The sequence below is a fragment of the Ornithorhynchus anatinus genome, chromosome 1 (genome assembly GCF_004115215.2).
Source record: "Ornithorhynchus anatinus isolate Pmale09 chromosome 1, mOrnAna1.pri.v4, whole genome shotgun sequence".
Classification (NCBI taxonomy): domain Eukaryota; kingdom Metazoa; phylum Chordata; class Mammalia; order Monotremata; family Ornithorhynchidae; genus Ornithorhynchus; species Ornithorhynchus anatinus.
Genome location: NC_041728.1, coordinates 112,638,616 through 112,710,704, shown reverse-complemented (window position 1 = coordinate 112,710,704; position 72,089 = coordinate 112,638,616). Strand labels below are relative to the sequence as shown.

General features: G+C 43.3%; 1 non-coding gene across 1 annotated transcript; it reads right to left on the bottom strand.

The window, feature by feature from the left end:
• Window positions 1-20,214: 20,214 nt before the first annotated feature.
• LOC114815907 lies at window positions 20,215-20,352 on the bottom strand. Its single transcript, XR_003763704.1, has one exon. It is a non-coding gene; the product is annotated as a small nucleolar RNA SNORA7 (small nucleolar RNA).
• Between the last annotated feature and the right edge of the window lie 51,737 nt (window positions 20,353-72,089).

Below are 72,089 nucleotides of genomic sequence, written 5' to 3'. Positions count from 1 at the left end.
CTATTGGCTTCAAAGCTCTCCATCACCTTGCCACCCCCCCAACCTCTCCTCCCTTCTCTCCTTCTAGAGCCCAGCCCACACACTCCTCTTCTCTGCCGCTAACCTCCTCACTGTGTCTCGTTCTTGCCTGTCCCACAGTTGACCCCTGGCCCACGTCCTACCTCTGGCCTGGAATGCCCTCTCTCCTCATATCCACCAAACTACCACTCTTCCCCACTTCAAAGCCCTACTGAGAGCTCACCTCCTCCAGAAGACCTTCTCAGATTGAGCTCCCCTTTTCCTCTGTTGCTCCTCCCCTCCCCATCTCCCCTACTCCCTCACTCTGCTCTACCCCCTTCCCTGCCCCACTTGTGTATATCTGTACATATTTATTTTATATACTTTATTAATGATATGTATATATCTATAATTCTACTTATCTATTTAGGTGCCACTGATGACGGTCTACTTGTTTTGTTTTGTTATCTGTCTCCCCATTCTAGATTGTGAGCCCCTTATTGGGTAAGGATTGTCTCTATCTGTTGCCAAATTGTACTTTTCAAGCACTTAGAACAGTGTTCTGCACACAGTAAGCACTCAATAAATACGATTGAATGATTCCCCTGTGTCTACCCCAGCGCTTAGAACAGTGCTCTGCACATAGTAAGCGCTTAACAAATACCAACATTATTGTTATAAATGAATGATTCTTTTTTACAACAAATGGAAAGCGAGTGGAAGAGCATCATTTCTTCAGAAATCTCATAATGTTGATTAAAATTTCATGAAATCAACTATGGTGCATCTTTTGCTGGGCTCAAAAGAGAAGCCCTTTTATATGCCCTTGATTTCTTGGTAGTGTCTGCTATAGTTTCTCTAGGGCTCTTGAAAACATGACCTCATCCAAGAACATTCTGGAGTTGCTCTGCCAATGCTACTGCCAAACAGTGCTAAACGAACAATGGCAGGCAAATAAGGGTCAGAGAGACATGGCTCTCTTCCATACAATAAATACTATTGAATGAATGAATACAGGAAATTACTATGAGTCTTCCTCCTATGTATACCATGAAAATGACACACACCTAAGAAACCTAAAGGAGAAAAGTCCTTTGATACCACATTTCATTCTTTAAAGTCAGTTTCCTGAAAAACAATTGAAAAGCCAAAAGTGACTAATGTAGTCATGCTCTTGGATTTTCAGAGGAATCTGGCAGCAGATTGGAGAATAGAAGGACACATATCTGGAAATGTTGAATTGATAATTCAGTGACTTTTGTCTCCCTCCTTTTGGTACAGCAGTTTGGTTGGAGAGTACAGGGCAGATTTTAGCAATGTTGTGAAGGTTTAACTGACAGGATTTGGTGATAGATTGAATATGTGGATTGAACGAGAGAGATGAGCAAAGGATAATGCCAAGGCTTTGGGTTTGTGAGATGGGGTGGCGGGGATGGTGGTGTTGTCTATAGTGATGGGAAAAACAAGGGGAGAACAGGGTCTGGGAAGGGAGATGAAGACTTCTGTTTTTGACATGTAAAATGTGAAGTGTCAGTGAGATATCCAAGTAGAGATTTTCTGTAGGCAAGCAGAAATGTGAGACTGCAGAGAAATGGAGAGAGATCAGGGCCAGAGTTGTAGATTTGGGAATCATCTGCACAGAGATGGTAATTGAAGCCATGGGAGTTACTGAGTAGATGTAGATGGAGAATAGAAGGGAACCCAGAAGTGAGGCTGTAGGGATTACCACAGTTAGGCGGTGGAAGACAGAGGAGGAGCCTGTGAAAGAGACTGAGACTAAATAGCCAGAGATATAAGAGGAGAAACAGGAGAGAACAGTGTCAGTGAAGCCCACGTGGGATAATGTTTCCAGGAGAAGAGGGTGGTCCACAGTGTTAATTCAAGCACTTATCCTGACCCACCTAGACTACTGCATCAGCCTCCTTGCTGACCTCCAGCCTCCTGTCTCTCCTGACTCCAGCCCATATTTCACTCTGCTGCCCATATCATTTTTCTACCATGTCTTTCAGTCCACATCTCAATCAATCAATCAATCAATCGATCCTCATGACCTCCAGTCATTGTCCATCCCCCTCCACATGAAACAGAAACTCCTTATTATCTTTAAAGCACTCAATCACCTTACCCCCACCTATCTTATCTCAATGATTTCCTACTACAACCCAGATCTCACACTTCACTCCTCTAATGTCAACCTACTTATTTTACTTTGATCTCATCAATCTTACTGATGACTCCTTACCTACATCCTCCCTTTGGCCTGAAATTCCTTCCTCCTTCATATCTGGCAGAATAACACTTTCCCAACTACAAAGCCTTATTGAAAACCCATCTCCTCCAAGTAGCCTTCCTCAATTACACACTCATTTCCTCTACTCTTTCTCCTTCTATGTCATCCTTGCACTTGGATGGATTTATTCCCTTAATCAGCCCCACCTCACTTATATACATATCCATAATTTATTTCTTCATGTCCACCAACTCTGTTATATTGAACTCTCCCAAGTGTTTATTACAGAGCTCTGCACACAGTAAGCACTCACTGACTGATACCACTGACTGATTTTCTCTTTAACAGGTATTAACAGTGACATCCAAACTATTGTTGAAGAAAATGTATCAGCTAGGAAGTGTTTTCTGCTATTGTAATGCAGCAATAATAATAATAATAATAATAATGACACTTATTAAGCACTTAGTATGTGCCAACCACCATTCTAAGCGCTGGGGTAGATACAAGTTAATCAGGTTGGACACAGTCCCTATCCCACACTGGGCTCACATTCTTAATCCCGATTCTTTACAGATGAGGTAACTAAAGTTTAGAGAAGTTAAGTGATTTGTCAAGGTCACAGAGAAGACAAGTGGCAGAGCCAAAATTATAATCCAGGTACTTCTGACTCCCAGACCCATACACTAATTGGATATTTGAAACTCCTGGGAATGCTTCAGGAGTCTGTCCAATTAATAATCATCCTGTCACTCTTGACAACTAATGGCAGAATAACCATAATAATAAAAACTATGATATATATTAAGAAATTGCTATATGATAAGCTCTCAGGTAGAAGCAGAATAAGAAATTGAGAAGCAGCATGGCCTGGTGGAGTCAGAGGACCTGAATCCTAGTCCCAGTTCTTCCTCTTGTCTGCTGTGTGACCTTGAGCAGATCAATAAACTTAATTGTGCCTCATTTACCCTAACTGTAAAATGGGGATTAAGACCATAAATCCCATGTTCATTCATTCATTCATTCAATAGTATTTATTGAGCACTTATTATGTGCAGAGCACTGTACTAAGCGCTTGGAATGAACAAGTCGGCAACAGATAGAGACAGTCCCTGCCGTTTGACGGGCTTACAGTCTAATCGGGGGAGACAGGCAGGCAAGAACAATGGCAATAAATAGAGTCAAAGGGAGGAACATCTCATAAAAACAATGGCAACTAAATAGAATCAGGGTGATGTACATCTCATTAAACAAAATAAACAAAATAAATAGGGTGATAAAGATATAAACAGTCGAGGGGAGGAGTACAGTGCTGAGGGGTGGGATGGGAGTGGGAGGAGGAGAGGAAAGGGGGGAGAAGAGGGTTTAGCTGTGGAGAGATGAAGTGGGGGTAGAGGGAGCAGAGGGAAAAAGGGGGGAGCTCAATCTGGGACATGTGGGACAAGGACTGGGTCTAACCTGATTAGCTTGTGTCTATCCCAGTGCTTAATACAGAGCCTGGCATACGGTAAATGCTTAACAAATACCATTAAAAAAAAAATGGATCAGCCCTTTTGCATCATGGGGTCACAGACTAACAAAGAGGGAGATTATCAGGTATTGAATCCCTCTTTTATAGATGAGGAAACTGAGGCCCAAAGAGTGTAAGTGATATGCCCATGGTCACATGGCAGACAAGTGACAGAGCTGGGATTAAAAGCTCTGGAAGAGTCAGCACCAGGAGTTTTGGGAGGAGCAGCACAGGAGCTGGTTGGGGTGAGAATCACTTGGGTAGAACTGGAAAGAGTTAGGTTTTCACTGTGGTATTTGTTAACTGCTTAATATGTGTCAAGCACTGCATTAAGCACTGGGTAGACACAAGATAATCAGGTCCCACATGGGGCTTCCAATGTAGGTAGGATGAGGAATATGTATAGAATCTCTATTTTGCAGATGAGGAAATGGAGCCACAGAGAAGCTAAGTGACTGCACTCAGTAAATTCAGTGAATTGATTGATTCCCAAGGTCACACAGCAGACGAGTGGTGGAGCCGGGATTAGAACCCAGGTCCTCTGGCTCCCAGGCTCATGCACTACCCACTAGGAATGTTTTCCTTCCTACTCTCACTTCCTTCTTCTACACTGATTCTTAGAAGCTTCACCCTCCATCTTTATTGTCCCACCTACCCACCTCCTCACTCCCTTGAGCCCCTTCATAACTCAGGCTTCCATGTCTCCAGGCCTGGATCTCTATCACAGGTCTGCCTGTCTCCTCTCATGCCTGGAGGCTGAATGCAGCTGGAAGAAACCCAAGGCCCTGAGCCAACTTCCACTACTCCACATTCATTAATCTACACTATAATTCAGTCCTGCTTTTTGCTCAATAATTCTATACCTTCCTCGTTATCTCAAACACCCATAATCCCCACCAACATTTCCAAACTTTTAACTCTTTCCTGAAGCTTCCTGTACCCCAACTATCTCCTCTCCGTTTCCTGATGACCTCACCAACTACTTTGTTGGAAAATTTGAAACTATCATTAGAACAGGAATGTGTCTGACCTGTGTCTTGTGAATGTGATTATGTCTTGCATCTCTCAAATGCTAGGAACAGTCCTTGCAAAATAGCAAGCATTTAACAAATGCCACAATTAATATTTTGAACTTTCCAAAGTCTCCCCATCACCCATGGCCCATTGCTGCCTTCTTGTCTTTCTCCTTCTTCCCAGCGGTATCTCAGGAGGGAGATCCCTCTTGATCTCTTAATCCACACCCTCTTGCCTGCATCTCTGACCTTAACCCTTTTTACCTCCTAAAATCACATGCCACAACTCCTTCTCTTCTCCGCTTCCTCATTTCTTGCACTTTCTTCAAATAAGCTCATCTTCTCAAGTTATCCTCCAGCTATCAGTCCAACTCTTTGCTCCCATAACTCCTGAAACAAGTCATTTACACCTGCTGCCTTCATTGCCTTCCTCCAACTCTCTTCTCAACTCCCTACAGACACACATTCAACACCCTTCCCTCCACTAAACTACCTTGCATTCTGTTGAAAGCCATGTGGTGGGTTTTATTCCGTTTCCTACATCTTTGTCTAGTCATGTGTAAGTGGATATTCTACAGCCTAAGAAGCAGCATGTAGTGACTTCATAAAGTTTAATCAATCATTGACATTTATTGACTGCATAATAATAATAATAATGATAATAATAGTATTTAAGTGCTATATGCTAAACTCTGCTCTAAATGCTCAGGTAGATACATGATAATCATGTCAGACTCAGTCCCTGGGACACATGGGGCTCACAGTCTAAGTTGGACAGAGACCAAGAACTAAATCCCCATTTTTAAAATGAGGAACCTGAGGCACATAGAAGTTAAGTGATTTACCCAAGATCACATAGCAGGAAGGTAGTGGAGTCAGAATTAGTACCCAGGTCCTCTGATTCCCAGGCCTGTACTCTTTCCACTAGGTTATGCTACTCCTCTTGTGTTGAGAGAGCACAGTACTAAACACTTGGAAGAGAACAATACAAGAGAATAGGTGGACACAATCCTGCTTGCCGGGAGGCACTTCAAGGCACATAATCCATATTATAGCACCACAGTATTCTGACACAATCCCCAAGTATTAGAATGAGCACCCTCTAAGTAGGACCATATAGTTCCACCAGATGGTGAATTAAATAAAGTTAATTTTTTAATGAATGGAAACATTCTATTACATTGCTCTAGACAGTGTAAGCACTCAATAAATATCATTGATTGATTGACTGTAATAATACCTGAAATAGACTCAGCTATTTTGCATCCCCTACTGGTTATCTAATGAATTCTCCCCCGATAAAAGGGCTTCCTTTTCATTACATGCAAGAGTGCCAATTTTAAGATGGCTGAGGTCAGAATTTCAGGTTAGCAGTGGCTGGAAATAGAATCAGTAACATCCCATCAATGCAGTATGGTCTTGTAGTTATTATCAAAATATAGACCATCAACATTCTGAGTGTCATTTATTGAGATGCAGTGTGGCCTAGTGGAAAGAGCACTGGCCTGGGAGTCAGAGGAGCTAATAATAATGTTGGTATTTGTTAAGCGCTTACTATGTGCCGAGCACTGTTCTAAGCGCTGGGGTAGACATAGGGGAATCAGGTTGTCCCACGTGGGGCTCACCAGTCTTAATCCCCATTTTACAGATGAGGGAAACTGAGGCACAGAGAAGTTAAGTGACTGCCCACAGTCACACAGCTGACAAGTGGCAGAGCTGGGATTCGAACTCATGAACCCTGACTCCAAAGCCCACACTCTTTTCCACTGAGCCACGCTGCTTCGTTCTAATCTCTGTCCTCCATTGGTTTATATGACCTCGGGCAGTAACTTATCTGTGCCTCAGTTGGCTCATCTGTAAAATGTAGACTAAGATGCTGAGCCCTATGTGGGACAGGGACTGTATACAGGTGGCTGAGAGATTAAGGTGAGGTACTCCTCTTGCCTGTAAACTTGTTGTGGCAGGGAATGTGTCTATCAACTCTATTATATTGTACTCTCTCAGTTTACAGTTAGTGCTCTGCACGAAAATAGCCTTCAATGAATATGATTTATTATCTTCTATCTTAGTGCTTAGCATAGTGCCTAGCTCATACATAGTAAGCAATTAACGAATACCATATAAACAAATAAATTAAGCAAAAAAAATTCTTCCAGAAGATTGTTCTCTCTGTATTAGTATAATTCCAAATGCAGGGGGTCCATGGGAATATGTCACTTGTCTGCCACTTTTCTGCTGTGTGACCTTGGGCAAGTCACTTCACTTCTCTGGGCCTCAGGTACCTCATCTGTAAAATGAGGATAGAGACGACGAGCCCCCATGTGGGACAAGGAAACTGTTGTCTTACCTGATTTGCTTTTATCCACCCCAATGCTTAGTACAATGACTGGCACATAGTAAGCACTTAGCAAATACCATATTTATCATTATTTTTATGTCACCCTTCATTTTTGGCATAGTAACCTCAATGGGCCCCCTCCCATTCTGCAATTAGCTCCCCATCCCTACCCCATCCACACCACAAAGAGCAACTGCCTGTCCTAACCAAAATAATGGTTTTTCGTTTATTAATAAATACTACCAATTCTGTTTTATTGTTTTATTGTACTCTCCCAAGCCCTTAGTATAGGGCTCTGCAATCAGTAAGTCAGTCAATCCTATTTATTGAGTGCTTACCATGAGTAGAGCATTGTGCTAAGGACTGGGGAGAGTACAATATAACAATAGGACTGTCAAATTATCTGCCCACAATGAGCTTACAGTTTAGAGTGGGAGACAGAACACAGATATGTTCATAATTACAGTGGGGCTGGGAGGGGGAATGAATAAAGGGAGCCAGTCAAGGTGGCACAGAAGGAAGTGGGAGAAGAGGAAAGTGGGGCTTATCAGGGAAGGCCTCTTGGAAGAGATGTGCCTTCAGAAACGTTTTGAAGGTGGGGAGAGTAATTGTTCTGTCCGATGAGAAGACGGAGGCATTAATAGGCCAGAGACAGGATGTGAGTGAGAGCATTGACAGTGATGTAGATGAGATGGAGGCATTAGAGGGAGGCAAAATATGTGCGGGCGTGGTTTGCAGTGAGGAGAATAATAAGTGAAGTAGGAGTGGGGCAAGGTGATGTGACTGCTTTAAAATCAATGTAAGGATTTTCTTCTTGATGCTGAGGTGGATGGGAACCACTGGAGGTTCTGAGGAGTGGGAAAGTATGATGTGAACATTGTTGAAGAAAAATGATCTGGGGCAGCAGAGTGAAGTATGGTCTGAAGAGGGAGAGACAGGATGTAGGGAAGTCAGCTAGGAGGCTGATACAGTAATCAAGGAGGGATAGGATATGTGATTGGCTTAATGTACTAGCAGTTTAGATGGAGAGGAAAGGGCAGATTTTAGTAATGTCATGAAGGGTGAACCGACAGGATTTTGTGATGGATTAAATATGTGGGTTGAATGAGAGAGAGGAGTCAAGGATAACGCCAATTATGGGCTTATGAGACAGGAAAGATGGTGGTGCCATCTACAATGATGGGAAGGTCAGGAGAAGAACAAGATTTTGCTGGAAAGATAAAAAGTTCTGTTTTAAACATATTAAGTTTGAGGTGATAGTGGGACAACCAAGTAGAGATGCCTTGAAGGCAGGAGAAGATTCAAGACTGGAGACGAAGAGAGAGATCAGGACTGCAGATTTGGCTATCATACACATAGAGGTAGTAGTTGAAGTCATGGGAGTGAATGAGTTCTCCAAGGGAGTGGGTGTAGATGGAGAATAGCAGAGGACCCAGAACTGGGCCTTGAGGGACTCCCACAATAAGGGAGTGGGAGGCAGAGGAGGATCCTATGAAAGAGGCTGAGAATGAGAAGCCAGAGAGATAGGAGGAAAACCAGGTGAAGACAGTGTTAGTGAAGCTAAGATTGGTTAAAGTTTGCAGGAAAAGGGGGTGGTCGACCTTGTCAAAGGCAGATGAGAGGTCACAGAGGAAAAAGTTGGAGGAGGGGCCACTGGATTTGCCAAGAAGGAGATCATTTGCTACCTTTGAGAGAGCGATTTTTGTGGAGTGAAGAGATTGGAATCCAGATTGGAGGGCATCAGGGAGAGAACTGGAGGAGAAGAACTTGATGCAGCAGGTGTAGACAAATCACTAAAGGAGTTGGGAGAGGAATATAATAATAATAATTATTATTATAGTATTTATTAAGTGCTTACTGTGTGCCAAGCACTGTTCTAAATGCTGGGGTAGATACAAGGTAATCAGGATGTCCCACATGGGGCTCACAGTCATAATCCCCATTTTCCAGATGAGGTAACTGAGGCCCAGAGAAGTTAAGTGGCTTGCCCAAGGTCACAGAGCAGAAAACTAACAGGACCAGGGTTACAACCCATGTCCTCTGACTCTTAACCAATGATAGGATGGAGATGGGGTGAAACCTGGAGAGAGTCATGGGGTCACGAGGGGAGTTTTTTAGGTTGGGGGGACATGCGCATGTATAAAAGCAACGGAGAAGAAGCCATTGGAGAGTGGTCAAGTTGAAGATGGTGAGTACAAAAGAAGAAGGGAGCAGGCAAGAGGTTTGATAAGGTGCGAGGAAATGGGGTCAGATGTGCAGGTGGAGGGGGTGGATTTTGAGAGAATGCAGGAGATCTCTTTTGAGATACTGCTGGGAAAGATGAGAGAGTTGAAGAAGGGGCAGGAGCAGGGAGAGGCAGGGGGTATTTTAGGGAGATCATGCCTGATGGTTTCAATTTCCTCAATAAAGTAGATGGCCGGGTCATGAGAGGCAAGGGATGGGAAGGGATGGGGGCACCAGGGGTTTGAGGAGGGAACTGAACATCTGGAACAACTGTCAAGGGCAATAGGCATGGGTGTGAATAAGGATATTATATTGTACTATTCCAAGAACTTAGTAAGGTGCTCTGCACACAGTAAGCGCTCAACAAACGCAATTGATTAATTGATATTTGAGACTGATAAATGAATTTTATTTATTGAGGGCTTACTGTGCACAGACCCCTGAACCTTATAAGCATTTGGGAGAGTACAAATAAAATATATTTGGTAGTCCTGATCTCTGCCCACCAGGAGCTTAAAGTCTAGAGGTGGTGACATACATAAAAATAAATTACACATAGGGCAAGTGGCACAATATAAGAAAATATACATGGAAATGTTATTGTTTTGGGCATGGAATGGGTCTATCAAGTCTGTTATATTGTACGCTCCCAAGTGCTTAGTACAGCGTTCTGCACACAGTAAGTGCTCAATAAATATAAGTGATTGATTGACTGATTAACTGATTCCTCTGGGGCTAAGGGTGGGATGAGAATCCAAGTGTTTGAGGGGTAAAGACCCAGTTCAAAGGCTATGTAGAGGGCAGGGAGAATACGTTGAGGAACAGTGTGGCCTACCTAGTGTATAGAGCATGGCCCTGGGAGTCAGAAGAAAGGTTCTAATCCCAGCTCCTCCAAATGTCTAATGTTACCTTGGACAAGTCTCTTCACTTTTCTGTGCCTTAGTTACATCATTTGAAAATGAGGCCTTATGTGGGACAGGGACTGTTTCCAACCTGATCAGCTTATAAGTGCTAACCAACTTAGTATTCATTCATTCATTCAATAGTATTTATTGAGCGCTTACTATGTGCAGAGAACTGTACTAAGCGCTTGGAATGAATAAGTCGGCAACAGATAGAGACAGTCCCTGCCGTTTGATGGGCTTACAGTCTAATTGGGGGAGACGGACAGACGAGAACAATGGCAATAAATAGAGTCAAGGGGAAGAACATCTCGTAAAAACAATGGCAACTAAATAGAATCAAGGCAATGTACAATTCATTAACAAAATAAATAGGGTAATGGAAATATATACAGTTGAGCGGACGAGTACAGTGCTGTGGGGAGGGGAAGGGAGAGGTGGAGGAGCAGAGGGAAAGGGGGAAAAGAGGGTTTAGCTGCGGAGAGGTAAAGGGGGGTGGCAGAGGGAGTAGAGGGAGAAGAGGAGCTCAGTCTGGAAGGCCTCTTGGAGGAGGTGAGTTTTAAGTAGAGTTTTGAAGAGGGGAAGAGAATCAGTTTGGCGGAGGTGAGGAGGTGAGGGCGTCCAGGACCACGGGAGGACGTGGCCCAGGGTCGACGCGGGATAGCGAGACCGAGGACGGTGAGGAGGTGGGTGCAGAGGAGGCGGAGCGTGCGGGGTGGGTGGTAGAAAGAGAGAAGGGAGGAGAGGTTAGGAAGGGCAAGGTGATGGAGACCTTTGAAGCCCTAGAGTGAGGAGTTTTTGTTTGGAGCGGAGGTTGATAGGCAACCACTGGAGTTGTTTAAGAAGGGGAGTGACATGCCCAGATCGTTTCTGCAGGAAGATGAGCCGGGCAGCGGAGTGAAGAATAGACTGGAGCGGGGCGAGAGAGGAGGAAGGGAGGTCAGAGAGAAGGCTGACACAGTAGTCTAGCTCTAGCCGGGATATAACGAGAGCCCATAGCAGTAAGGTAGCCATTTGGGTGGAGAGGAAAGGGCGGATCTTGGCGATATTGTAGAGGTGAAACCGGCAGGTCTTGGTAACGGATAGGATGTGTGGGGTGAACGAGAGAGACGAGTCAAGGATGACACCGAGATTGCTGGCCTGAGAGACAGGAAGGATGGTCGTGCCATCCACGGTGATAGAGAAGTCTGGGAGAGGACCGGGTTTGGGAGGGAAGATGAGGAGCTCAGTCTTGCTCATGTTGAGTTTTAGGTGGCGGGCCGACATCCAGGTGGAGACGTCCCGGAGGCAGGAGGAGATGCGAGCCTGAAGGGAGGGGGAGAGGACAGGGGCGGAGATGTAGATCTGCGTGTCATCTGCGTAGAGATGGTAGTCAAAGCCGTGAGAGTGAATGAGTTCACCGAGGGAGTGAGTGTAAATGGAGAACAGAAGAGGGCCAAGAACTGACCCTTGAGGAACTCCAACAGTTAAAGGATGGGAGGGGGAGGAGGCGCCAGTGAAGGAGACCTAGAATGACCGGCCAGTACATTGGCTGGAACATAATAAATGCTTAACAAATATCACTGTTATCATTAGATGAGACTGCAGGAGTACCATGTTTAAGTGTGCTTTATTTAAATTGAAATTATAAACCAAAAACAAATTTATGACAATATTTTCGTGTTCATACATCACCAGAAATTTCTGTATATAAGCAACATGCAACATAAAAAGATCAGACAGTGACAAAAAATATACAGAAATGCTGCATCTCCCAAAGAGTGACATATAATTTGTAGTAGAAGTCATCTCTGCAGTGTTGCTCTTTGGTAATGGAATACAAGCCTCTAAGCCTTAGGCCAAACAGCACAAAACCAGGTAGAGAGCCTGGCCTGACAGATTTCATTATGAGAGCCACAACTCCTGTTCTAATGAGTTCCGCTACCTTTTCTAACCAAGTGGAAATAACCTACTATTTGTTCAGACTCGAAGCACATAGGTAGATTAACTCAAACATTGCAATCAGCGAAATATTCTCACCGGAATAGAAGGGTAGAGAAGGAACCCTCTTGAGACCGCCTAGTTCTAGTCTTCTAAAGTATAATCGATTAAAGTGCACACTTATTAAAAACAACAATCTAGCAATTTGAAATGAAAAAGTCTTGGGCACTCTAGGAGCTCTTAGATGACACTTCAGGATTTAGAGCTAATCAGCGTGAGTGAAATGTGTCAGGTTTTTGCCGATTATGGTGGTAATCATGACAGCTTGTCAAGAAAGTTTTCTTTAGGTTGTCCTATTTTATGTTAATATTCTCTTCCATATTCATTCAACATTGTGTGCCACTTGTGGGTGAGAGAGTGGGTATTCGAAGAGTGTCAAGTTTTGCAAAAAATTCAAATTGTTCTGGGAGATTTGAGATTGAGGTGTGGGTTTCCACAGGCTCATGTTAGATGTAAATTCTTTACCTAAGGGAGAAGAAAACTACTGGAGTATGACTTTATCCAACATGTCACTTTTTTCCTAGAAGTCTGGCATCCAACTAAAATGAAAGATGGTTTATTAATCGCCCTTCCCCTTGTCCTTTGGTGAAACAGGAGTTCCATTCTTAAAGATCTCTGCCTTAAGGAAAACTTAAATTGTAGCACTAGGTGCCTTGAAGTAGGAAGCAGCGTGGCCTAGTGGAAAGAACATGTGGCGGAACTCAGAAGATTTGGGTCCTAATCCTGACTCTGATACTAGTTTCCTTTGTGACCTTGGGCAAATCACTTGACTTTCCTGGGCCTCGATTTCCAGATTTGATATCTGTCCCTGCTCCTTCCACAAGAGGCCCATGTGGAATGGAATTTTGTCCAACCTGATTATCTCGTGCTTAGAACAGTGCTTTGAAACATGGTAAGCATCATCATCATTTAATAGGACATCACTGTGGTGAGCGTAAGTGACTCCATTTTATAACACAGAAACCATTGTATGAGCAACCATCATTTGACCACATGAAGAACAACAGAGAAGGAAGAATCTGGGGAGGAACTGATAACACAGCAGGGGAACCTTGATGAGGCTCTTAACCATCTTGCCATCGGACCAAAGGAGGACTGTCGGAGGTACATGAGATAAGCTACCTTGCAAAAATAGCCCACAGGGTGGGCACAGGTGGAGGGGTAGCCAGCCCCCCAACCCCCCGGCTTTGCCAGTAACAGGCCTGAGATAGCAGGTAAGTCAAAGCAGCAAATCTGGACCTACCATGATCCTTCTGAAATAACCAACACGAGTGGATTAGAAAGAGGAGGTGACAGACTGAGAAAAGCAGAGCAAGGAGAGCAAGTACGTGCAAAAAGAAGAGGGCCGAACAACTGAACCAGATGGTCTCCAGGAGCTAAAGAATCCAACCCCAGTGGGCAGCAAAGACCACCTGAGCCGAGTCACCTATGTCATGGTCGCCAAGACCCACCTAAAGACTTGCACAAAGGAGACATGCTGTGAGCAGCCAGACTCCTCAAACTTCTCTGATATGAGACCATCTGCATGAATTTGAGGAAAACAGTTGGACAGGGTAGCTGTGTGTGTATATGTGCATATTCAACACTTAGAACAGTGCTTGGCACATAATAAGTGCTTAACAAATACAATAATTATTATAATTATTGTATACACTTACCCCTTCAATTAGACTGAGAATTGAATAAAGCTTTCTGTTACATATCGTGGTGGTTTGGCTTCACTGTGTTTTGACTTGTCATTGAGTGCCCGATGGGATGAAACAGTACCAGGGACAGATTTATAGAATAAGTGCCTGAGGGGGTGAGACAGTACCAGGGATGGACTAAAAGAGTAAGCCCTGACAGTGTAAGACAGGCTCATGACAATCACTGTGAATTGAGTGCAATATTGTTTTGGCTATTCATTCAATTGTATTACTGAGCGCTTACTGTGTGCAATGTCCTAACCACTTGGAAAAGTACAATAAAACAATAAATGGTGACATTCCCTGCCCACAGAGAGCTTACAGTGTAGAGGGAAATGCATCATATTCTGCACAGGGAGACCTGCATTGTCAGAAAAATATCCCCTAATTTCCCATAGAACTCTAGCCCAGTGCATAATAAAGCATTGTGTTCTGCAAGAGCTGACTGTACTACATTTACAAGTCTAATATCGAATCACTGATAACTTCAATTTCCATAACTTTCAGTTTATATGAATACACTCTTCTCCAAAGAAATCTAAAAACACTATCTATATGGATGAGACCCTGCTTATATATAGAATGTTTGGCTTTGGGAATTTGATCCAGATTGAAATTCCAGCTGTGACCCATCAGGCTTTCCCCTCTAGACTGTAAGCTCCTCTAGCCTGCAAGCTCATTGTGGGCATGGAAATTGCCTGTTATATTTTTATATTATACTTTCCCAAGCATTTAATACAGTGCTCTGAACACAGTAAGCACTCAGTAAATACAATTGACTGACTGCCTGCCTGACTTGGCCAAACGAACTGCATTTTTGTAACCAGCTCCCACTTTGCTTTGAACAAACACACAAATCTCCTGGAATCAACCCAACACCTGTGAGCCCCTGGATTCTGAAAACATGCAAGGTCACTGATGTTGGAGGGCTAGTACTGAACGATAAAGAACTGTGGGCCCCTCGATTCTATAAACCATAAGATCACTGAAGCCAGAAGGACTTAAGAGCAAGTGATAAGGAAAATTCCAGTGATTTGGAATTAGCACGTGATCCTCCTTAAATATGGCCCTGTGACAGACATTGGCTGAGGCCATTGTAGACAAAGAGGATCAAAAAATAGCATGGTAACTCTGGGGAGGGATCTCCGCGAGAGCTTGGAAGTAGGTTGGAACTCTGTCACACCGACGCAGCAAGTTGCCTCTACCCACAGTCGGGGACACCCACCCTGTCGGACCCTGCGTGTTGCTGAGTGACCGACTGGACCTCCTCTCTGGAGCAAGAAGTGAGTATCCCCACATGAAGCAGCGTGGTGTAGTGGAAAGAGCATGGGACTGGGAGTCAGAAGGTCATGGGTTCTATTCCCAGCTCCACCGCTTGTCTGCTGTGTGAACTTGGGCAAATCACTTCACTTCTCTGTGACTCAATAATAATAATAATAATTGCAATTGTTAAGCGCTTACTATGTTCCAGGCACTGCATTAAGCGCTGGAGTAGATAAAAGCAAATCGGATTGGACATAGTTCCTGTGCCATGTGGGGCTCATATTCTCAATCCCCATTTTATAGATGAAGGAACTGAGGCCCAGAGAAGTAAAGTGATTTTGCCCAAGGTCACACAGCAGAAAAGTGGCACATCTGGATTAGAACCCATAACCATCTGAATCCCAGGCTGTATCTGCTACACCATGCTGCTTCACTTACCACATTTGCAGCGTGGCTCAATGGAAAGAGCCTGGGCTTCGGAGTCAGAGGTTATGGGTTCAACTCCCAGCTCTGCCACTTGTCAGCTGTGTGACCTTGGGCAAGTCACTTAACTTCTCTGCCTCAGTTACCTCATCTGTAAAATGGGGATTAACTGTGAGCCTCACGTGGGACAACCTGATTACCCTGTATCACCCCCAGAGCTTAGAACAGTGCTCTGCACATAGTAAGTGCTTAACAAATACCAACATTATTATTATTATTATCAAGTGCTTAACAAATATCACAGTTATTATTATTATTATTATTAGCTGGGTGACTGGAAGGTAGTCTGCATTGGAAGGGTAACCCTGGAGGGTACTAACAACATCTCCTCCCCTAGTTCTCCCAGCTGTTAGAAGTTGGGGACCATGCTGGCCAGCTGCTTATTAGTTTAGGATTAGGTTTGCTTTCTAGTAATGTATAAGTACATTCCTCCCGAGTGGAATACATTCATGGGTGGGAACTAGGTGTTTCAACATGTGTGAGTAACTTAGTAAGTGTATCCCATAAAGAGAAGTTCAATTCACCATGTGGAATAAATTTTGCATGGCTCAGCCTGACTCCAGTTTCTCACTCTCACCCGTGCCAATCTTTGAACCCCTCCCCATGTGATGGGCGATACCGAACTAATTAGTTTTTCATACAGCCCAACACTATTACCTGTGAAGATAGGAGAACAGTCCTCAAATAAGCAATTTGGAATCAAGTAGAAGATAAGATCCTTGGCTATCTCCAATATGACTTGGTGAAGTACAAGCCGATTTCATCTCCTTCCATGGTAATCTAGGAGGCCTATGGGCAAAGAAATAAAGTGCCTATTAATGAAAAGGTAGAATTGTGAAATATTATTGCAAGGAAGGCTCTGACAACCTACTTCAATTTCCATGGAGGACAAAACCCAAGAAAATAAGTCTTGGATTATAGGAAAGAAGATTTAGGCTAGATATATGTGTGAGTATATGTCTACCATTCTTCAGTGGGACTTTAAACTCATTAATGTTTTCCAAGCACCCAATACAGTGCTTGATAATAAATACTATTGCTACTAAGGAAGAACTTCTTTGCAATTAATCCAGTGACAGGGAATAACCATCCCTGGACATAACTACAACTAGAATAGAAAACCATCTGTTTTAAATGTTTTCATCTTGGTGGCCTAAGATTGCAGGCATAGTTCAGTGGAAAGAACTCGGGCTTGGGAGCCAGAGGTCATGGGTTCTAATCCTGGCTCTGCTGCTTGTCAGCTGTATGACTTTGGGCAAGTCACTTAACTTCTCTGTGACTCAGTTCCCTCATCTGTAAAATGGGGATTAAGACTGTGAACCCCACATGGGACGACATGATCACCTTGTATCCACCCAGCGCTTAGAACAGTGCTTTACACATAGTAAGCACTTAATAAATGTCATCATTGTTGTTTTTTTATGGTATGTATTAAACACTTGCTAAGTGCCAGGCAGTTTACTAACTGCTGGGGTAGATATAAACTAATTAGGTTGGACACGGTCCATGTGCCACAAGGGGATCAAATTCTTAATTTCCATTTTATAGATGAGCTAACTAAGGCACTGAGATGTTAAGTGACTTGCCGAAAGTCACACAGTGGACAAGCAGAGGAGCCAGGATTAGAATTCAGGTCCTTCTGATTCCCAAGCCTATGGTCTATCCACTTGACCAGGCTGCTTTTCTGGCATTCCTCACTTTCTCCCCTTGTCATCCATAAATTCATGTAAACCCTCTGATGACACTTTCCTCTTTAGGATTTTGTGAGATATATTTTTTTCTATATTTTATTTTATTCTATAAAGAACCTGCCTTTATCCATTTTAAGTCATTTTTTCCACATCTGTACATACCATCTAGCAGTGCTGCATCTCTCTTGCTTTCATCTCTGTGGCTTTGAACTACACTGAAAAGGAAATGATTAAACAAATCAATGATGTTTCACTGTAAAACTCTTACCTCCATTCCAGCTGCCTTCTGGCCTAGGTGACCCCTATTCTTAATGTCAGGTGAGTTGCTGTGAGTGCCATTAACGTGCCCTGTGGTGCATTCGAGAAGCTCTACTCCCGAAACCCATTGCAGGGGAGGAGACAGTGAATGATGATGTCTCTCCATTCTCCCAGGAAAGCAGGCATCTGGCCCTGGATTGCACTGATTAATGGCCTCCATCCGCTTGGTTTCCAAGGCATAGTTTGGATTTGGTCATGCCTGGCCCTTTGGCAAATCAAAATTAAAGAGCCAGATTTACCCAAGAACTAAGCTACTCCCTGAGGTACATTCATCCTTTTATTCTTGAGAAACTGCATGACCTAGTAGATAGAGCATGGGCCTGGGAGTCAGAAGGTCATGGGGTATAGTCCCGGCTCCTCCACTTGTCAGCTGTATAACCTTGAGCAAGTCACTTCACTTCTCTATGTCTTAATTATCTCATTTGTAAAATGGAGATTAAGACTGTGAGCCTCATGTGGGACAGGGACTGTGTCCAACCTGATTTGTTTGTATTTCCCACCACCCCAGCGCTTAGTACAGTGCTTGACACACAACAAACACTTAAATACCACTGTTACTATTATTAAACTATTAAGATACCCCATTTTTATGCTGAGAAAAAGGGTCAGTGGTTATCCCCTTGAAATAAAATGGGAGAAGCAGCGTGGCTTAGCGGCAAGAGCCCGGACTTGGGGAGTCAAAGGATGTGGGTCCTAATACACTTGTCTTCTGTGTGAACTTGGGCAAGTAACTTAACTTCTTTGTGCCTCAGTTACCTCATCTGTAAAATGCAGATTAAGACTGTAAGCCCCATGTGGAACAAGGACTGTGTCCAACTCTATTTGCATGTATCCCCACCCTAGATCTTAGGACAGTGCTTGGCACATAGTAAGCACTTAGATGCCATCATTATTATTATTAGCTCTTATTATGCCCTCTCTGGCCCACTGGTCCCATCCAGGCTGGTATTCATCTTTGGTAATGACAACAAAGGAGCTGGGTGAACCTGGGTGAGAAGTGGTTTCTCCATCCTCTTGCTGATGTTTGAAAAATTCCTGCCTCTAGGTGCAGAACATTACAATCCTTCTTACGGGAAAAATTTTCACTCATTTTAGTCACATCATCTCTTTTATAGGGTTTTTTTTAAGCTGCAATTCATAAATTAAAACATAAGTTTAAATTTAGAACCAGGCCCTCTGTGGACTTACTTTTTAAGATGCATTGCAAGGGTCTTGACCCTTTTTTTTGTTTGCCCAAATGAAAAGAATTTGAGCTTTTACAAAAGGTTCTCTTCAAGAGAGCCTTGCAGAGATGATTCCACAGAGGCACTGTTACTTTGTGATGGTTTCACAATAATAGTGTCACTGAAACTTAAAACTATTTAATATAATGAGAAGTAAAAAAGCATGGTGTGTTTTCTGCAGTCTTTGATCTAACCCCTTTTGAGAGATGTGTGGCCAAAGATACAATAGATTAGCCCAATCAGTGAGAAAGGAGTAAATTGCTTCATCTAGGGAGATGCATTCACTCTTTTAGGGCATTTGGGATCCATTTAGCAAATTACCTCTTCTAATGCATCAGGGGCTTTCAAGGGCTTGAAGGAGTTAATGCACCTCCAAGGGGTCATCAATCTCTTCTGTTGTTTCTGGTAGAATGTTGCTGGTTGTCATATCAGCATACTGCACTTCTACACACCAACCTTTGAAGAGCTTTCTTCGCTTGTTCTTCTATTATTTTCAAACCCCAGCAGGTATACAGTTCTTTCCCCAGGTCTTTGCAAAGTGATGCAATTTCCCAAGTTTCCAACAAAAATCAGAAAAACCTAAGAGTCTCTTGGAAAATGAATAAATAACCCAGGGTGAGTATAAAAATGAAGAATAGAGCAAAATGGATTGCAAACCTTCCTGAGTTCATTATTGAACACTGGGGATTTAGATCTCACAGGTATAAATGTGGATATGCAGAGTCAGGTTTAGGGAAGGGCATTGAGAAAGGATGGGAAGGAACACCAGCACCCCAAGGTAGAGCTCTCCACAGGATAGTAGCATTAGTAATAATAGTGGGAATAGCATTAGTAATAATATTAGTAGCATTAATAATAGTAAAAGCATTAGTAATAATACCTTATCTTTTATGCTGCTGAGAAGCAGCATGGCTCAGTGGGAAAAGCCCAGGCTTTGGAGTCAGAAGTCATGTGTTCCAATCCCGGCTCAGCCCCTTGTCAGTTGTGTGACTTTGGGCAAATCACTCCACTTCTCAGTTACCTCATCTGTAAAATGGGGATTAAAGACTGTGAGCCCCACGTGGATCTAACTGATTACCTTGTATCTCCTCCCAGCCATTAGAACAGTGCTTGGCACATAGTAATCGCTTAACAAATGCCATTAGTATTATTACTATTTCTGACCCATAAAGACTCCATGGACACATCTCTCCCAGAACACCCCACCTTCATCTGCCATCATTCTGGTATTGTAACCATAGAGTTTTCTTGGTAAAAACACAGAAGTGGTTTACCACTGCCTTCTTCCACACAGTAAAGTTGAGTCTCCACCCTCAACTCTCTCTCATGCCACTGCTGCCCAGCGCGGGTGAGTTTTGAGTTATAGCAGATTGCCTTCCACTCACTAGCCACCATCCAAGCTAGGAATGGAACGGACGGGCCTCTGCTTGACTCTCCCTCCTGTAGTCGAGACTGGTAGAGGACTGAAAACTCACCAGGTGCCATCCTGAGAGGGGAATAGTCGTAGTAATAGTAATAGTAGCATTAGAGTAGTAGTAGTGGGCTGTTCTCTATTGAGCCTTCATTTGGTGCAGTGCACTGTTCCGGTCATTCATTCATTCAGTAGTATTTATTGGGCACTTACTATGAGCGCTGTACTAAGTGCTTAGAATGTACAATTCGGCAACAGAGAGAGACAATCCCTGCCCAATGACGGGCTCACAGTCCACACCAGTCTCAGCTCAGGTCGACCTGCCAGAAAGAAAGCCCAGTGTGAATAATAAATGTAACAATAACAACATTTATTAAGTGCTTACTGGTTGTCAAGAACTGTACTAAGAATATACTGTACTAAGAGAATCTGAGTGGCTTAGTGGAAAGAGCCCGGGCTTGGGAGTCAGAGGATTGGGTTCTAATCCCGTCTCCGCCATTTGGCTGCTGCGTGAGCTTGGGCAAGTCACTTAACTTCTCTGTGCCTCAGTTACCCCATATGTAAAATGGGGTATCTACCATCTGTATCTACCCCAGAACTTAGAACAGTGTTTAGCATATAGTAAGCACTTCACAAATACCATAATAATAATTATTATTATTATTACTAAGCTCTGAGATAGATACGAGATAATCAGGTGCCACATGGGGCTCACAGTCTTAGTAGGAGGGAGAACAGGTACTGAATGTCCATTTTGCAGATGCGGGAATTTAGGCACAGAGAAGTTGTGACTTACCCAAGGTCACAGCAGGTAAGTGGCAGAGCTGGTATTAGAACCCAGGTTCTCTGATTCCCAGGCTCGGACCCCTTCCGCTGGGCTATGTTGCTTCTCAGCAACCTGGGCTCTCCAAGTCTCACCTGGAAATCATGTGCTAAGGAGATGGCCTCTCCCCAGCAAGACTCTTGTGGGAGTTGTAGCTCCAACAGCCAGTGGAAGCCTCTGGGCAGGATGAACTCACTGACTGTAAAAGTGCTCCTGCACACTGGCTGAGGTACAGCCTCATCATGCCTCTCCCCCACCCAACCCCAGCCCACCAGCCCATCCAAAGAAGGCTCAAGAGGTACAAGTGTAGCTGACCCTTCCCCCTTGTATCCCCCACCGACTTGTTTAGATCTCTGCTTTTATTTGCTTTCATACTTTGTCCCAGGTATTTGTATTTTATTAACAGGTTCTCTCGACTATGCCCCTGATTTTCTTTAGTCGTCTAAAAAACTTTTAAGGATGTCTGTACTGTTCTAAGGATGCATTAGAAGTGCCTCTTTCAAATCTTATTTTAAATTCAACTTGCAGCCTCGCATATCCCATTGCAATTTTCCAGACAGCTAGTTCCTTCCTTTCCTGCTCTTGTCTTTTTCTCTAGTCCCCTGGATACGCCCCATCCCTATCTGGCAGGGATGCATGGCCCCATCCCTCTTTCCCAGAGGATAATCTTGAACCCAGCCCTTCACTTCATGGGTCCTTAGACCCTTTCCCCTCCAGACTGAGGCTGGGTCCTGTCACACAGCCTCCAAGAATAGGCAAAGCCAAGGACTAGGCACCATGGCACCCAGCCTCCTCTTTTCCCACCTCATCTCTCCCTCCTTTCCCTCTCAGACCCCTCACTCCCTACTACCTAGGGGTTCTACAAACTAAATTCTTGATGGTGGGCCAGAATGTTCCACCACCGAGGGGCTGGAAAGCAGGAGGAAGCTATAGGATTCAGTCATTCAGTCACTCAGATCACTGTGTTTATTGAGCCCTTACTGGGGGGCAGAGTACTGTATGAAGTGCTTGGGAGAGTACAATGTAACAATATAACAGACACACTCCCTACCCACAGTGAACTTAGAGTCCAGAGGGAGAGACAGACATTAATATAAATAAATAAATTATGGATTCATTCATTCAATCATTTATTAAGAGCTTATTGTATACAGAGCACTGTACTTAGCGTTTGGGAAGAGTACAATACAGCAATAAACAGAGAGCTTACAATCTAGCGGATATGTACAGATATGTACGTAAGTGTTGTGGGGGTGGGAGCAGAGATGATTAAAGGGAGCAAGTCAGGGCAACACAGCCACCTTATGTCCCTGACATCTGCTGAGGATCCATGCAATGAGTTAGGGCAGTAGTAAAAGTGAGGACATGCTCATGCCATCAATTTCAATAATAATAATGGTATTTGATAAGCACTTACTATGTGCCAAGCACTGTTCTAAGTGCTGGAGTAGATACAAGGTAATCAGGTTGTCCCACGTGGGGCTCACAATCTTAATTCCCATTTTACAGATGAGGTAACTGAGGGGTAGAGAAGTTAAGTGACTTACCCAAAGCCACACAGCTGCTAAGTGGGGGAGGAGGAATTAGAACCCACGACCTTTGACTACCAAGCCTGTACTCTTTCCACTAAGCCACGCTCCTTCAATGTCGTTTAGGTTTGGCTCTACCACGAACCGGATGAATTAAGGGTGAAAGTAGTTTGTCCAGAGAATAATGGACAGGATGAAACTCCATCACATAGATGCCTAGAGCTCCCAATAGCATACGACTAGGTTGATTGCTTGAACCGGAATTAATGAAAATTATTGCAACTGAGAGTCAGAGGCCTAGGGTTTTAATTCCTGGCTCTGATACTTTCCTGCTGTGCAAAGTTGGGCAAGTCACTTAACATCTCTGGGCCTTGGTTTCCTCATCTGTAAAATGAGGATTCAAATCTTGTTCTCCCTCTCACTTAGACTTTGAGCCCTATTTGGAATAGGGACTGTGTCCAACCTTATTATCTTTTATCTATTGTAATAATGGTACAATGTTTGCCAACTGGTAAGTGCTTAACCAACACCATCAATTTTATGAATCACACCTTGATTAGGAGGATTTTCCTGCAACTATGAAAGAAATGCATCTCCAGGCCCTGGCAGTATTGCATGCGAATCATCTTGGGATTTAGGTGTTCTTAGTCCATTTATTCATACGCAATCATCCGAAGGGTGTTTCAAATTGGTAAGTCACATTTTTGCTACTGAATCCTAACACTACCATCTGCATTTGAGAGCTGAGGGGTTGAGAGACAAAACAATGCCACCCAATTTGAAGCAAAATATAAGAGTGGATAAGCACCGAGAATTCTGTCAAACCACGGAGATGAGGAACAGATAGCGTGGTGATAGAGTTCTGAACGAGTGGAAAATTAGAATCATGGCACAAGGAATCCATTTGAAATTTCTGCTCATTCCTGTTTCTGAAATGTGATTGCTAAAATAATTAAAATAGATGGACTCATTTATCAAGGGTTGGTTCAGTGTTGCTCTTTTATATCAGTCGCCTCCATCTTACTGAATAGAAATCTATTTGAAACAAAATATAATGGCACATCAGTTTTAAGCAGTCGGTGCCTAACTCGATCTACTATATCAAAGTTTATTTTTATTTAAAGTCATTAGCTGCTGAACTATTATTTGCCATTAAAGATATGATACCATTTCCAAATAAAATTAGTGCAATAAATACTTTCAGCTCCATTTGCCAGTGTTGTTCCAAACTGTCTCTATACAGTATTCCTTAACAAGTAGGTTTGAAAGCAGTTACATTTTATTTCAAAGGAAGAAAGGAATTTGTTTTTGGCAGCTGGACATTATCCCCGCTTACTGAACAGTAATTTGCAGTGGTATTATAGGGGCTATTTTCCAAATTGCAAACTGCAAATGTATTATAAAATCAATTATCTCTTGAGCAACTACAAGGAGATACACTCTACTAATGCAATATGGTTTGCCTGTTATCAGAATAGCCTGGGAATGCCGGCATCAGAAGCTTCTAGTGAACCAATCCAAATCAGGTTTGAGAAGTCAGTCAGTCCAGATATGCTGGGGGAGAAGGAGCAGCAGGGAGGTTGAAGACACATTTAGATGTGCAGAGCAAAGGAGAGGAATCCCATTCTCTTCCAGCTCTCCCAATTTTTCAAGGACCAAGTTTCAGCCTTGACCTCCTGCTCTCTGTCCTAAATTATCCCAGAGCTGACTCTCCCTAATCATAGAGAAGCAGCGTGGCTCAGTGTAAAGAGCACGGGCTAGGAACTCAGAGGTCATGGGTTCAAATGTCAGCTCCGCTGCTTGTCAGCTGTGTGACTTTGGGCAAGTTACTCAACTTCTCTGGCTCTCAGTTCCCTCAACTGTAAAATGGGGATGAAAATTGTGAGCCCCACATGGGACAACCTGATGACCTTGTATCCTTCCCAGCGCTTAGAACAGTGCTTTGCACATAGTAAGCGCTTAACAAATGCCACGATTGTTATTATTATCTCCCCCCTGCCATTACTCCCCACTTTCACCACCATCACTCTCCTTCATTTAATGAGGGTTTTGGTCTAGTTTACGTGCTCAAAATTTAATGAGATCATCACATCAATCATTCGATCATAGAGGGCTTGTTGTGTGCAGAACATGGTACTAAGCACTTGGAAGAATACTATAAGATTGGTAGGAATGAACCCTGCTTTCAAAGACCTGGCAATCTAGTGGAGCTTACACTCATTTACTTTGTAAAAAAACTTTTCTACATAATGAAAAGACATGTTTGTGTTGGATGTTAAGAATTTAGAGCCTCTTATTGAAAATTGTAATAATCATCTTTTCTGGAAGAAGGTTTACAAGGCATCGGAGTAATAAAAATGAGGCTGTAATAATGATAGAATTCTAATTGGTCTCATTTAAGGAACAAATTGTTAGTCTTTTACTTGATTGTCATTGCACAGAAATTATTCATCATTCTAAAATATTTTAAGGATGATTCAGCATGAAGCTCTCTCCATTTTCTCAGTTATCCTATCATTATGATATTTGAGACACAAGGTTCCAAACATAGAGCTAGCTGCCATGAGTAAAAATCTCTGTAACTGGATTTATTTCAAGCTTTCTGCTGTTTAAAACAATTTCTTACAAAATAAAAGACTCTGTTAGAATTACAATAAGCAGGTCTAGTGGAAAGTGCATGGGCCTGGGAGTCAGACGATCTGAGTTCTAATCTTGGCTCCATCACTTGTCTGCTAGGTGAACTTGGGCAAGTCATTTAACTTCTCTGTGCCTCAGTTTTCCTGTTCTTTCTCATACTTAGACTATGAGCTCCATGCAGAACGGTGTCCATCCTAATCAACTTGTATCTACAACAGTGCTTAGAACAGTGTTTGACATGTAAACACTGTTGACACGTAAACCCTCTCTCCTCAGCTAAGCCCTCTTTTCCCCCCCTTCCCTCTGCTCCTCCCCGTATCCTTTCCCATCCTCTCAGCACTGTACTCGTCTGTTCAACTATATATATTTTCATTACCCTATTTATTTTGTTAATGAGATGTACATCACCTTAATTCTATTTATTTGCTACTGTTTTAATGAGATGTTCATCCCCTTGATCCTATTTATTGCTATTGTTCTTCTCTGTCCGTCTCCCCCAGTTAGACTGTAAGCCCGTCATTGGGCAGAGACTGTCTCTGTTACTGATTTGTACGTTCCAAGCACTTAGTACAGTGCTTTGCACATAGTAAGCGCTCAATAAATACTATTGAATGAATGAATGCAATAATAATAATAATTATGGTTTTTGTTAAGCGCTTACTATATGCCAAGCACTGGGAGAGATACAAGTTAGGTTGGATACAATCCCTGTCCCATGTAGGGCTCACACTCTTAATGTCCATTTTACAGCTGAGGTAACGGAGGCCCAGAGAAATGAAGTGATTTTCCCAAGGTCACACAGCAGACATGTGGGCAAGTTAGGATTAGAACACATGACCTTCTGCCTCTTAGCCCCATGCTCTATTCAGTAAGAGCTTAACAAATACCATAAAAAAAAAGGATTCAAAATATTGTCACCTTAAGTGGTTCCTGGCAAACACCAGGAACTGACTGGCTCCAGTTGCAGTGAGCATTCAGCAAACAGAGGGGAGCTAGATTTGGGCCCAATGTGATTTGAAGAACCTGATGTGAAAGCCAGCTAAAACTCCTTGTCATTGCAACTGTTCTCTAGGGAAGCCTAGAACTAGGACAGCTGCTGACATGAATACTTTTTCTCTCTCTTCCCTTCAGCTACCTCAGGTGAATTGGTCCTTCCTGGCTGCGGGAAGTTAATCAATAATCAATCAATTGCATTTATAGAGTGTTCAAGGTGTGCTGAGCATTCATTCATTCAATCATATTTATTGAGCACTTACTGTGTGCAAAGCACTGTAGCAAGTGCTTAAGAGAATTCAATATAACAACTAATAGACACATTCCCTGCCCACAGCGAGCTCACAGTCTAGAAGGGGGAGACAGATATTAATATAGACAGATAAATAAATAAATAAATAAAATAAATAAATAAATAAATAAATAAATAAATAAATAAATGATATATATACATATGTGTTGTGGGGCTGAGAGAGAGGATGAATGAAGGGAGTGAGTCAGGGCGATGCGGAAGGGAGTGGGAGAAGAGGAGAGGAGGGCTTAGTCAAGGAAGGCCTCTTGGAGGTGATGTGCCTTCAGTAAGGCTTTGAATTGGGGGGAGATCAATTATCTGTCTAATATGAGTAAGAAGGATGTTCCAGGCATTATACTAAGCACTTGGGAGAGTACAGTATAACAGTAAACAGAGTTGATAGGCACATTCCCTCCCCACAGTGAGCTTACAGTCTGCGGGGGAGACAAACAAATATAAATATATAAATTTTGGATATGAACATAAGTGCTATGGGGCTGAGGGAGGGGTAAATAAAGGGAGAAAATAAGGGTGATGTAGAACTGAGTGGGAGAGATGAAATGAGAGCTTAGTTAGGGACCGCCTCATGGAAGAGACGAGCCTTCAATAAGACTTGGAAAGTGGAGAGTGTTACAGTCTGTCAGATTTGAAGAGGAAGCACATTCCAGGCCAGAGGTAGGATGTAGGTGAGAGATCAGTGACTAAATAGATGAGATCTAGGTACAATGAGTAGCTTGGCATTGTCTTGTCCTATGCCATCGAATCATTTCCGACCCATAGCGACCCCATGGAAGCATCTCTACCAGAATGCCCTGTTCTCCATCTGCAATCGTTCTGGTAGAGTATCCATAGAGTTTTCTCGGTAAAAATATGGAAGTGGTTTACCATTGCCTTCTTCTGTGCAATAAACTTGAGTCTCCACTCTTGACTCTCTCCCCTGCCGCTGCTGCCCAGCATGGGTGAGTTTTGACTTGTAGCAGATGGCCTTCCGCTCTCTAGCCACTGCCCAAGCAAGGAATGGAATGGGTAGGCCTCTGCTTGACTCTCCCTCCCATAGCCAAGACCGGTGGGGTACTGGAAACTCTCCAGGTGTGACTATGAGAGGGGAGGTTGGCATTAGAAGAGCAAAATGGAAGGGCTGGGTTGTAGTAAGAGAGCAGCAAGGTGAGGTAGGAAGGGCAAGGAGTGAAGAGTCCTTTAAAGAATGAGTGTTTTAAATCCAAGGTCCCACTAATGGGAGAAGAAGCCTACATTGCTCTGGAGGTATTCCACTTTCTTTAGGCCCCTTGGACCAACTGACTCACTTTTTGATATGGAGAATATCAAAAAAACTCTGAAGTTGAATAGCCAAGCATGTGGCTTGGCTAGGCTTGTGAAGTAGCCTTCACTCAACCAATAATCTTCTGCCCTGATCATTTGCCCAAGCCATCCATGAGCAACCAGTTTTTTTTAGGACTGTTCCTTTATAATATTAGTAGTAATAGCATTTATTAGCACTTACTGTGTGCAGAGAGAGCACTGAACTAAGCAATGAGAAAGAATACATAGATGGAAATTAGACACAATCCCCATCCTTCAAGGGGCTCACTATCTAAAAATTAAAATGGGGAGCAGATATTGACAACAGACACATAAAGGGAGGTAAAACAACACACTAAGAGAGAATAAAAACTCAAATAAAGAAAAACTCAAATAAAGATCAGCAGGGTACCAAGGCTAGAGGAATGGAATTTCAGGCTCGTCATGGCTCAGAATCCACTGCCATCTCCCCAGCTTCAGTGACTGATACAGCAATAAATCAGTTGTATTTATAAAGTGTTTACAGTGTGCAGAGTACTGTACTAAGTGCTTGGGAGAATACAGTAAAACTGAATTGGGAGACACGTTCCCGGCCCACAACGAACTTACAGTCCACAGAGGAGAAAGTTGCCACAGCCTTCCCCAGGTTTTATGGCAGTAGCACCAGACTGCTTTTTTTCTGTGCCACCAGAGTTAATAATAATAACTGGGGTATTTGTTAAGTACTTACAATGTGCCAGGCACTCTACTAAGTGCTTGGGTGGATACAAGCAAATTGGGTTGGACGCAGTCCCTGTCCCACATGGGGCTCACAGTCTTAATTCTCTTTTTACAGATGAGGTAACTGGGGCCCTGAGAAGTTGTGATTTTCCCAAGGTCACAGAGCAGACAGGTGGCAGAGCTGGGATTAGAACCCAGGTCCTTCTGGCTCCCTGGCCCAGTAGGCTATGCTGCTTTCCTTGTGAAAGGCAGGTTAGGGATGGTGGTTCCTTGATGAAATGGGAGAGCCAATGTGGGTTTCAAGTTGTCTAGTGAAAGAGGACGGCAAGGGCCCTGGACTGTGGTGGGAATTTGGCAGCTGCAGCAGGTAGAAGCAGTCATTGGGGGTGGAGGAGGTGCAATATCCAAATCTAAATCACCTTCCCTGTTCTCTCTCCCTCCCTTCAGGATCGTATCTCCTCCTGCGTTCAGGACATCTCCGCCTGGATGTCTACCCGTCACCTAAAATTAAACTTGTCGAAGACTGAGCTCCTTAACTTCCCTCGCAAACCCTGTCCTCTCCCTGACTTTCCTGTCACTGTGGATGGCACTACCATCCTTCCTGTCTCACAAGCCCACAACCTTGGTATCATCCTTGACTCCACTCTCTCATTCACCCCACATATCCAATCAGTCACCAAAATCTGCCAGGCTCACCTTCATAACTGCCAAGATCCACCCTTTCGTCTCCATCCAAACAGATATCACGTTAGTACAATCAGTCATTATATCCTGATTTATTACTGCATTATCATTCCTTCTGATCTCCCAACCTCCCGTCTCTCCCCACTTCAGTCTATACTTCCCTCTGCTGCCTGGATTATCTTTCTGCTGCTCTGGTCATGTCACTCTCCTCCTTAAAAACCTCCAACGGTTGCCTACCAACCACCATACAAAACAAAAATTCCTCACTATTGGCTTTTAAGTTCTCCATCACCTTACCCCCTCCTACCTTTCTTCCCTTCTCTCCTCCAGCCTAGCCTACACACTCTGTTCTTCTGGTGCTAACATTTTCCCTGTGCCTCGTTCTTCCCTGTCCCACCATAGACCCCTTACCCACGTCCTACCTCTGGCCTGGAATGCCCTCCCTTTTCACATTCGCCAAACTAGCACACTTCCCCTCTTCAAAGCCCTAATGAAAGCTCATCTCCTCCAGGAGGCCTTCCTGGATCGAGCTCCCCTTTTCCTCTGCTCCTCCTCCCTTACCCATCACCCCCACTCACTCCCTCTGCTCTACCACACTCCGTGCCATACAGCACTTGCGTATATATGTATACACACATTTTAATTCTATTTATTTTATGTGTATATATCTATAATTCTATTTATTTATTTTAATGGTATTGATGCCTATTTATTAGTTTTTATGTCTGTCTCCCTACTAGACTCTGAGCCCGTTGTGGGCAGGGATTCTCTCTATTTTTTGCTGAACTGTACTTTCCCGGTGCTTAGTACAGTGCTCTGCACATAGTAAGTGCTCAATAAATACAATTGAATGAATGAATGAATGAATGAATGAATGAATGAATGAATGAATCTGCAGTGGCTTAGATCCTGGGCAGCCCACAGTGCAAAGGACATGCTGGAAGCAGAGATCTTGGAAGTCATAGTGGTAGGGAGTTAGATCCTTGAATCAGCACTACAACTTTTTAAAATTCTCCCCACCCCCCTCTTGCTTCATTTGTTTTCCTCTTCTCTCTCAACATAACCCTTCAAGCCCCAGCTCCCTTCTCCATGGACTGATGGGGAATTATTCAGAGTCTTTACAGAGATCTCAGCCAGATCTCTAGTTTTCTAGTTAATCAATAAAATCCATTATATAGGATGAGTTAGAGTGGAACTTATTCCTGGTGAATGAAATGCTAGAGAAAGGGAATTTCATTTAAACCGCAATTTTTCATGACGGGGCCCATCATCTATTGGCCCATCCCGGGAGTCTTGAAGAAGGTTATGGACACACAGGTCTTTCTGATCCAGTCTCAGATGCCACCAGTGGGAAGGAGCAGGGAAAATTCCCGGGACAATTTCAGGGTCTGTGTTCCACAGTAGGAAGTTTCTAGGTAAAAGGTGTTTTAGGAAAATGAGACTCACCAAGACCAAATAATTGAAATCCCTTCCTATTCTCAGATTACTTCTTTTCCTCCTCCTTCCCCAATCCCCACAACCATCCGCACTCATCAATTTATTCCTTTATGAAATCAATCCCTCTGCCCCAACGATGTCCTTGTGGGGGAAAGCCCTTTTCCAACATGGATTATTACACTGTTTAAAAATAAGGAGAAGGCAGGAATGAAGCCACTGGTATTATATAAACAGGGAAGTCTCCTGTCTAGTAGCTCCATGCCTGAAATCTGAGCATAGATTGTTCTCTGCCATAACAGGCTGTGGATATGAGTCTTAAGAATATCAAGAGGGGAGTATAAGATTTTCAGGCCCCCTTCAAGGCCCTCCTGTAGGGTATTCAATGGGCTTTTGATGAAGAGATTAAAATTCACTTTATAAAAATGTATATTCAAGTAGTTCTGTAGTTTCACTAGTGGCTGTATGAGAGTATTTATATGCATTTAATTGGCTTAGAAACTGAGATTATTCTGTTCCCCATTATTCTAAATCATTAGCTTTATCAAGATGCAAAGTAACAAACTGATTTGAGAAGAGTGTGAATGTGTGTATGTGTCTTTGTGTGTGTGGGTGTGTGAGTATTGCAAAGAGCAAGGATTAGGTAGAAATTTCAAACTAAGTAAAGTGAAGGGTTAAGTGGAATTTGTTGGTTCCACTGAAACCCAAATGTTTAGATAAACTCTCAGTGCCAGCATGGCGTAGTGATTAGAGCACAGGCCTGGGAATCAGAAAGTCACGGGTTCTAATCCAGGTTCTGCCAGTTGTCTGCTGTGTGACCTTGGGCAAGTCACTTTACTTCTCTGGGCCTCAGTTACCTCATCTGTGAAATGGGGATTAAAACTGTGAGTGCCACATGGGACAGGGACTGTGTGCAACCCAATTTACTTGTATCTGCCGCAGGGCTTAGTAACCTGCCTAACACATAGTAAGTGTCTAGCAAATATTATTATTATTATTATGATGTATGTTTCCAAATGTTCATCTGAAATTTCTTCAGAGAAATTATCAGAGACCTTATCAGAGACAAGTTCAAAAGGGGTGAAGTTCTAGAGGAACTCCTTAAGCCCTCTGAGAGTCCATCTAAATTGACTATATGAGGGTTCAACTATCCCAGAGTCAGTCAATCATATTCATTGAGCGCTTGCTGTGTGCAGAGCACTGTATTAAGCACTTGAGAGAATACAATATAACAATATTGCAGACACATTCCCTGCCCATAGTGAACTTAGAGGTTGGGGGGGGGGTGTGAGGCAGATATTAGTATAAATAAATAAATTACAGATATATACATTAGTGTTGTGGATCTTAGAAGGGGGGTGAATAAAAGAAGCAAGTGAAAGTGACACGGAAGGGAGTTGAAGAAAAGGAAATGAGGGCTTAGTCAGGGAAGGCCTCTTGGAGGAGATGTGACTTCAATAAGGCTTAGAAGACGGGAAGTGAAATTATCTGTCAGATATGAGGAGGGAGGGCATTCCAAGTCAGAGAAGGGATATGGGTGAGAGGTTCGTGTTGAGATAGATGAGATCAAGGTACAGTAAGAAGGTTAGCATTAGAGGAGAGAAGTATATGGACTAGCTTGTAGTAGTAAAGTAGCAAGATGAGGTGGAGTGGAACAAAGTGATTGAGCATTTTAAAGGTGATGGTGAGGAGTTTCTGTTTATTGTGAAGGTGAGTGGACAATCACTGGTGGACAGCAAGGAGGTAGAATCAACCTTCGTTAGTTTTCAAGAGGGGAAGCAGCCTTTTGGGTTATATTGTACTCTTCCAAGTGCTTAGTACAGTGCTTTACACATAGTATATTCTCAACAAATATAATTGATTGTCTGATTGACTGAGCCTCTTCTTAGTCCCTCCTCTCTGGTGATGTCACTAAGGAATGTCACCAATTCCTAGAATTCTTGCCCCTGGAAGCTTCGCCAAATAATTTGGCACCTCAGAATTTGTCCATCCTTGTTGGATGATAATAATAATAATGGTAGTGGATTTTTGTTAAAGCAAACCATAAGTGTTTATGTCTCAAGCACTTAGCAAATGCCACTACCATTTCTATTATTATCATTTCTATTATTATCATTATCATTTCTATTATTATCATTTCTATTATTATCATAGCACAAACTATGTCATAAATACTGTACTAAGTGCTGGACTGGATCCAATATAAACAGGTGAGACACAATTCTTATCCCACATGGGGATCATAGTCGAAGAAGAGGGAAAAAGATGTATTTTAAGCCCCATTTTACAGATCAGAACACTGCGGCTCAGAGGACTTCAGTGATTTGTTCAGGGTCATGCAGCAAGCAAGTGAAGGAGCTGGGATTAGAACCCAGATCCCCTGACTCCCAGGTTGGTGCTCTTTCCAATAGGCCAGGATCAGTCAGACTCTGGCCACGAGAATTTAATGAATAAAGTTGTTCCTTATTTGCTCTCAACCCATTCCTCCCAAGAGGGTATAGGAAGTGTAGAGGGGAAAAGTAACAGTAATGATAATAATAATAACAAAAATAACAAAAGTAATAATAATAATAATACACACCACCTATGTACTTCTGCATCACCTATGCACTTGGATCTATGCCCTTTAAAGCACTTGTTAGTCATCCCATCCTCAGTCCCACAGCACATATGTACCTACCCATAATTTTATTTTAATGTCTGACTCCCCTTCTAGATTCTACCACCCCCCCTTCACCTCTCCGCAGCTTAACCCTCTTTTCCCCCCATTTCCCTCTGCTCCTCCCCCTCTCCCTTCCCATCTCCTCAGCACTGTACTCGTCTGCTCAACTGTATATATTTTCATTACCCTATTTATTTTGTTAATGAAATGTACATCGCCTTGATTCTATTTAGTTGCCATTGTTTTTACGAGATGTTCTTCCCCTTGACTCTATTTATTGCCATTGTTCTTGTCTGTCTGTCTCCCCCGATTAGACTGTAAGCCTGTCAAATGGCAGGGACTGTCTCTATGTGTTGCCGACTTGTTCATTCCAAGCGCTTAATACAGTGCTCTGCACATAGTAAGCGCTCAATAAATACTATTGAATGAATTGTAAGCTCTTTGTGAGCAGGGATTGTGTCTGCAACTCTATTGTCCTCTTCCAAGAGCTTAGTGTAGCGCTTGGTACTCAATAAGGGCATGGAAAATACCACTGATTGAGTAATAATTTTGCCATAATGGTGCCATAAATACTATGGGCTAACCACTGTACTAAGCTCCGGCATAGATTCATAAATATAATTCACTGATAGATGAAAAAGGCCAAAAGGCAAATGGCCAAGGGTTACTACTGAAGAAAGCCAGATAGAACTACTAAGACTAGATAGACTTTGAGGAATGAAATAACTGGAAATTTATTTCCCCCCCACTGTTTTCAAACATGTTCATGTCTCCCCATCCAAAAAACACCCTCATTTTACCTCATGGTTCCTTCCAGTTATCACCCCATCTCCCTCCTACCATTCCTCTCCAAACTCCCAGAGCAAGTTGTCTACATGCAATGTCCCCAATTTCTCTCTTCCAATTCTCTCCTTGACCCCCTGTAAACCAGTTTGGTACCCTTCAATCCACAGAAACTGCCCTCTCAAAGGTCACAAATGATCTCCTTCTTGCCAAATCCAACAGTTTCTACTCCATCCAAATGATCCTCTACCTCTCAGCTACCTTTGATACTGTCAACCACCCTCTTCTCCTGGAAACACTATTCAACACAGGTTTCACTGGAATTGTCCTCTTCTCGTTCTCCTCCTTATCTTTCTGGAGGTTCATTCTCAGTCTCTTGTGTGGGCTTCTACTCTGGCTCCCACTCCCTAACTATGGGAGTCACTCAAGGCTCAGTTCCAGGTCTCCTTCTATTCTCCATCTACACTCACTCCCTTGGAAAACACATTTGCTCTCATGGCTTCACCTACCATCTCTATGTGGGTGATTCATAAATCTACATCTCTAGTCTTGATCTCTCTCGCTGCAGTCTCACATTTTCTCCCACCTGCAGGACATCTCTACTAGGATATCCCACCAACATCGCAAATTTACCATGGCCAAAACAGAACCCTTCATCTGCCCAAGCAAAAAATCACTTTCTGATTTTCCCAAAACTGTAAACACCATGCTCTTCCCTCATCTAGTGTATAGCTCATAGGCCTGGAAGCCAGAAGGATCTGGGTTCTAACCCTTGCTCTGCCACTTGGCTGTGTGATCCTAGACAAGTCACTTCACTTCTCTGTGCCTTAGTTATCTGTGAAACGGGGATTAGTGGTGTGGGCCCCATTTTAGTCAAGGACTGTGTCTAACCTGATTCGCTTGTGTGTCTCATAGTTGTTAGAACAGTGCTTGACACATAGTAGCGTGGCTCAGTGGAAAGAGCACGGGCTTTGGAGTCAGGGCTCATGAGTTCGAATCCCAGCTCTGCCACTTGTCAGCTGTGTGACTGTGGGCGAGTCACTTAACTTCTCTGTGCCTCAGTTCCCTCATCTGTAAAATGGGGATTAAGACTGTGAGCCCCACGTGGGACAACCTGACTCCCCTGTGTCCACCCCAGCGCTTAGAACAGTGCTCTGCACATAGTAAGCGCTTAACAAATACCAACATTATTATTATTATTACATAGTAAGTTTGGTCTCACCTTCACAACATAGCCAAGATCCACCCTTTCTTCTCCAACCAAACCGCTACCACTTTAATACAGTTACTCTTCCTATCCTGCCTAGATTACTACATCAGCCTCTTTTCTGACCTCCCAACCTCCTGCCTCTCCTCACTTCAGTCCATACTTTGCTCCACTGCCCAGATTATCTTTATACAGAACCGTTCAGGGCTTGTCAACCCACCTCCCCAACCTCAGAAATCTCCAATGGTTTCCTATCCACCTCCATATAAAACAAAAACTCCTCACTATTGGCTTTAAAGCTCTCCATCAACTTGCCCCCTCCTACCTCACCTTCCTTCTCTCCTTCTCCATCCCAGCCCACACACTCCACTCCTCTGGTGCTAATATGCTCACTGTGCCTCAGTCTTACCTGTCTCGCTACCAACTCCTGGCCCATATCCTGCCATTGGCCTGGATTGCCTTCCCTCCTCAAATCTGCCAGACAATCACTCTCTCCACCTTCAAAGTCCTAATGAAGGTGCACCTCTTCCAAGAGGCCTTCCCAGATTAAGCCGCACTTTTCCTCAGCTCCCACTCCCTTCCATTTCACCCTGACTCACTCCCTTTGCTCTCCTCCCTTTCCACACCCCACAGCACTGAAGTATATATGTATATATCTATGATTCATTTTATTTATATTGATGCCACTTTACTTTAATTGATGTCTGTCTCCTCCCCTCTAGATTATGAGCCTGTTATGCGCAGGGATTGCCTCTAATTATTTGCAGTATTGTACTCTCCAAGCTCTTAATACAGTGCTCTGCACACAGTAAGCACTCAATAAATATGATTGAATGAATGAAATACCATTATATGAGAAACAGCATGGCCTAGTGGATAAAGCCCAGGCCTGGAAGTCAGAAGGACCTAGGTTCTAGTCCTGGCTCTGCCACTTGTCTGCTGTCTGACTTTAGGCAAGTTACTTCATTTCTCGGTGCCTCAGTTACCTCAACTGTATAATGGGATTAAGACTGAGCCCTATGTGGAACATGGACTGTGTCCAATCTGATTAGCTTGTATCTACCCCAGTGCTGAATATGGTGCCTGGCACATAGTAACTGCTTAACAAATACCACAATTATATTACCTCACAAACCCATAACTTTGGCATTATCTTTGACTGATCTCTCTCATTAAATCTACATATTCAATTTGTCACCAAATCTTGTCGGTTCCACTTTCACAGCATCACTAAAACCTGCCGTTTCCTCTCCATCCAATCTGCTACATCATCAATCCAAGCCCTTATCCTAACCCTTCTTGACTACAAGAAGTCTTCAGCAAAAGCAGGTGTTGGGTTTCAAGACTATGTGTTTATGGCCAGGAATTAACTGTTGACAGGATTGCTGACAATTTGGGGTTTTAGAATTATGCTGGCGGTCAGTGATTGGTTGTTGCTAAAGGTGCAACTTTTTTCCTAGAAGGGACTCAATACATTTAATAAGTATACATATTCAGCGACAGTAATGCATATACATGAGCTAATCACTATACATAGTCAGTGATAGTAATTCTACTACTAATAATAATGATATTTGCTAAGCCCCTATACACATGATCAGGGTTAAGGCTTGACTATGTTCTGCTGCCCAGACTATTTTTCTACAAAAACCTTCAGGTCATGTTTCCCCATGCCTCAAGAAACTCCAGCAGTTGCCCATCCACTTCCACATCAAACAGAAACTGCTCACCATTGCCTTTAAAGGACTTAATCACCTTGCCCCCTTCTATGTCACCTCACTACTCTCCTATTACAACCCAGCCCACATACTTCACTCTACTAATGCCAATCTTCTCACTGTGCCTCAATCTCAACTATCTCACCACCAACCTCTTGCCCCTGTCATGCCTCTGGCCTGGAATCCTTCCCTCTTCATATCCAACTGACAATTACTCTCCCTACCTTCAAAACCTTAATGAAGGCATATCTCCTCACAGAAGCCTTTCCAGAACAAACCCTCATTTCCTCTTCTCCCACTCACCTCTGCATTACCCTTGTACTTGGGCATGAACCCTTTGTTCACCCTTCTCTCAGCCCCAGCACACTTATGTACATGATTTCACCCAGAGTACTTTCTCACTCAGGTACAGGGGTACCTCAATCTTGTTTATTCATTCATTCAATCACATTTATTCATTCATTCATTCACTAGTATTTATTGAGTGCTTACTATGTGCAGAGCACTGTACTAACCGCTTGGAATGTACAAATCGGTAACAGGTAGAGACAGTCCCTGCCTTTTGACAGGCTTACAGTCTAATCAGGGGAGATGGACAGACAAGAACAATAGCAGTAAATAGAATCAAGGGGATGAACATCTCATTAAAACAATAGCAAATAAATAGAATTAAGGTGTTGTACATTTCATTAACAAAATAAATAGGGTAATGAAAATATATACAGTTGAGTGGACGAGTACAGTGCTGAGGGGATGGGAAGGGAAGGGGGAGGAGCAGAGGGAAATGGGGAGAAAAGAGGGTTTAGCTGCGGAGAGGTGAAGGGGGCGGTAGAGGGAGTAGAGGGAGAAGGGGAGCTCAGTCTGGGAAGGCCTCTTGGAGGAGGTGAGTTGTAAGTAGGGTTTTGAAGGGGGGAAGAGAATGAGTTTGGCGGAGGTGAGGAGGGAGGGCATTCCAGGACCGTGGGAGGGCATGGCCCAGGGGTTGACGGCGGGATAGGCGAGAACGGGGGATGGTGAGGAGGTGGGTGGCAGAGGAGCGGAGCGTGCGGGATGGGCAGTGGAAAGAGAGAAGGGAGGGGAGGTAGGAGGGGGCAAGGTGAGGGAGAGCCTTGAAGCCTAGAGTGAGATTATGTTTTGCGCAGAGGTTGATAGGCAACCACTGGAGGTTTTTAAGAAGGGGAGTGACATGCCCAGAGTGTTTCTGCAGAAAGATGAGCCGGGCAGCGGAGTGAAGAATAGACTGGAGTGGGGAGAGAGAGGAGGAAGGGAGATCAGAGAGCAGGCTGACACAGTAATCTAGCCGGGATACTACAAGAGCCCGTAACAGTAAGATAGCCGTTTGGGTGGAGAGGAAAGGGCGGATCTTGGCTATATTATAAAGGTGAGACCAGCAGGTTTTGGTGACAGATCGGATGTGTGGGGTGAACGAGAGAGCCAAGTCAAAGATGACACAGAGGTTGTGGGCCTGAGAGACGGGAAGGATGGTCGTACCATCCACAGTGATAGGGAAGTCAGGGAGAGGTCAAGGCTCGGGAAGGAAGATGAGGAGCTCAGTTTTGCTTATGCTGAGTTTTAGGTGGCGGGCAGAGAGCACTTACTGTGTGCAGAGCCCTGTACTAAGCGCTTGGAAAGTACAATTCGGCAATAAAGAGAGACAATCCCTGCCCACACTGGGTGTACAGTCCTGCCACCAACCTCTCACCCTTGTCCTGCCTTGAGCCTGGATCGCCCTCCCTCCTAATATCCAACAGACAGTTACTCTCCCTGCTTTCAAAACCTTATTGAAGGCACATCTCCTCCAAGAGACCTTGTCTGAGCTCTCCTTTCATATTTTCCCACTCCCTTCTGTGTCATCCTGGCTTGCTCTCTTTTTTATTCTTCTCCCCACCCAGCCCCACAAGCACTTAGGTATATATGTTCTTATGTGCATGTCTGTAATTAATTCATTTATATTAATGTCTGCCTCCCCCTCTAGACTGTTAGCTCACTGTAGGTAGCAAATGTATCTGTTTTTTGTTGTATTGTAGTCTCCCAAGAGCTTTGTACAGTGCTTTGCACACAGCAAGCCCTCAGTAAATACCACTGAATCGAATTGAAGAGTAAGGGCAACTTCTTCGTTAGCTCTGGCCTGGAATTCTCAGTTTTGAGGCTTAGCTCTGTCTGTGCAGAGGCTTTCTCACCACCCTGTCCTTCAAACGATCAATCCAGTGTAGTGCCTCAGTTTCCTCGCTACAAAATGAGGATTGAATATTGTTCTCCCTCCTACTTAGACTGCAGGTCCCATGGGGGGACAGGGACTGGATCCAGCCTGATTAACTTGTACGTGCCCGGGCACTTAGGATGGTACTTGACACATAATAAGAGCTTAACAAATTCCATAAAATAAAAATAAATAAAATTTATTTGATCAATCTGTGGCATTTATGGAACACTCAGTAGGTGCAGGGTACTGTACTAAGCACTTGAGAGTAAAATAAAACAGTACAATTCCCTGCCTACAACGAGCTTGGAGTCTGGAGGGGAGACAGACATTAATACAAATACATAAATTATGGATTTATTCATTCAGTTGCATTTATTGAACAGTTCCTATGTGCAGAGCACTGTATTAAGCGCTTGGGAGAATACAATACAATAAACAGTAACATTACCTGCCCACAATGAGTTTACAGTCTAGAGAGTTACAGTACCTGTCCCATGTGGGGCACTCAGACTCAGTCCCTATTTTACAGATGAGGTAACTGAGGTACAGAGAGGTGAAATGACTTGCCCAAGATTACACAGCAGACAAGTTATGTACATAAGTGCTGTGGGGCTGAGGGAGGGATGAATAAAGGGTGCAAATCCAAGACCTTCCTCCAAGAACTGCAGCTCCCTCAAAACCCTAAGTCGAAAATCTCGAGGTTGGCAGAGACAGAGCTTTGAGAGGAGAAAGTGAGATGATGGGAGGAAGGTGTAAAGTCCAGTTTAGTAAACTGCATTGTTTCTAGCTCTCAGTCGGTGGCTTCCACATCTGGGGGTTCCTTCTGGACTCTGAGCCAGCTGTGGCCCCGAGGACAGCAGACTACGGAGGATACGGACTGTGGCCAGGGCTGCCTCACAACCAGAAAGGAGTCGCCGTTGGTGGTGGGGAGAGGGGAAGAGGAACTGCCCTTCATCACCTGAAAATCCACCTCACCCAGCTCTTCCCTGGAAGTTTGCCCCTCGACCCAGATTGCTCAGATCAAAACAGCTGCTCAGCCCCTGCTCTACCTGTGACACAGGGAGACCAGGAGTAAAGGCCCTTAGCATCCTTTCCCACCATCCGACCACCGACCCCTTTTCCACATCCTCTCTCTGATGTGGAACTCTCTCCCTTTCCATATGCCCACTCATCCCACTTGAAAAGCCTTATTAAGGTCCCACTTCCAGGAGGCCTTCTCCAAGTGAGCCCTCTTTTCTCCAGCTCCCTCTCCCTTCTCTGTCATTTATGCACTTGGACCTGTGGCCCTTGGGTACTTGATATTCACCCTCCCCACCCTTCCTTAGTCTCACAGCACTTACGTACATTTCCTTCATTTATATTAATATAAACTCTCCCTTCTGTGTCGCCCTCTCACTTGGCTCTGTGCCCTTTGGGTGCTTGATAATTGCGCATCCCTCAGCCCCACAGCACTTATGTACCTCTCCATAATATATTTCTATTAGTGTCCATCTTCCCCTAGAGACTGGAAACTCCGTGTGGGCAGGGACTGTGTTGTGCAACTCTATTGCTTTGTACTTTCTCAATTGTTTAGTACTGTGCTCTGCACCCAATAAGCTCTCAATAAATACCATTGTTTAAGTGTTCACAGGTCTGGAGAAGAGGGCTGTTTTCTTAGAGCTGTGAGGACTCCCCACCTTCACAAGGTTTTATTTTTTGTAGCTTGACATATCCCCTTGGTCTGGTGGTTTTAAGGTTTCTTGTTACTTGCTATGTGGGCAGGGAATGTCACTGCTTATTGTTGAATTGTCCTTTCCTAAACGCTTAGTACAGTACTCTGCACACAGTAAGTGCTCAATAAATACGATTAAATTAATATTAATGTTTGCCTCCTCCTCTTGACTGTAAATTTGTCTTGGGCAGGGAACATGACTACCAACTCTGCTCTATTGTATTCTCCCAAGGGCTTACTACTGTACTCTGCACAAAGTATGCATTTGATAATATGTACCTATATTTAATTTATTTATTCATATTAATATCTGTATCCCCACCTCTAGACAGAAAGCTCATTGGAGGCAGGGAATGTGTCTGTTGATTGTTGTATTGTACTCTCCCAAGCACTTAAGTGGTCAATAAATATGATTGAATGAATGAATGATAAAATGATTTGTTAACTGATTGATCGATTAATTGGAGAATGGATGGAAGAGACAGTATAGAAAATTATAGCCTAGAAACCTGGAGATCGGTTTTTGAATCAACCTCACCATCAGGTGCTAGTTTCTTGTGTGTTTTTTAATGGTATTTCTTAAGTACTTACCATGCACCAGGCTCTCTACTAAGCGCTGAGGTAGATACAAGCTAATCTGGTTGTACACAGTCCCTGTCCCATATAGGGATCACAGTCTTAATCCTCATTTTTCAGATGAGGTAACTGGGGTACAGAGAATTTAAGTGACTTTCCTAAAGTCAAACAGTGGACAAGTGGCAGAGCTGGTAATAGGCTTCTCAACTTCTTAAGTGGATAGTAATTGTGGTATAATTTTCCTGTAATTTGTTGCTTAGCAATTATTCTGTGCATTTAATAGGACTTTCACTGCTGTGAGTAAATATGGCTGACTTGATGTTTGTCCCAGACTTCCTAACTGTCAAATCATAGAACAGAAACCAGCCTCAAGACTATCAGAAGCCCATAGCATTTTTCTTCATCTGTAAAATGGGGATAAATACTTGTTCACTCTCCTACTTAGACTGTGAGCCCCTTGTAGAACAGGGACTATGTCCCTCCTGATTATTTTGCTTCTAATCCAGCGCTTAGCCCAGTGCTTGGCGCCAAGTAAGCGTGTAGCAAATTATTCCCTGCCTCTAGTGTTTAGCAGGCCCAGACATGTAGAGGGTTAGCAAGTGGAACAACTTGCTACTGTTGGAATTCTAATCTTTTAAATCAGCCCTCCCCGGTCACAGTCCTGGAGGAAGAGAAGCAACATTGCCTAATGGAAAAAGCACGGGCCTGGGAGTCAGAAGGACCAGGGTTCTAATCCTGGCTCTGCCACTTGTCTACTGTGTGATCTTGGGCAAAGTCACTTCACTTCACTTTGCCTCAATTTGTAAAATGGGGATTAACTCATTTTACAGTAACTCATCTGTAAAGTGGGGATTAAGACCCAGAGCCCTGTGTGGGACAGGGACTGTGTCCAACCTGATCAATTTGTATCTACCCCATCACTTAGTACAGTGCCTGGAGCATAGTAAGCCCTTAATAAATACCATAAAGAAATTGGTCAGACCCCTGCTCATCACTCACACCCAGAAGCCACCCTCCAAAAGTGGGGCAAGGTAAAGTGGTCCCCTCTGGCTCCTCCTGAGCCTAGGTGGCTGCAGCTCTCTGCTGCTTGGACGAGATGGGGTAGAACCAGAAAAGTAGCATAGCCTAGCAGAAAGAGCAATGGGTCTGAGAGTCAGAGGAACTGGGTTCTAATCCTGGCTGTGCCACTGTCTGCTGTGTGACCTTGGGAAAGTCAATTAACTTGTTTGTGCCTCAGTTCCCTCCTCTGCAAAATGGGGATTCAATACCCAAGCCCAAGAGGCCTTCCCAGACTGAGCTACCCCTTTTCCCTCTGCTCCCTCCTCTCCCCCTCTGCTCACCCTCCACCCTCTGCTCCTCCCCCTTTCCCCTTCACCCCCCTCAGCTAAGCCCCCTTTCCCTCTGCTCCTCCCCCCTTCCGTCCCCTCCCCTCAGCACTGTGCTCATTTGTATATATTTTTAATTACCTTATTTATTTTGTTAATGAGGTGTACATCCCCTTGATTCTATTTATTGTGATTATGTTGTCTTGTTTTTGTCCGTCTGTCTCCACCGATTAGACTGTGCGCCCGTCATTGGACAGGGATTGTCTCTATCTGTTGCCGAATTGTACATTCTAAGCGCTTAGTACAGTGTCCTGCACATAGTAAGCGCTCAATAAATACTATTGAATGAATGAATGAATGAATGAATATTTTCCAGCCTACTTAGACCTTGAGCCTCATGTAGGACCTAGTTATGTGGAATCTACCCCAGAGCTTACTAGAGTCCTTGACACATAGTAAGCACATAAAAAACACCACAAACACTATTATTAGAAACAGGGACTTATCTCGCCACTCCTAAAACCAGTCATGATCCCTTAATTCATCCCAGAGAAACATGTGCTTGCTGTATTTTTAAATCTTCCTAGGAACAGAGCCTTCACTGCAGTGTCTACATCAGTGAAAGGGTTGGATATCTGTTCCTATGGATGTTATGTCTACACACAGTCCAGGAGATGACATTCAGAGTAATCTTCTAGTCTTTTTTGCTAAGAGGGTAATTATATATTGCTTCCTGTTCTGGGACTCACATGCTTGATTCCTCTTTGGCTATTATTCCTTTTTCCATTCCTGTTGCTCTCTTTCTCCTCCTTTCCCTTGGTTCCATTGCAGCTAAGATCTTTTTTAATTGGGAAAAGTAGGTTAACTTTTAATTTTATGAGGTACAAGATCATTTTTTTTTCTTTCATGGGTTAGTCAACTGTACAACCCTGCAATGAGAAGCATGTATACTGTTCTGATCCCTAATGAGTTCTAGATTTTAATCATAGCACTTTTAACTGCTGGAGGGTTGACTAAGAAAATGAGATACATAGAAACACTTTATTACTTTGTAATTTGGAGAGAGCAATTTCCCTGTCCCTTACTTATTACTCTTTCTCACTTTTTTATTAGTGGACCTGCTGACTTTTAAAAATTATCTTTTCTACATTTAATCAAATTGTTAAATAATAATGATAATAATAATAGCAATAGCAATAACAATGAAAATAATTATTAAATGCTCACTATGTGCCAAGCATTGAACTAAGTGCTGGGTTAAACACAAAATAATCAGGTCAAACATGCTCTTTCCACTGCTTCGATGGAACTGTTAGCACCCAGAAGAATCCCTGGCAGAATTCAGTAACTTTTTAATTAATTTATTAGAGGTATTTATTGAGTACTCTGCAGAACACTGTACTAAGTGTTTGGGAAAGTACAATGAGTTGGTAGATGTGACCCCTGTTCTCAAGGAATTTACTGTATTGGATCATTTGGATTATTATTTGCAAAACCAGATGGATTTGAAGTATCTATTATCTTAATTTCAGCCCTGAAACATGGAAATATTCCATTCCCTAACTGGGGAGAACAAAAGACTGCTTTGGCCTAGTTGGAAAGAACATGGAGCCGGGCCTGGGAGTCAGAGATCATGGGTTTGAATTATGACTCCACCACTTGACAGCTGTGTGACTGTGGGCAAATCATTTAACTTCTCTGTGCCTCAGTTACCTCATCTGTAAAATAGGGATGGAGACTGGGAGCCCCATGTAGGACAACCTGATTACCCTGTAATAATAATAATGATGATCTTGGTATTTGTTAAGTGCTTACTATGTGCAAAGCACTGTTCTAAGCGCTGGGGGGATACAAGGTGATCAGGTTGTCCCACGTGGGGTTCACAATCTTCATCCCCATTTTACAGATGAGGTAACTGAGGCCCAGAGAAGTTAAGTGACTTGCCCACCAAAGTCACACAGCTAACAAGTGGTGGAGCTGGGATTCGAACCCATGACCTCTGACTCCCAAGCCCGGGCTCTTTCCACTGAGTCACGCTGCTATATCTACCCCAGTGCTTAGAACAGTGCTCTGCACATAGTAAGCGCTTAACAAATACCAACATCATTATTTAAAGAACCTAGATTCTAATCCTGGCTCCATCACTTGCCTGCTGTGTGACCCTGGAAAAGTCACAACTTCTCTGTGCCTCCATTTCCTCAACTGTAAAATAGGAATTCAATACCTGTTCTCCCTTCCTCTTAGGCTGTGAGCCCTGTATAGAAATAATAGTTGTGATATTTGTTAAGCGCTTACTGTGTGTCAAGTACCGAGGTAGGTACAGGACAATTGGATTGGATGCAGCTCCTGTCCCACATGGGGCTCACAATCTTAATCCCCATTTTACAGATGAGGTCTGAAACACAGAAAAGTGAAGTGACTCATCCAAAGTCACACAGCAGACAAGTGGTGGAGCTGGAATTAGAACCCAGGTCTTTCTGACTCCCAGGCCCATGCTGTAGGCCATACTGCTTCTCTGTCAGGGAAAGGAACTGTATCTGACCTGATGATCTTGTATCTACCCCAGTGCTTAGTACAGTGCTTGGCACATAGTAAGTGCGTAATTATTGTTATTATTATTATTACTATGTTTTTGTTGTTGCTGTTGATAACAATAATAATAATAGTAATAATAATGCTAAAGGATTTCCTTGCTGGCATTTTCTGATCTGACCCAGAACTTCTCTCCTCATCCTGGGGAAATCCAGGGAAATGGTAGAGAAGCAACTTTCCTAGTGTTTGGCACAGAGTAAGCACTCAACACATAACATAGTAATAATAAAAATAAACAGAAACTTCTATATTTTATACTCTGCATCAGAACCTGCCAGCTACAAAAGCAAAGTAAATGTTCTGACATCTTACATTGCAGTCATGTACATGTTAAATGGTTTTAATAATAATAAACATAAACTTCTATATTTTATACTCTGCATCAGAACCTACCAGCTACAAAAGCATAGTAAATGTTCTGGCATCTTACATTGCAATCATGTACATGTTAAATGGTTTTAACTCTCGTGCATCCATCATATTAATAGATGTTCAGATTACCTTCATTACATAAAAAATCCTTTCTGGTTCTTACAACATCTGCCATGCATCAAGATAAAAACAGCATAGCATGCATTCTTGTAACTTCTCAAAATTATCGTACGAAAAACATTTTTAAGGTTCATTGATTCACTGATTTCTTACTCTTATAAAATGACAGTGGAGGTAATAAATGCATCTAAATATGAAAGGAAGGATCCAGAAAATCAGTCAATCGATCACATTTATTGAGTGTGCACTCTGCAGAGAACTGCACTAAGAGCTTGTATAATATAATAGGGTTGGTAGATACGTTCTCTGTCCACAAGCAGCATAAATTATAGAGGGGGAAGGGACATTAATATGACTAAATAAATTACAAATATGTATTCAACTGCTATGGGATTGAGGGAGGGTGAGTAAAGGGTGCAAATCCTAATGCAAGGGCAACACAGAAGAGAATGGGAGAAGAGGAAATGAGGTCCTAGATGGGGAAGGTCTCTTGTAAGGGATGTGATTTTGATTAGGATTTAAAGGTGGGGAGAGTGATCATCTGTCACATATGAAAGAGGAGGGAGTTCCAGGCCACAGGCAGGATTTGGGTGAGGTGTCATCAATGAGATAGATGAGATGGAGGCACAATGAGTAGGTTGGCATTAGAGGAGCGAAGTGTGTGGGTTTGGATGTATTCATTCATTCATTCAATAGTATTTATTGAGCGCTTACTATGTGCAGAGCACTGTACTAAGCGCTTGGGATGAACAAGTCGGCAACAGATAGAGATAGTCCCTGCCGTTTGACGGGCTTACAGTCTAATAGGGGGAGAATCGGGGGGGATGTAGTAGGAGAGTAGAGAGGTGAGGAAGAAGCAGCGTGGCTCAGCGGAAAGAGCACAGGCTTTGGAGTCAGAGGTCATGGGTTCGAATCCCGGCTCGGCCACTTGTCAGCTGTGTGACTTTGGGCAAGTCACTTAACTTCTCGGTGCCTCAGTTACCTCATCTGTAAAATGGGGATGAAGACTGTGAGCCCCACGTGGGACAACCTGATTCCCCTGTGTCTACCCCAGCGCTTAGAACAGTGCTCGGCACATAGTAAGCGCTTAACAAATACCAACATTATTATTATTATTATTATTAAGAAGGGGGCAAGATGATTGCTTCATAGCCAATGGTTAAGAGTTTCTGGTTGATGAGAAGGAGGATGGGCAACCACTGGAGGATCTTGAAGAGCGGGGAAAAATAGACTGAATGCTTTTGTAGAAAAGTGATCTGGGCAGCAAAGTGAAGTATGGCCTGGAGTGAGGAGAAACAGGAAGCAGGGAGATCAGCAAGGAGGCCGATGCAATTGTCAAGGTGGAATGGGATAAGTATTTGGATCAATATGACAGCGGTTTGGGTGGACAGGAAAGAGCAGATTTTGTCAATTTTGTGAAGGTAGAAGTGACAGGATTTAGTGATGATTGGTTATGTGGGTTGAATGAGAGCAATGAGTTGAGGCTTTCGGCTTGTGAGACAGAGAGGACGGTGGTGCTGCCTACAGTGATGGGAAAGTCAAGAGGAAGGCAGGATTAGGGTGGGAAGATGAGTTCTGTTTTGGATCTGTCAAGTTGGAGGTATCAGTAGGACATCCACGGAGAAATGCCCTGAAAGCATGAGGAAATACAAGTCAGCAGAAAAGAAGAAAAATCAGGGCTGGAAATGCAGATTTGGGAATCTTCCAAAAAGGCCAACTAGTAAATAACAAAGTACAAATCCTCGACCAGAGGGAAAATGACAAGTCACATCAGTGAAAATTCTTAAAAGAACAACTAGCTATTATTATTGTATTTGTTAAGCCCTTACTGTGTGACAAATACTATTCTGGATAAATACAAATTAATCAGTTTTTACACATCCCCTGTCCCACTTGGGGGTCACAGTCTATGTAGGGGGGAGAACTGATATTTAATCACCATTTTACAATTGAGGAATGAGAAGTATAGAGAAGTTAAGTGACTTGCCCATTGATAGAGCTGGGATTAAAACCCAGGTCCTCTGACTCCCAGGCCCGGACTCTTTCCACTAGGCCATGCTGCTTCTCATAGATAGAATTATTAGTAGTAGAGGCCCAATTTATTGAGCGCTTCTGGAGTTCAGAACACCGTACAAAGAGCTTAGATAGTCAAACTAAGAACGAAAGGGCAAAGCTATCACTTGATATGATCGGAGGTGTCACTACGCAAAGTTATTTCAGGGAGAGACAGTGTGGTACAATGGAAAGCATCCAGGTCTTGGAGTCAGAGGACCTGGGTTGTAATCCTGGCTCTGCCACTGGTCTGACATGTGACCTTGGGGAAATCACTTAACTTCTCTGTTCCTCAGTTTCCTCATCTATAAAATGAAGATGAATTAAATTCTGAGCCCTATGTGGGGAAGGAGTAGTGCAGATAGCAATAATAATTATGGTATTTGTTAAGTGCTTACTGTGTGCCAAGCACTGTTCTAGCCCACAGATGCTGCATAAATGTCAAAATTTGTATCATTCATTCATTCAGTAGTATTTATTGAGTGTTTACTATGTACAGGGCACTGTACTAAGCGCTTGGAATGTACAATTCGGCAACAGATAGAGACAATCCCTGCCCAATAATGGGCTCACAGTTTAAACTGGGGAGACAGACAGCAGAGCAAAACAGAACAAAACAAAACAAGACAACATCATCAAGATAAATCGAATCAGGGAGATATATACCTCATTAAGAAATTGATTAGGGTAATAAATAATATATACAAATGAGCACAGTGCTGAGAGGAGAGGAAGGGGGAAGAGCAGAGGGTGGGGGAAAAGAGGGAAAGGGGGAGGTCAGTCTGGGAAGGCCTCCTGGAGGAGGTGAGCTCTCAGTAAGGCTTTGAAGAGGGGAAGAGAGTTAGTTTGGTGAATGTGAGAAGGAAGGGCATTCCAGGACAGTGGTAGGACATGGGCCGGGGTCGACAGCGAGACAGGAGGGAACTAGACACAGAGAGGAGGTGAGCGGCAGAGGAGCAGAGTGTACGGGGTGGGCAGTAGAAAGGCAAAAAATGAGGTGGGGGGCTCCATTCTTTTGAGTTGTCCCAGAGTGCAAAGAGCATGTGTCAGGGAGGTTGGAATTAGGGAAGGAAAGAGGACCCTAAGCACAGCTGCAGTGATGGTGAGTGCCATTACTTGGTTTGTACTTTTTTATGGTATTTGTTAAGTGCTAACCATGTGTCAAATGTTGTTCTAAGCCCTAGGGCAGATAGAAGTGAATTAGGTTGGGCATGGTCGCTTTCTCGCATGGGGCTCACAGTCTAAGTAGAAGGAAGAAAAACAGAACTGAGACATGGAGAAACTAAGTGATTAGCCCAGGGTGACACAGAAAGCATTTGGCAGAGACGGGATTAGAACCCAGATCCTCTGACTCCCCGACCCATCCTCTTTCCATTAAGCCAGGCTACTTCTGCAATATTCTGATTGTATCTCCCTGCAAAGGGCAGGTAAGAGTGGTTGAAGCTCCCAGTAACTCCTAGAATGTCCTGGCTGCTATGCCTTGGCTCCAGCTCTTGACCCGTTTCTGTTCTTGCCTGCTTCCTCCTGCCATCACAGTTTCTTTCTGCATGAAATGTCAGTCCATCTGTGCCTCCCTCAGATCCTGTCTCCACAGTCCCATGGGAAGAGCAGGCAATTCTGCAAGTAATCATTACATGTGCTAAAATAGTTGATTGGAAAAAAAAAAACAGACTCTGTTTGCACTAACAGAAGTCACAAGTGAATTTCCCAGAATCCTTAGAGCCAACTTTGGGATTTGGAATTCTTACCCCTTTCCTTTCCTAGGGAATACAAGCCCTGAATGATCATTAGAAAAACAACTCTATTGTTAGCAGTATTCCTTATTATTATTATGGTATTCACATATGTGTCAAGCGTTTACTATGTATCAAGCACTGTTCTAAACACCTGGTTTCGATACAAGTCAATCAGGGAGGAATAGGAGGGAGAACAAGTGTTTAATATCTAATTGCCTGTATTAAATCTCCATTTACTGGTATCCAATCCCCATTTGAGAAAACTGAAGTACAGATAAGTGACCTGCCCAGGATCACACAGCAACCATTTTTTTTTTCTTTTTATGGATATTTCGGAACAAATTACCCACAACAGTAAGTTCATCATGTACGAACATTAGATTGCAATTAATAAATTAACATAATGGTAAAGGAAAGAAAAAAAAACCCAGAAGTAAATTACTTCAAAAACTTTCCAGCAGAGTAGAACACACTACACTGTGAGAACATGGAGGCAGGGGAAACTCCTCTTGTTATGCCATTCTAATTCTCCATTCTAATCCTCCTTGACCTCTCTGCTGCCTTTGACACTGTCGACCATCCCCTCCTCCTCCATACCTTATCTCACCTGGGCTTCACGGACTCTGTCCTCTTCTGGTTCTCCTCTTACCTCTCTGGCCGGTCATTCTTGGTCTCCTTCGCTGGAGCCTCTTCCCCCTCCCATCCTTTAACTGTTGGAGTTCCTCAAGGGTGAGTTCTTGGCCCTCTTCTGTTCTCCATTTACACTCACTCCCTCGGTGAACTCATTCGCTCTCACGGCTTTGACTACCATCTCTACGCAGATGACACGCAGATCTACATCTCCGCCCCTGTCCTCTCCCCCTCCCTTCAGGCTCGCATCTCCTCCTGCCTCCGGGACGTCTCCACCTGGATGTCGGCCCGCCACCTAAAACTCAACATGAGCAAGACTGAGCTCCTCATCTTCCCTCCCAAGCCCAGTCCTCTCCCAGACTTCGCTATCACTGTGGATGGCACGACCATCCTTCCCATCTCTCGGGCCCGCAATCTCGGTGTCATCCTTGACTCGTCTCTCTCGTTCACCCCATGCATCCTATCCGTTACCGAGACCTGCCGGTTTCACCTCTACGATATCGCCAAGATCCGCCCTTTCCTCTCCACCCAAACGGCTACCTTACTGCTACGGGCTCTCGTTATATCTGTGTCAGCCTTCTCTCTGACCTCCCTTCCTCCTCTCTCGCCCCGCTCCAGTCTATTCTTCACTCCACTGCCCTGCTCATCTTCCTGCAGAAACGATCTGGGCATGTCACTCCCCTTCTTAAACAACTCCAGTGGTTGCCTATCAACCTCTGCTCCAAACAAAAACTCCTCACTCTAGGCTTCAAGGCTCTCCATCGCCTTGCCCCTTCCCACCTCTCCTCCCTTCTACCACCCACCCCGCACGCTCCGCTCCTCTGCCGCCCACCTCCTCACCGTCCCTCGGTCTCGCCTATCCCGCCGTCTACCCCCGGGCCACGTCCTCCCGCGGTCCTGGAACGCCCTCCCTCCTCACTTCCGCCAAACTGATTCTCTTCCCCTCTTCAAAACCCTACTTAAAACTCACCTCCTCCAAGAGGCCTTCCCAGACTGAGCTCCTCTTCTCCCTCTACTCCCTCTGCCACCCCCCTTTACCTCTCCGCAGCTAAACCCTCTTTTTCCCCTTTTCCCTCTGCTCCTCCACCTCTCCCTTCCCATCCCCACAGCACTGTACTCGTCCGCTCAACTGTATATATTTTCATTACCCTATTTATTTTGTTAATGAATTGTACATCACCTTGATTCTATTTAGTTGCCATTGTTTTTATGAGATGTTCTTCCCCTTGACTCTATTTATTGCCATTGTTCTTGTCTGTCCATCTCCCCCGATTAGACCGTAAGCCCGTCAAACGGCAGGGACTGTCTCTATCTCTTGCCGACTTGTTCATCCCAAGCGCTTAGTACAGTGCTCTTCACATAGTAAGCGCTCAATAAATACTATTGAATGAATGAATGCCAAGTAGCTCAAAAGTGGAATTGTGGCTGATGAGTGACTATCGAATCAACCTGAAGTTGTGTGGGTTTTCTTTGTTTCTTTGCCTCTCATTATCATTACTATTACTGTTATTATCATATTCCTCTACTAATGGTGTTGACCATTGGGCTGAAGAAAGGCTCAGGCCCCTGGACTTTTGGTTCTCATGGGGAGAAGATGGGACTATTTGTGATGGTCAGTCGGTCAATCGGTCAGTCCACTGTATTCATTGAGTACTTACTGTGGGCAGAGCACTATATTAAGTGCTTGGGCGAGTTCAATACAACAAAAAACAGACACATTCCCTGTCCAAAATAAGCTTACAGCCTAAAGGGGAGACAGACATTAACATAAATCAATAAATTACAAACAAGTACACAAGTTCTGTGGGGCTCGGAAGGGGGAGATGAATACACGGTGTAAGTCAGGGTGACACAGAAGGGGGTAGGAAAAGAGAAAAGGAGGGCTTAGTCAGGGAAGGCCTCTTAGTCCCAAGGCTAAGCACTAGGTCTTAGAAACACGGGACCAACTTGGCAATGTTAAGGATGACAAGATAGATGAATGCAATTGGAGGTAACATGGCCTAGTAGAAAGAGGATGGGGCTGGGAGTTGGGAAGCCTGGGTTCTAATCCTGGCACCATCATTTTGTTTGTACGGTACTTGTTAAGCACTTACCATGTGCCAGGCACTGTACTAAGCACTGGGGTAAATACAGTTAGGTTGGATGCAGTCCACATCCTTATTTTACAGCTGAGGTAACTGAGGCACAGAGAAATGAAGTGACTTCCCCAAGGTCGCACAGCAGACAAGTGGTGGAGCTGAGATTAGAACCCAGGTCCTTCTGATTCCCAAAAGTCCTGATTTTCTTTCCAGACCCCCTGCTTCTGCTGGGTGAGTTTGGGCAAGTCACTTAACCTGTCTGACCCTTAAGTCAGAGGAAACTCAATTGTGAAATGGGATTAAAATACCTGTTCCCTCTCCCTCTTAGACTGTGAGCCCCACATAGGCCAAGGACTCTGCCTGACCTAATTCTCTCAAACCTATCCTAGTGTTCAACCCAGAGTAAGCAGTTATTGCACATCTCCATTATTGTCATGATTCATGTTCCCTGCCACTGCCTAAAGATGCATCCTTGGTTTCACAGTAACTGACACCTTTGACATTTCTGCACATTGCTTGTGAGGTGAAGTGTTGTTTGTTGCGATTTCTGTAGGCAAACATCTTTGGTGACTGCTCCATCAGCCCCTCCAGAATGCTCTCTTTACAGTCAGTCTTGGGGTTACTTGATACTTTCCAGGAGGGAAAGCAGCTCCTCCTGAAGGAGAATCCATTTTAAATTGGAGGAAATCATACAGAAGGAAAATTTTCCTCTGGTGATTGTGGCTGGGCCTGTTCCATCTTGGCCACAGAGATGTTCATCTCTTTGAATCTTCAGATGCCTGAGAGGTAGAAAGAGGAGGAAATGGTGGTGGATATTGCAAATAATCAGCACAGCCTCAAATCAAAGTCCAGGTCTTATAAGTGGTGCAGTGCAAGAAGCATTTTTGTTGGGAAAATTATCTTTGAACAAGAAAAACAGTTAAAGTTCCCAGCATATGAAGTCATTTTTTGGTCAAAAATGACAATACTTATGATGAGCTTTTCTTAAGGCACACCCTGGGTGCAATTCCCTCGCTGTCAGTCACGCCAACATGTTTGCTACATGCACTGCAACATTGAATCCTAATTCTCTTTGACCTCTCAGCTGCCTTTGACACTGTGGACCATCCCATTCTCCTCAACATGTTATTCATTCATTCATTCAATAGTATTTATTGAGCGCTTACTATGTGCAGAGCACTGTACTAAGTGCTTGGATATACAATTTTCAACAGATAGAGACAATCCCTGCCCATTGACGGGCTTACAGTATAATCGGGGGAGACAGACGGACAAAAACAAGACAACTTAATCACGATAAATAGAATCAACGTTATCCAACCTTAGCTTCACTGAGTCCATCCTCTCCCGGTTCTCCTCTCTCTAGCCATTCAATCTCAGTCTCCTTCGCGGGCTCCTCAAGGGTCAGTTCTTGGTCCCCTTCTATTCTCCATCTACACTCACCCCTTTGGTGAACTCATTCACTCCCAAGGCTTCAACTATCTCTAAGCAGATGACACCCAAATCTACATCTCCTCCCCTGTTCTCTCTCCCTCCCTCCAAACTAGCATCTCCTCCTGCCTTCAGGACTTCTCCACTTGGATGTCCTCCCACCACCTAAAACTCAACATATCCAAGACTGAGCTCCTTATCTTCCCTCCCAAACCCTGTCCTCTCCCTGACTTCCCTGTCACTGTGGACGGCACGACCATCCTTCCCGCCTCATGGGCCCACAACCTTGGTGTCATCCTTGACTCAGCTCTCTCATTCACCCCACACATCCAATCTGTCACCAACACCTGCCGGTTTCACCTTCACAACATCACTAAGATCCACCCTTCCATATCCATCCAATCTTCTACCACATTAGTACAATCACACATCCTATCCTGACTGGATTACTTCATCAACCTTCTTTCTGATCTCCCAAACTCCTGTCTCTCCCCATTTTATACTTCACTCTGCTGCCCGGATTATCTTTCTACAGAAGTGTTCTGGGCATGTCACACCTCCCTCCTCAAAAGTCTCCAGTGGTTGCCTATCAACCTCTGTGTCAAGCAAAATTCCTCACTTTTGGCTTCAAAGCTTTCCATCACCTTGTTCCCCCCCACACACCTCACCTTCCTTCGCTCCTTCTACAGTCCAGCCTGCACACTCTGCTCCTCTGACACTAACCTTCTCATTGTGCTTTGTTCTCACCTGTCCCGCCGTCAACCCTTGGCCCACATCCCATCTCTGGACTGGAATGCCCTTCCTTCTCACATCCACCAAACAGTCACACTTACCCCCTTCAAAGTCCTACTGAAGGCTCACCTCCTCCAAGAGGCCTTCCCAGTCTAAACCCCCCTTTTCCTCAGCTCCCCTTCCCCTCCCCAACTCTCCAACCCATTCCCTTTGCTCTACCCCTTCTTCCCCACCCTACAGAACTTGTATATATATATATATATGTACATATCTATAATTCTGTCTATACTGATGCTATTGATGCCTGTTTACTCATTTTAATATCTGTCTCCCTCCTTCTAGACTGTAAGCCCGTTGTGGGTAGGGATTGTCTGTCTTTATTGCTGAACTGTACTTTCCAAGTGCTTAGTACAGAGCTCTGCACAAAGTAAGTGCTCAAGAAACATGATTGATTGAATGAATGAATGAATCTGCACCTTAATATTCCCACCTTCCCAATGCCTCTGCTCAAGAAGAGCAGGTAATTGATCAATCATATTTCTTGAGTGATTACTGTATGCAGAGGACTGTGCTGAATGCTTGGGAGAGTATAATAAATCCCTCTTGTGATTGCTGCACTGTAGGCTGGTCTCCCCACTTGTGGATGCCACATTTCCAAACCCCAATCTCTAGATATTGCTCAGTTTTCTTATGATCACCGTGGCCTAGTGGAGCGAGCAAGGGTCTGGGGGTCAGAAGGACTTAGGTTCTAATCCCAGCTCCTCTACTTGTCTACTGTGTGACCCTGGGCAAGTCACTTAACTGATCTGTGTCTCAGTTTCTTCAGCTGTAGAATGGGGATTCAATATCTGTTCTCCCTCCATTTTAGACTGTGAGCAACATGTGGGTCAGGGATTCTGTCCAAGCTGATTATATTATATCTATCCAATGCTTTAGAAAACTGCTGGACACATAGAAAGTGCTTAACAAATACCATAGTAATATCAATCAATGGCATAATAAGAATAATAATGGTAAAAATTAATGGTATTTATTAAGTGTTTACTGTGCTCTTGGAAGAGCACAATATAACAGAAATGGTAGATACATTCACTGCCCACAACAAGCTTTCAGCCCATAGATGAGCATTCAGTCAAGAGCTGTAGTTGTAGTTCTGAGTACAACAGAGTAGAGTTGGTAATAATAATAATAATGATATTTGTTAAGTGCTTACTATGTGTCAAGCACTGTTCTAAGTGCTGGAGTAGATACTAGGTAATCAGGTTGTCCCACGTGGGGCTCAGAGTTTGAATCCCCATTTTATAGATGAGGTAACTGAGCCAAAGAGATGTTAAGTAGCTTGCCCAAGGTCACACAGAAGTTGAGTGGCAGAGCAGGATTAGAACCCACAACCTCTGACTCCCAAGCCCCTGCCATGCTGCTGCTCAAAATCCAATATCAATATTCTCTATATCTCAATTATCCAATATTTTTTGGAATTCCTTCAGGAAAAACATCTAGCATCTTTCCTGAGGTAGCATGGAGTACAGATCCAGTCCTGAATTCTCTAGTGGCCTAGTCCACACCTTCCCTACATGATACATGGAATGATTTATTCTCTCTGTCTTCTTAAAACTGCAGGGTTACTGAAATTTGTTCAATTTGAATGGAAAGAGCACAAGCCTGGGAGTCAGAGGACCTTGTTTCAAATCTCAGCTCTTCCTCTGACCTGGTGTGTGACCTTGGACAATTCACGTAACTTCTCTGTGCCTCAAATTCCTGATCTGTAAAATGGGGATTTGATATCTGTTCACCCTCTCATTGATTAGGGAAGTGCAATTCAGTTATGTTTGTACAATAACTAGGAGTTCCCAGTTAGGCAGACATTAAGTTTCCATTCCTCTTTTAAGCGAGGTAGTTTTTTGTGGTACAGCAGGAGTTCATGTTACTGGCTGAAAACCTGGCCATTTTGAGTGCTCTCCCAGAATTCCTCGATCTCCCACATAACCCCCAAAACTGCTAGGTTAGCCTGTGAGAGGCAGGCCTCTGTCCCTGAAGTGTGAAGCTTATTTGGATTACACATGATGCATTAAAACTATCTGTTGCTGAATTGTACATTCCAAGCACTTAGTACAGTGCTCTGCACATAGTAAGAGCTCAATAAATATTATTGAATAAATTTAGATTGTGGGGCAGGGATTATGTCCTCAACTTGACCTTGTATCTATTCCAGCACATAGTACTTAACAAATATTGGTATTATTGCTGTTGCAATTGTTATTACTGTGATTATGACAATTATTATTCTTGCTTATACCTCATGCCGTACCCAAGTTACTTCAACCAAAGTAACAAAGTTATTAAAGAAAGAACTTGTGCAAATGAATTTACTTAAAATCAGTTAGTTTGTGTCTTTTTTGTCATTTCTTCCCTCCCTTCTAGTGTCTGTTCATCATAGCAGCTTTATATCCAGCTATATTTGTGATTCTGTGACTGGCATTCACAAAATGGTTTAACTCATCCTTTCTGATTAGATTCCAGATGGTCAATAACTGACTTGTTTTTTTGATAGTAAAAACAGCACTAACTTTATCTGTTGACCTTTTTTCATGTTTAGTTTGACTTTCTTCTCCTCAATTGTTTCATTTTTTGAGGCCCCTTCTTTTTAAATCCTTCACTGTGAACTTTGCCTCCCTATTTTTCCCCCTCTAAAGTTTACCTGGCTTGAGGATCATTTGTGTTTTAGAATAGTTCAGCCTCTTCTCTATAAGCTCACTGGGGGCAGGGAAAGTATCTACCAACTCTGTTATACTGTTTCCCACCAGGTGTTTAGTACAGAACCCACACAGCAAGCGCTCAGTAAGTACTGTCAGTTGATTGAATGATTGAATGGTTGAGCCACAGTCACCAGAGCACATTTCCAAACCCTAGTGACCGATCCTCATCCTAGAAAAGCACCAACACTGAAGCTCAGAGAACCACTTCTGATTGAATTTCCAGGCTATTTCTGTCAATTATCTTTACTTATCTTTCAATAAAACAACTACTAAGAGATTCCAATAAAACAAAATAAAATTATTTACAATAGATTTTCCCCATTCGAGCTCACGCAGTGGTTCAGAGGGAGTCTCAGTCTGGAAAACAGTGTAACTCGATGCAGGATGAGAAAGATTAAAGTGAACTGAATTTCTGAAAATATAATCATAGGCTTTGGATGCAGGAAAAAGTTAAACTTGTTTCCAACAGAATTTCAACTCATTACCTTTGAAATTGCCTGCATTTGAATCTAGTAGTTCAATTGAGGGAGAAAAAATGTGTTTTTTAATGATGACAGTAAAATGCATTTAAGCTGAAATGGCAATGTTTCTTTTTCTTTAATGGAACAAAGGACACGAGGTGTGTATTCTGTTCAAAAGCATTTCAATCAGCAAATAGAACATCTGACAGTCTGAAACATCTGCTTACCTAATTTTCTTACTCTCTGGATCCAGGCAAATAATACATTTAAACAATTGAAACCCATTTTGTGCAAAATGTTTTACTGAAAATAAAAAGGTAAGAAAATACTGGTTTTTAACAAGAGCAAAGAGAAGTTTCCAGAAGGTTTGAATGCAAGCTTTGGGGTAAAAATGTACAGGCCCAGTGTAAAAATCGTCATTCACCCTCTTCTTTATGGCTTGAATATTCTGCGTGCCTCCATAGACATTATAGGACATCTGTGTTCCAAACAGAATTTAGTATGATTAAGACCCATCCCTGCTCCTCTCTCTGGTTCAGCTTGTATAGCCAATGATAGCAATGCTAGCTTGTCTTCATTTCTTTTCCAAGCCTCAGTGTACCCTTCACTTTAATGGAACGACTTTTAAAAGTCAGAGATGACTGAAACGAAAGCTTAGTTAAGAAAGTTTCGAGCATCAAGCTCTACATGGAGTCAATCCTTGTCTTAACAGTGTTTGGTTTCAGACTTGAAAAATGAGTTCTGAAGCAAGGCACTTTGAAAGAGGGCCACATGGCTGATTGTTTTTTCGACATCATAATCGGATGAATCTTTGTGCACCAGGCAACTGAATTAGATGAATCATTGCTAATGAATTTTTCAAAATAATATTTAGCCATTTCATCTTGACTGTTGTAGAGGCAAGGGGAGAGAGTTACTATGGAAATCATTCCGGAGATTCCAGGTGCTTCTCGGCATTACATCCTTAATAGCTAGCTGAAGGGGAGCATTATTGCATGATAAACTATAAAAATTGAGGCTATTATTGTCCATAAATGACTGCCATAGATTTCAGCAGACAAGATTGTTTCTCGATTTTCTTCCTTTACGCTTCCTAGGTGGTAATTGATGTTGTTTCTGCCACTATATAATGTTTTTTATTCAATAATCCTGAAGAGAGGTGGCAATTTTCAGAAGTTGCCCAAGGGGCAGTCTAGCAGTCAGCCAGCCTGAGACAGCTGTGTCTTTTAGTACTCCTTTCTCTGAGTTCCCCAGCCCTCCTACTTTATAGTTACGTTATGGAGTTTTCAAAGGTCGAAACTAATACTTCAACTGCTGTTTTATCCTCACCTGTACTTCATTATTAGAGAAGGATGTCAGTAATAATAATAATAATGATAGTATTTGTTCAGTGCTTCACCGACATTGTCCATTCCTGGTTTGCCTCCTATCCCTCTGGCTGCTCCTTCTCAATCTCTTTTGGCTGGGTCAATCCTGGGTCCCTTTCTATTCTCCAGCTACATACAATCCTGTGGAGAACACCTTTGCTTCCATGGCTTCAACTACCATATCTACTATATGATTCCCAAATCTAATCTACCTCTTCCATCCCAGTCCTCTCTCCTGCCTCCAAGACATCTCTACTTGGTTGTCCTGCCGACACTTCAAACTTAACCTGTCCAAAACAGAACTCCTCGTCTTCCCATCCATGCCCAATTCTCTCCTTTACTTTCCAATTACTGTAGAGAGTACCGCCATCCTCCCTGTCTTGCAAACCCCTAAACCTCAAGCACTTAGTACAGTGCTCTGCACATAGTAAGCACTCTATAAATACTATTGAATGAACCTGGTGTTATCCTAAACTAATCTCTCTCCTTCAACCCACTTGTTCAAGCTGTCACCAAATTCTGTCAGTTAAACTTTCACAACACAACTAAAATCCCCCCCTTCCTCTCTATCCAAACTGCTACCATGCTAATCCAAGCACTTTTCCTCTCCTACCTTGACCACTGCATCAGCCTTTGTGATTATCTCCTAACTCCCGTCTCTCCCTACACCAGTCCATCCTTCACCCTGCTGCCTGGATCATTTTTTCAGAGAAAAGTTCAGGACATGTTTCTCCACACCTCAAGAACCTCCAGTGATTATCCATCTATCATCATCATCATTATTATTATTATGTACCTCTAAATCAAACAGAAATTCCTCACCAATGGCTCTAAAGCACTCAGTCACCTTGCCCCCTCCTATCTTAGCTTACTTATTTCCTACTACTACCCAGCATGTTCACCTTGCTCCTCTAATTCCAACCTATTCACTCTACCTCAATTTTGATCATATTCGATTAAAATTAATTGATCATATTTATTGAGCATTTACTATGTGCAGAGCACTGTACTAAGTACTTGGGAGAGTACAGTATAATGGAGTTGGTGGACACATTCTCTGCCCACAACAAGCTTAGAGTCTATCTCGCTGCTGAGCCCTCACCCACTTCCTGCCTCTGGCCTGGAACTCCCTTCTCAAGCAGCGTGGCTCAGTGGAAAGAGCACGGGCTTGGGAACCAGAGGTCATGGATTCGAATACCGGCTCTTGCCCTCTGCCAGCTGTGTGACTGCGGGCAAATCACTTTTCTTCTCTATGCCTCAATTCCCTCATCTGTAAAATAGGGATGAAGACTGTGAGCCTCATGTGGGACAACCTGATTACCCTGTATCTACCCCAGTGCATAGAACAATACTCTGCATATAATAAGCACTTAACAAATACCAATATTATTACTATTATATTCAATAGACGATCACTCTCTCCACCTTCAAGTCTTATTATCATCATATCTCCTCCAAGAAGCCTTCCCTAATTAAGCCTTCATTTCCTCTACTCTCTTCAGTGTCACCCTTGCACTCTTATTTGGACCCTTAAGTCACTCCACGCTCAGCCTCACAGTACTTCTGAATCTATCAGTAATTGAATTTTACATATGATTCCCCCTCTAGACTGTAAAGTCACTGGGGCCAGGGAATGTGTCTACTAACTCTGTTATATTGTACTTTACCAAGTGCTAAATACAGTGCTCTGGACACGGTAAATGTTCAGTAAATACGATTAATTAACTGATTGGCTGATTTATTTTACTCCCTCTCCCTTCATTGTTTATGCTCTTGGATCTTTATCTTCTCATCACTTGATATTTATCCCTGCTCAGACCCAAAGCACTTATGTACATTTCCATAATTTACTTTAACGTCTGTCTCCACCTTAAGACTGTAAGCTCCTTGTGGACAGAGATCATGTCCATAAATTCTGTTGTATTGTATTATCCCAAGTACTTAGTGCTGTTTTCTGAATACAGCAAGCACTCAATAAATATGTAAGCCAGTTAAGAGCAGGAAACTTGTCTGCTAATTCTGCTGAATTGTACTTTCCCTAGCTCTTAGTACAGAGCTCTATGCATACTAAGTGCTCAATAAATACCATTGATTGATTGATTGATTGATTACCCTATTTATTTTGTCATTACCCTATTTATTTTGTTAATGAAATGTACATCACCACGATTGTATTTATTTGCTATAATAAGATGTTCATTCCTTTGATTCTATTTATTGCTATTGTTCTTGTCTGTTCATCTCCCCCGATTAGACTGTAAGCCCGTCAAAGGGCAGGGACTGTCTCTGTTACCAATTTGTACATTCCAAGCGCTTAGGACAGTGCTCTGCACATAGTAAGTGCTCAATAAATACTATTGAATGAATGAGTGAATGAATGAATACTACGTGCCTAACAAGATATTATAGATGGAAAATATAGAAGATAATCAGGGTGGACACAGTTTCTGTCCCACAGTCTAAGTAGAAGGGAGAACTGGTAATAAATAGATGACGAAACACAGGAACAGAAAAGTGAAGTGACTTAGCAGACAAGTGACAGAGCTGGGATTAGAACCCACTCCCAGCCCATGCTTTTTTCACAGAACCTTGTTACTTAACCCTCTAAGGATGTTGATTGGGAATGAGAAATTCCTGAGTCAGCATTAATAATAGTGGCATTTGTTATGTGCTTACTATATGCCAGACACCGAACTAAGCACTGAGATGGATACAAGCAAATTGGTTGGACACAGTACCTGTCCCACATGGGGTTTACAATTTTAATCCCCATTCTACAGATGAGGCAACTGAGGCACAGAGAAATTAAGGCACTTGCCCAAGGTCACGTAGCAGACAAATGGTAGAAGTAAGATTGGAACTCAAGACCTTCTGATATCCAGGCCCATGCTCTATCCACTATGCCATGCTGCTTTGCTAGACATTTCTAACCAATCACCATCCACCTGGCAAAGGGCAATCAAATAATCAAGCAATCATATTTATTGAGTGCTTATTGTGTGCATCACACTGTACTAAGTGCTTAGGAGGGTACTACACAGCATATTCTCTCCCGACAATGAACCTACAGTCTAGAGGGGGAGACAGATATTAATAGAAACAAATACATTACTGATGTGTACATAAGTGTTGTGGGGCTCGGGGCAGTGGTGGTGAATAAAGGGAGCAAGTCAGGGGTGACACAGAAGAGAGTGGGAGTAGAGAAAATGGAGGCTTACTCAGAGAAGGTCTCTTGGAGGAGATGTGCCTTCACTAAGGCTTTGAATGTGGAGAGATTAATTATCAGATATGAAAAGGGAGGATGTTCCAAGCCAGAGGCAGGACATGGGTGAGAATCAGGCAGCAAAATAGATGAAACTGAGGTACAGTGAAAAAGTTAACATTAGAGGAATAAAGTGTGTGGGCTGGGGTTTAATAAGAGAGTAGTGAGGTGAGGTAAGAAGGGGTAAAGTGATTGAGGCTTTAAAGCCGAAGATAAGGATGTACTGTTTGAGGTAGAAGTGGATGGGTACTAAAGGTTCTTGAGGAGTGGGAAAATATGGACCAAAAGTTTTTGTAGAAAAATAATCCTGGCAGCAGAGTGAAATATGGTCTGGAGTGGGAAGAGACAAGAGGCAGGGAGGTCAGCAAGGGGACTAATACAGTAATCAAGGAGGGATAGGGTAAGTAGCAGCGTGGCTCAGTGGAAGGAGCCCGGGCTTGGGAGTCAGAGGTCATGGGTTCTAATCCCGGTTCAGCTGCTTGTCAGCTTTGTGACTTTGGGCAAGTCACTTCACTTCTCTGTGCCTCAGTTACCTCATTTGGAAAATGAGGATTAATACTGTGAGCCCCATGTGGGACAACCTGATCACTTTGTATCCTCCCCAGAGCTTAGAACAGTGCTTTGCACATAGTAAATGCTTAACAAATGCCATTATTATTATAAGTACTTGGATTAACATGATAGCAGTTTGGATGGAGTGAAACAGATTAATTTTAACCTTGTTTTGAAGGTTGAATTTACAGGATTTTGTGATCAATTGAATATGTGGGTTGAAAGAGAAAGAGGAGTCAAGGATAATGCCAAGGTCATGGTCTTGTGAGACAGGAAGCATGGTGGTACTGCCTACAATGATGGGAAAGTCACAAGGAGGGCAGGGTTTGGGTGAGAAGATAAAGGGTTCTGTTTTAGACATATTAAGTTTCAGGTGATGGGAGGACATCCAGGAGGACATCCAAGTACAGATGGTTTGAAGATGGGGGGAAATGGAAGACTGCAGAGCGGGAGAGAGATCAGGGCTGGAGATATAGATTTGGGTAACATCCACATAGAGGTGGTAGTTGAAGCCATGGGAGTGAATGAGTTCTCCAAGGGAGTGGGTGTAGCTGGAGAATAGAAGGGGACCCAGAACTGAACCTTGAGGGACCCTCACAGTTAGGAGGTGGGAAGCAGAGGAGGAGCCCATGAAAGAGATTGAGAATGAGCAACCAGAGAGATAGGAGAACCAGAAGAGGACAGTGCCAGTGAAGTTGAGCATGGATATTGTTTCCAGAAGAAGGGGTTGGTCTACAGTGTCAACAGTGAGAGGTCAAGGAGGATTAGGGTGGAGTAGGGTCCATTGGATTTTGCAAGAAGGCGATCATTTGTGACCTTGAGAAGGAGGTTTCTGTGGAGTCAAAGGAATGGAAGCCCCTCCCTTACTCCCACAGTACTTTTGTACATATATTTTATTGTCTCTCTCTCCCTCTAGTCTTTAAACTTTTTGTGGGAAGGGATCATTTCCATTGATACTCTATTTCGCTGTATTCTTCTAAGTGCTTAATACAGTGCTCTGTATACAGGAAATGCTCAATAAATACCATTGGCTGATTGTTTTTCCAAACCTGTTACAAGCCTGAGAAGAAGTTGAAGGCTATATTGAGAGTGTCCCTGAATTAAGCACACTAAGAGAAAGAAAATTTTGGCAAGGAAATACCTGGGGAAGGAGGGGTGGGGTAGAGAAGCCAGAACTGGAGCAAAATTCTAAAAATCCTAAAACCAGAGTCATAAAGGGAAGCCTTTCTCATGTATCCAGGACAAGGAAATTTGGAATCATAGGGAATGTCCAACATCTTGCCAAAGTCTCCAAGCAGGCACAAAAAATATTATTAGTAATAATAATAATTATGGCATTTGTTAAGCGCTTACTATGTGCCAAGCACTGTTCTAAGCGCTGGGATAGATACAAGGTAATCAGGCTGTCCTCCATGGGGCTCACAGTACTAACAGATGAGGTTAGTACTCATTTAACAGATGAGGTAACTGAGGCACAGAGAAGTTAAGTGACTTACCCAAGGTTACACAGCAGACAAGTGATGGATCCAGAATTAGAACCCATGTCATCTGACTCCCAAGCCTGTGCTCTTTCCACTAAGCGAAGCTGAAGTAGTAATCAGAGTAATAATATTTGGTGGGCACTTACTATGAGCCAAGCACTGTACCAGGAGTTGGGGTAGTTACACAATAATCAGATTGGACACCATCCATGTCTCCCATGGAACTCACTGTCCAACTAAGAGGGAGAACAGGTATTTCATCTCTATTTTACAGATGAGGAAACTGAGGCACAAAGAAGTTAAGTGACAATTCAGGTAACAACAGCAGAGTAATGACAGAGTTTGCCATACCAAGTTTGCCAGCATCAAGGTGTCTCAACCCCATGGCGGGCAGGAGGATAACTGGAAACTGAGCCAGGTCACTCTGCTTCAGGGAACTGCTCTTGGCAGTGGGTGGGGTTATGGGAGGTGGGGGGCGGGTGTCACAAGCCCACAGTTCTCCAGGTGGCTCCTGGGGGAGAGGAGAATCCCGCTTCCCTGTGGGGCAGCCCAGCGTACATCAGAACCTCAAATAGAAAGTACCTGCAAACCAGGAGCTAAATCAGCCTGGATCCCCCAAGGGCACCAATAGTCCAGGCTGAGTTCATTCATTCAATAGTATTTATTGAGCGCTTACTATGTGCAGAGCACTGTACTAAGCACTTGGAATGTACAAATCGGTAACAGATAGAGACAGTCTCTGCCCTTTGAGGGGCTTACAGTCTAATCAGGGAGACGGACAGACAAGAACAATAGCAATAAATAGAATTAAGTTGCCCAAGGCTTCCCTGAACTTCCATATTGTGAGAAGTCAGTGATTCATGATGCTGCTTTTGGAGGAGCAGTCAAGACCAGTGAGCTCTAAGGGCCAGGCTGATGATCCTTGCCGTTGTTCCATGGAAAGACCAAAACTCTGGGAGTCAGGAGACCTGAGTTCTAATCCCAACTCTGCAAGGAGCAGCTTGTCTGCCAGGGCTATGACATCAGTCGGGAAGGATTCTGATTTAGGGTGCTCTGGGAGGTGGATGTGCCCAGCAGAAATCTTCAAAAATACCTGGAAAACTGGGCAGTGATTGCCCTGCTGGGTTTTGACACTATGGTACAGCATCAGGACTATCCTGCAGTCACTTTGGCAGTGGACGGACCCTGTAAGAAAAACAAAAAAACCCAAAAAACTGTGCACTCGGCAGTGTGCAACATTCCTGCCCACCAAGGCAACTCTATGCCCCACAAGAAATGAATGTCAGTGATGTAAGCTCATTAAGGGCATGTGTCTGCTAATTCTGTTGTATTGTACTCTCCCAAGCTCTTAGAACAGTGCTCTGCACATAGTAAATGCTCAGTAAATACAACTGATTCATTGGTGAGAGAATATAAGTGGCATTATGCCATCTGCTATCATTATGATCAATTTCTTTGGTCAGGTTTTCAGTATTGAAATCTCAGAACTAAGGCTTGTCTGTCATTCTTGATGGGACACTTCAGAGGCTCAGCAACATCTCATGGGGCTGGCTGTACTAGAGTTAGGAGAAATTTATTATTGGAATGGGCCTCCCAAAGCCAATAACGACCCCCTCCTTTACAAATCTAGTGGACTTCACTGGCACACAGTAAGCACTTAACAAATACCTCAATTATTTCACTAGTATGTAAACTCTTTGAGAAAAATGACACTGTTTACTAACTCCATTGTACTCTCCCAAGAATTTAGCACAGTGCTCTGCAGAGTAAGCAAAATAATTGATTGACTGATTGATTGCCGCTGTCTGCAGGTACCCTCCTCTCCAGTTCTCAAATGGTAGCAAGGAACCAGAACCAGATGGAAGAGAGTGTGGAAGGAACTCTGCAAGTAAGTAGGAGTGGGGGAAGAAATGGGCGGTGAAAAGGGGAGATGAAAGAGAAATGTGGGTCCTCTCTGCCCTCAGAGCAGATCCTGTTAGCAGATACTAGTAGTAACAACAACAGTATTTATTAAGAAGAGCTTGTATAGAGCACTGTACTAAGTGCTAGGAGATAGTACAAAGGTGGGAGTTAAACATGGTCCCTTTCTCTCAGTAGTCTCAACCTAAGAGTTTAAGTGAAGAGAAATGACTGGGGACAGATACATCAGGAATGATGAAACAAGAGCAGCATGGCCTAGTGGATAGAGCATGGGCCTGGGTGTCAGAAGGACCTGGGTTCTAATCTCAGGTCCACCACTTGTCTGCTGTGTGACCTTGGGAAAATAGCTTTGCTTCTCTGTGCCTCAGTTACTCATCTGTAAAATGGGGATGAAGACTGTGAGCCCCACATGGGACAGGGACTGAGTCCAATCTGATTACCTTGTATGTACCCCAGTGCTTAGAACATTGCCTGCCACTTAGTAAGCTCTTAACAAATACCATTAAAAAAAAATTACAAACGAATAAACAAAACAGGCTGTTAGTCTTGGTGGGAATGGAAGAATCTGAAAATGCAGGAGAACAGCATTCATTCATTCAATCAGTCACATTTATTGAGTGCTTCCTGTGTGCAGAGCACTGTACTAAGCATTCGGGAAATTACACTACAACAATAAAGAGAGACAATTCCTGCCTAGAAGGGGCTTACACTCTGGGGTGTTGGGGGTAGGGGGAGGGGATGGGGTCTTTTTATCCCCCTGCTATGACAAGAAGGAAGAACAATGGAGGTTTTTGGATGGAGGGGAATCATTGGACCTGGGTTCTAATCCCTGCTGTGCCACTTGTCTGCAATGTGACCTTGGGAAAATCACTTCACTTATCTGTGCCTCAGTTACCACATCTGTAAAATGGGGATGAAGACTGTGAGCCCTATGTGGAACATGGACTGAGTCCAACCTGATTAGCTTGTAAATAGCTATGTGCTTAGTAGAGTGCCTGGCACATAGTAAACTAAACAAATACCAAAAAAAAAAAAGGGAGGGATGGAGAGTAGGCAGGTCCATCCTCTTCTATCCCACCCAGATAGGAATTTTTCCCACTAGGAGATGTCTAACCGATCTCCTTTCTCCCTGGGGCAGTAATGGAAGATTCCTGGGTCCTACCAATGGCTGGGATCTAGTGAGGTTTCCCTGGGACCAAACCTAAAAAGCGTATCTCTCTCCCTGGGTTGAATCTGTCCTGGCCTTGTTGATTTAAAGTCCGGTTCTTCTGACTGCCTAACCAGTGGGCTGGTTATTCTAAGGCTCCTTAGCAAAGATCCTGTGATTATTTTTGCATGGGGAAATCAATCTGCTGATGGTGGTGGGTTCCCAGTTTCTTGGAAGGCCCTGGCTGGCCTGGAAATATTCTCTAGTGGAAAACCAGGCTTAAGGACAGTCACCTGTTCACTGGTGAATTGTCATATATTCTCTGGTTCCTTGAGGGCAAAGATCTTGTCAGACAACTTTATTGTGTTGTACTCTCTCAAGCACTAAGTACAGAGTTCTGCACACAGTAAGCACTCAGTGAAAGCCTTTGATTGATTCCTCAATGACCTGTAATAAATCTACCTCTTCTACTGGGGAAGCAGCGTGGCTCTGTGGAAAGAGCCTGGGCTTCGGAGTCAGAGGTCATGGGTTCGACTCCTGGCTTTGCCACTTGTCAGTTGTGTGACTGTGGGCAAGTCACTTAACTTCTCTGTGCCTCAGTTACCTCATCTGTAAAATGGGGATTAACTGTGACCCTCACGTGGGACCACCTGATTACCCTGTATCTACCCCAGCGCTTAGAACAGTGCTCGGCATATAGTAAGCGCTTAACAAATCCCAACATTATTATTATTACTGAAGGTGGGAAATGATTAAAGGAGCAGATTCATGGAATACACATTAATAGCCAACTTAGTCATCAAACTAAACCAGCTCTGAGGAAGAAGCTTACATGAAATGAGTTGCTGAGCTTCTCTTTGTACTAAGCCTGGGATTGTTTTAACCTGGCTACCCTCACAAAAAAAATCTAATTTTCACTAACCTAGGTATGTCTTTCTTGGTAAAACAAAACGCAGCATGGCCTAGTGAATAGAGCATGGGCCTAGGAATCAGAATCCCAGGGTTTGCAGCTCTTCTCTCCCAATTGCCTGCTCTATGTCCTTGGGCAAGTCATTTAAGATCTTTATGCCTCAATTTCCACATCAGTAAAATGGGATAAAGTAGCTGTTCTCTCTCCCTTATGCTTCATTCTTTTTGCATCTGCTTCTAGTCCCCTGTACCCTTTTATATTACTTGACTGTATCCCCCAAGGGCTGAGAGCAGAGTCTAATTCCCATCTGTGGATTCTTTCCTACTGCTTAGTATAGTGTTATGCACACAGTAAGTGCTTTAAAAATATTATTACTACTACTATTATTCCATCTTAGATGGTGAACCTCCCTGCTGTACTGGAACTGTATCCAATTTGATTTTAATAATAAATAATTGTGGTATTTAAGTGCTTACATTATGCCAAGCACTTTACTAAACACAGTGGTAGATACAAGTTAATCAGGTCCCACATGGGGCTCACAGTCTAATTAGGAGGAAGAACATGTATTGAATCCCTATTTTGCTGATGAGGAAACTGAAGTACAGAGAAGTTTAGTGACTTGTCCAAGGTCACATTGCAGGTATGTTACAAAGCAGGGATTAGAACCCAGGTCCTCTGTCAGGTCTGGGTTTTTTTTCACTAAACCACATTGCTTCTCCATCTTTTATCTAGCCCAGTACTTGGTGCAAAGTAAGTGCTTAATTAATGCCATCATTATTACAGAAGTCACACCTCCTTTGAGGGCAGGCATGAGAGTACTTTGCACAGAATAGAAGCTCAATAAATACCAATAATTGATTGATTGCTTTCATTCAATCAATTGATCTTTTTTCACCAAGTATAAGGAAACGGCTCATTTACATGAACTCCATGAGAAGGACGATAGAGCACCAACCTGGAAGTCAGAGGAGTGAGTTTTAATCCCAGCTCTGCCACTTGCCTGCTGCATGACCTTAGGCAAGTCACTTCACTTCTCTGTGCCTCAGTTACCTCATCTGTAAAATTTGGGACTGAGATCGTGAGCCCCATGTGGGACATGGACTGCGTTCAAACTGATTGTCTTGTATCTACCCCAGCATTTAGTACTATGCCTGGCACATAGTGAAGGCTTAACAAATACAATTTAAAAAACCCAAAAGGCAAACAAAAAATCCTCCAAGTCTCATGGTTTAGGTCATCTGAAGTTCCTCTGATTCAGTTCCTCTCAAGAATGCAGTGCAACATATAAACCACAAGGCCATGGCTACAGGAAGGTGAAGGAACCTCCAGGTAAAAGCTTGCTGGAGGAAACATGATCCTTGCCTCTGGTCCCCACCTGTAGATGAAATTTATGGGCAGACCCAGTGATAAGAGAGAGAAGGAAAGGATTCAGCCTCCCCTTCCCAACTCCACACCACAGTGGAGGAAGAATCAAGCACAATCAAATAATTACTCAGAAGATCTTAACTCATTGTGTGCATTTGTTATCACAGAGGTGCAGAGTCAGATAAAGGTGAAGAGAATATTGGAATAGCAATGCAAACCTTTCACCTTGGCTTTATGACTTGTCAATCTAGCCTTGGACATGTTCTCCTTAGGACTGAAATCTTTAGCGATCAGGAAAATTCACAGTGATGAATCAGCTCATTCCTTGTCCTTCCTAATAGAAAATTGAAAGTCAGGTTTATTTGAAAAGATTACTCTTGTCCTAGACTCCTGGAGCCTAAAGTATCACAAGGCTGAATTCTGGTGATAATGTTTTCATTGATATTGTGAGATTTCCGATTCTGAGATTCATCATAAAGACATTGTTTTGCCGAAGCTGACTTAGATCCCTGATAAGAAAGTATGTCCAGAAATATTCTGCACATTGCTTAAACAGCACTGCAAGCAGAAAAGTTTGTTGACAAAGTTGGCAATTAAGTTGTATTCCATGGAATCTGCTCCTTTAATCATTTCCCACCTTCAATAGAAGACTTGGATTTACTGCAGATCATCCATGAATCAATCAGTGACACGAAATGAGTGCTTACTGTGTGCAGAGCACTGCACTAAATTCTTGAGAGAATACAATAGAATTGCTAGACAACATCCTTGCCTTCAAGTAATTTACAGTTTTAGTTTGGGAGACAAAGAGTATAATAAATTACAGATAGGGAAATTGGCAGAGTATAAGGATATGTACAGCTCTGAGGCTGTGGGTGGGGTTTGTTTAGAAATGCTTAAAAGAGTATAGACTGAAGTGAATAGGTGATTCTGAAGGGAGAGTGAGTAGGGTGGGAGAGTAAGAAGTTAGTCAGGGAAGATACTATTTTAGTAGGGCTTTGATGAGCAGTGTGGCTTAGTGGAAAGAGCCTGGGCTTGGGAGTCAGAAGTCATGGGTTCGAATCCCTACTCCACCACTTGTCAGCTGTGTGACTGTGGACAAGTCACTTAACTTCTCTGTGCCTCAGTTACCTCATCTGTAAAAAGGGGATTAAGACTGTGAGCCTCACGTGGGCCAAACTGATTACCCTGTATCTACCCCAGACCTTAGCTCTGCACATAGTAAGCACTTAACAAATACCAACATTATTACGATGGGGAGAGTGAAGGTCTGCTGGATATGAATGGGGAAGGAGTTGCAGGACAGAGGGAAGATATAGGCAAGAGTTTAACAACAAGAGAGACGAGATCACAATTTATAGCTCATTTAGTATGTAATAAGTGCTTAACAAATACCGCAAAAAAGTATTGCCTTCAAATGTAATAACTGGTATTTCTTAAGTGCTTACACTGTTCCAGGCACTGTACTAAGCAGTGGGGTTGGACAACATCCTGAACTGTGTCTCTACTGTTGTTTCTGGTACTTGTACACTGGACATGCTCAGACCCATGGATGGGGTAGGCCTTGCCTGGGATAAAAAGAAATGTTCCAGGAACAAAAGCCCAGAAGCCATTCCTCCTTTCTCATTCTCAATGTAGGCAGCTAGATCAGGCTCAGTGAGTGGCAACGATGGCAGGAAATCAGGGCATGATGGCATGACTTCATGATGTACCATTCATTGTGTGCTGGAGCTGGGAGTCCCGGTTGGTAATTTCTTTTTAATGATCATAGTAAAGACACAGAACACATTTTCCCATAGGTTGGTTCCTTGGTAAACTAAAAAATGAGAAAGCAAATGCATTTCTGTGTTGTCATTTAGGCTGTATGAAAGGATGGAAACTAAGAACTGGATCAATTTGGTTGGTAAGAAATAGCAGTACTTCCCATTCTCATACAGATCATAATTCACTCATAGTTAAAATTTCCCAGAAAAGAGTCATATTGATGCTGGGTCTGGTAAGGAAGGGAGAGGAATAATAATTCCACACTCCAGTGATTGTCTGACCTTCTGAAAGTGGAAATAAGATTTCAGCAATTTGCAGGTATTTACCAGCTTCACACCTGAGAGCTGTTTTATGCATGTTCTCTAGGAGCTAAATGTCAGACTAGCTCTTTCCATGACTGAGAAGGAAGAGGTGTAATTTTAATTTTGACAAGCTGCCTTCATCCTGGAAAATGCATCTTCGAACTCCTAAATCTCTTCATGTTTAATTTTCAAT